At 45.1% G+C, this 60,948-nt stretch overlaps 2 long non-coding RNA genes across 3 annotated transcripts; one reads left to right on the plus strand and one right to left on the minus strand.

The window, feature by feature from the left end:
• Positions 1-9,333: 9,333 nt before the first annotated feature.
• On the minus strand, positions 9,334-26,694 carry Gm40918. Its single transcript, XR_873258.2, has 3 exons — positions 26,623-26,694; positions 9,505-9,595; positions 9,334-9,414 (listed from the first exon to the last, which is right to left on the minus strand). It is a non-coding gene; the product is annotated as a predicted gene, 40918 (long non-coding RNA).
• A 26,820-nt stretch (positions 26,695-53,514) lies between these two features.
• Positions 53,515-59,887, plus strand: Gm31600. Of its 2 annotated transcripts, none has more exons than XR_382211.4 (3): positions 53,515-54,024; positions 56,433-56,557; positions 59,788-59,887. It is a non-coding gene; the product is annotated as a predicted gene, 31600 (long non-coding RNA). The 2 variants fall into 2 exon arrangements; XR_873259.1 differs by lacking the exon at positions 53,515-54,024 and adding an exon at positions 54,736-54,846.
• The last annotated feature ends 1,061 nt before the right edge of the window (positions 59,888-60,948 follow it).

Below are 60,948 nucleotides of genomic sequence, written 5' to 3' on the forward strand. Positions count from 1 at the left end.
CTTTTTTGTTAAGTAGTACAAGAGGGAGGTTTGTGAATCTGATGGCTTCTACTGATACTTTGCTACACGCTCGGAAAGAACGGGAGCACACGGGCCCTGGAAGCTCAGGGCGGCAGTGGGGCTCTTTAGAGACTTCTGCCCACTCCTTCCTCATCAGTATGAAGTGCCTATTTTCACAGAAGAGCCATCTTGTCTTCATCCTCTTAATCTTTCTTAGAGTTTCTATGCAATTTTGAGGCTTGTCACAGCACACAAGCTTTTCTTCTCTCATTCTCTCACCCTGTAGACAGATGGCATCACCTATAGTCCTTCTCTCCCTCTATAAATAGACAGCATCCCCTATAGACCTTCTTTTGTATGTAGACAGCACCCATATAGACCTCTACCCCTATAGACAGCACCCATATAGACCTTCTCTCCCCTATAGACAGCACTTCTATAGACCTTCCATTTCTCCCCTATAGTCAGAACCTCTATAAACTTTATTTCCCTCTATAGACAGCATCGCCTATAGACCTTCCTCTCTCCCCTTATAGACAGTACCCCTACATACCCTCTCTACCCTATAGACAGCATCCCCTATAGACCTTATTTCTCTCTCCTATAGTCAGAGATCCCTATAGAACTTATTTCCCTCTATAGATAGCACACCTTATAGACCTTCTTCTTTTCCCCTATAGACAGAACCCTTTTAGATCTTCTTCTCTCCCCCTATAGAGAATTCCCCCCTAAAGACCTTCTTCTGACTCCCAATAGATAGACAGCATCCTCCTATAGATCTTCTTTTCTGCCGCTATAGGCAGCTGCTTGCTGATACGTTGATGTTGTTCACCAAAAGACAGTACTCTGAAAAGACAACAATGGGACACTCAATAAACACTCTTTAGTGACGGACACTCAGAAAGGAAAGTCTCCATACCAGGATCAACTTTCAGAACTGCAACTAGCCAGTTAGAAGGCAGTTCTTGCTTCTCAGAACTGTAGTCTGTCCCGCTGTAAAACAAAACACAGGAACATAATTGTCCCCAGGACCGCGTTTCTGCTTCAAATGCTTTCATCTTTCCCATTAACTGACTCTAGCACCTGCTTAACGGGAGGTGAATGGCTGCAAAAGCAAGGTAAGGCAAACCACCAAGGACAAATACGTGAGGAAGTATTTATAAATCTATATGAGAAACACAAATGGCTGCTAAATATATGAAGAGATGTTCGACTTTACTAGCAGATAAGGGAAATTAACACTGTTAACTCCGAGCAGAAGCAGACAGATCTCCTGTAAGTTTAAGGCCAGCCTGGTCTACATAGAGAGTTAGTTCCAGGACAGCCATAGCGAGATGCCATCTCTCCTCCATCAAACTGGTAAATGATAAGAGATGAGCCATAGCAGCTGTCTCTGAAGATGTGGGAATGGACGTTAATTCAACCGGCTTTGTAGGGACGATTTAATATTGTCTACCTAAGTAAGGGTGGTGCCCTTGGATCTAGAACTGTGAGCCCATGAAATTGTGTTGTCCCACTGTGTACGGGAAGAGGGAGGGGCTGAACTCAAACTCATCTTCTACAGGACAGTATGTTAAAGTATGTTTTACCCAGAGACTGGTCAAAAGCACTTAGATTCTCTTTGCAAACCTGCTCCTAGGACTTGGATATTGGGGAAGTGTAGCTCCTCTCCTGCTCAGAGACTGTAATTTGCATTTGGCAGCATCCCCTGAGCAAGTCCCCCCACCCCCGCCTCTAACAGCTGGATGGGTTTCAAGGTAGAAGGAAGCTCCTTTCTCTACCTTCCCTGACACCCTTCAAAACGGGAGCAAGAAATTGGAGGAAATCAGACACACAAAAAGAGAAGCCCCCAAAGAGATATGGACTCTCTGAGTTGACATCTTTTTTCCTATCCGTGAGGCAAACATGCCATCTGGGCTGAAAACGGGAAAACCCTGAGCAATGGGAGGAGCCCACAGGTCTCCCTTGCCGGGAACTTCCTTCTGAGCTTCAGTATTTCTTAGCTTCTAAACAGGGAAGGGGTTGGCGGGAATTTCGAGTCATCTAAGGTACAAGGAAAACAAGCCCATTAGTATGTAGGAAGCTATTTATCTTCAAGTCTAAACAAGACCTGAGCTCTGAAGATGGGGGACTGCCTGACAAAGAAGAAAACTGGGTGTCCAGGGGAATCTCAGTCCTTACCAGAAAACACATTTTAGAGTACAGATGAGAACACGATGAGTTAGACAGTGCTGACACAAAACATGCATTTTAAAGGCCAGCAAGCAGGTTCTCAGAACACATCCATGATTAACTGAAAAAGAAAAGGCTGGGCTGAGCCCATCCACTTTCTTCTATGTTGGAAGTTTTGTTAATTATTTTTATCATATAAATACAGACATGAACAGAGACTGTCTAACTAACAGCAACTGGGAAGCATTTTTATGGAAATAAACTACATACAGATACTATAGTGAATGGTTGACCCTTAAATATATACAGAAGTCCAAATACACAGAGCTAGCCATTCCAGGGACTAGAAGCCTTGAACACCCTAGCTGTTGAGCGTTTTTTATTGCAGGGGCCCAGTGTTTTCATAGACACAATCTCATGACTACACTTGACATTCCCAGGATGTTCCTCGAGGCAGCCACTGTCCCCATATTCCAACAATGAAGAGCAGAACATCAAAAACAAAGGAAACCAGCTTGTTGAAGGTCACCAAGTCCTTCAAATATGCAAGGTCTGCAGGCAAGCTACACGGAAGTCTGAGAAGGTCCAGGGATCCACAGCACTGATGAAACAATTCTATCTGGGCTTTTTTTGTTTTGTTTTGTTTTGTTTTGTTTGTTTTTGATTTTCAAGACAAGGTTTCTCTGTATAGCCCTAGCTGTCCTGGAACTCACTTTGTACACTAGGCTGGCCTGGAACTCAGAAATCTGCTGGTCTCTACCAACCGTTCTGGATATATTCTGTCTGGAATGTATCTCGTTTTGGATACATTGTTTCTCTAAGGTGCTTGGCAGTAGAGCTGCCGCTTTGCTCCTAAGACTGCTCTGTGATGCAGAGACTTCAGAACTGGTTTGCCCAGAGTCCTAATTCAACAGGTGGGAGGAAGTGAAAAAGCAGGGGCCCAGGGCCTGCCAGCAGAGGCACCTCACAGCAAAATCCAGTCCTTGGCTTCTCATGCTGTCCTAACTTAGGTGTCAGATTAATCCCCACTCCGAGAATAAGCCGGAACCTCATACTCCATGTAAACACCAACTCACCAATGAAATCCCTAGGACATTTTCTCAGTGACTCCTAAAATTCATTGCTCCTTCATCCCTAAAAGGTCATTCAAGATCTAGCGCCTCCCCTTGACCTGTTTATCCTGGATGAGACTCTGCAAGGAAGGCTTCATGCTCTCTCACTCCTGGGCTTTTGTCTACCCTGCCTCTGCTCTCTGTCTCTGTCTCTCTGTCTGTCTGTCTGTCTGTCTCTCTCATTCATTTGTTTTTGTTTTTTCAAGACAGGTTTTTTGTTTTGTTTTGTTTTGTTTTTTTCTGGAACTCGCTCTACAAACCAGGCTGGCCTTAACTTAGAGATCTGCCTGCTTCTGCCTCCTAAGTGCTGGGATTAAAGGCATGTGCCACCACTGTATCTCTCTTCAAAATAACTCTGCATGTTTCTCCACTCTATACCATTCTTAACCTACCCAATTCATTTTTCTGCATCCCCAATCAGACCATGAACTTCATGTGGGCCTGGACCTATCTTCGGTACTATATTTCTTCTAGCGCCTAGCAAACTACTCAGGTATAAATAACTGGTCAAATCAATATTTGAACTCAGTTAATACAGCTTTGGTAATGGTAGGCCAGCTACAAGACACTGCAGACAGATCGAGGAGTTAGGCCTCCTGCCTTGGTATTAATGACAGTCTATTCATCCATAGTAATTTTTATGCACACAGGTTTCTTACATAAGCACAGACATGGGGGTGATATTTGGGGGGGTATCTTGGATGCATACAACTGAAGCAGGGCATCTGTCTCTGTGCTCCCCACAAGGCTTCTGCAATGACAGATTCAAAGTGGTCTTGAAGCTGCTCCTTCAAGAGAATAAATAGACATGAAAGATTCTCCATTGCAAAGGAGTCGAGAAGCTGCCATCTTAAGACAACACTCAAGAAGATCCCAAAGCTCATTAGGCCCATGAGTCCTGTGGGCTGATCTCCTGAAGGAGAATGCCAAGAGCAGAGAGGGGACAGGACCTCAAACGAACTACAAATAATGCAGCTTCTATACCTTTGTCATTATCATCTCAAGCACACACACACACACACACACATACACACACAATCACCCTCCACACTAGCAGCCTCTGATACCATCACCCCCAACATCATAATCCCAACACCATCAGCCTCCAACACTATCACCCCACACATGACATTACTCCCCAAAACCATCATGGCACCATCACACCATCACCCCACTACACTCCCCACCCCCACCCATACCATTACTCTTCAACAGTATCATCCCCCACATACACACCATCACCACCACCCCCACCAACATCCACACATCATCACCCATACTCTTCATCACATACACACACACACACACACACACACACACACACCATTATCCTGGGCTCTCAGAGTTGATCCAGCAAGAAGACTTGCTAGAAATGCAAATACTGGCCCCACCCTAGACACACGGAACCAGAATCTCTGGGGATGGGGGCTGGCCACCTGTGTATTCTCAAGGCCTGAAGGTGACTTTGGCGAATGCTCAAAGTTAAGCCTGCCTCTTTATCTTTACAGCACTTGCTGCAAGCTGGGTTCTCTTGTTTATTTATTTAAACACTTTAGCTCTTTCCTTTCTCCTGGAAGGATTTCAATTGCATGTAAACAGATATCTATATGTTCCCTGCACCTTCGAGGCTCTCATAAAGATCTATCCAGTCATAAACCATTCTTCCTATATCTGCTTGTTTTCCCACTGCCCAGGAGCTGGCCCTGAACCATGAAGGAAGGAGTTAAACCTCCTTGTGAGTCATCTAGTCAAACTTTGGTTATCTTAGTAAAAGATAAGGCTCCAAGGACAGGAGGTGAGACACAACATCTTGGTACAATCTTTTATTCCCTTTGCCTAAATCGCACAGTCTGGAATGCTCACTTAAAACCATGGTGAGCCCACCTTTCCAGACCTCAGGTGCTTGATATGATTATAGAGTGGGGATATCTCAGGCTCACCATCAGGCCCATGAGTCCTGTGGGCTTATCTCTCTGTGGCCCTGACTTCATCCAAGCAATCAACCACCCAGCACATTGCAACCAGAGAGGTGGGAATCAGAGATGTCACTAGGATATGCCCAATTCGATTTGATGGTACCCAGCATCGGGGCTTAACAGTCCCTCCTTAGTAGACTGAAAGGTGGGTCTTAGGAAGAAGTAAAAGAAATGGCCATTCCTAAAAGAAAGGTTAGGGGCAGCTACTAGCTCCAAGCCACACTCCCTTTGTCCCATGTGCTCTCAGTACCTACTCAAGATCTCTAGACAGAGATGACATTTTCTTCATAGAAAGAAACTGAGGCTCAGAAAATGAATTTTCCAAGGCTAAAGAGTGACCCTTGACCTCTAACCCATCTCTGATCCGAAAGCCTTTCTTTTATCTTTTTTTTTTTAAATTATTATTGTTATTTTGTTGATGCAAGGCCCTGGCTGGTCTGGAACTTGACATGAAGACCAGGATGGCCTCCAACTCCCAGAGATCCATGTGCTTCTGCCTCCCAAATTAAAAGCAAACACTGAACTAGAAAGATGACTCTGTAGTCAAGAGCACTTGATGCGGGCTGGAGAGATGGCTTAACGGTTTAGAGCACTGACTTGCTCTTCCCGAGATCCGGAGTTCAATTCCCAGCACCCACATGGTGGCACACAACCATCTGTAATGGGATGCCCTCTTCTGGTGTGCCTGAAGACAGCTACAGTGTATTCATACACATAAAATAAATAAAAGGAGCACTTGATGCTTTTGTAGTAATAAATAATAATCTTAGTAGTAATAGTAGGAGGAGGAGGAGGAGTAATGGCATGTGCCACAATTCTTGGCAACCTAAATTCTTTCTCAACCTTGGCCCTCAGAGGAACTCTTCATATTCATAGCTTTCTCCTCTTCCTGCCCGAGTCTTCCTGACCTGAGTCCACTACTCTTCTCCTCCTGAATTTGCCCTGGGCCTTCTTGGGACTGTGGGACACCCTCACAGCCTTCACCCCACCTCCAAAGAGGGAAAGGACAGAGTCACTGCCAATATGGCAACTGCATCTGGACTGTCCTCTCATTTAGTTTCCAGCAGCCAACAGCTGGCCATATCCTCTGGGCTACCCATCAGGTCCCTCTGGTCTACAGGGAAGAGAAAGTAGTTCTCCAGTTACTCCACCAGTGGGATGGAAAGATGAAGAATTCCAAGCCTGCAAAGGCCAAGCTGCCCTTCCTCTGCCTCTGTTTCCCACTCCTACAACCCTCTCCCATCCGAAGTCCACTTAACCTCTGTCCTGAGGCTTCATATCCAAAGTAAAGATGGGGAAGGCCCACTTAGTACACTTTTCTTCTCACCCCACTGTGCCTCTTGCCAAAGTGAAATTAAAAAAAAAAAAAGTGAGATTACATTACCCACTGTTACAAATGTCACATATATGAAGAAGTAACAAGAGACAGAGTAGGGTCTACTAGTAGTAATGGCACTGTCCTAAATGGAGTTGCTCATCTGCTTCCTGAGATGCCTTTAAACCTAAAAGGATACAGAAAGGCTGAAATGAGTTTGGGTATGTAGGCTAGGGACAAATATCCTCCTAACTTGCAGCATGGAAAACTTCAGTCAGTTCAAAGAAAGCCACTGTGCATCCTTGGGCTAAAGAATCCAGAGGAGGAGGAAGGATGGTGGCAAGCACGACAGAGGGGTAGTGCAGAGAAAAAGGAGAACTCTGGGCAGAAGCAAAGGGTGGAAACGCCTGCCAGTGCCAAGCAAGTATCAGCCCTGACTTTGCAAAGCTGGAACTCCCAGCACTTGTTCAGCTGAAACACGTCTGGGTGCTCTGCATGGTGAATGCAGGGCAATCACCTTGTGATTCACACTGTCGGTCCACAGACAGCTTGGGCAGGAAGGAAAATCATCTAAAATCTCTGGAGGAAAAAACAAACAACCAAGAGTGCACACTCAGAGCACACAGCCAGATGAGCAAACAATAGGACGACCCAATCGTTGTCACAAACACTGTCAACCTCTGCCCCTGGAGCAGAGGGGAGCCCCCGTGGAGAGACCAAGCTCTCTGAATCACACTGCCTTCTCCAGGAGTCACGGTGTCTCACTGGATGCCCAGCCCCTGTTTATACACAAGAACTAACCCACAGGCCATGGCACCCTTTGCAGCCTGGGCCAGGTACAGTCAGAGCATGCCTGTAGTCTAGTAACCCCTGCTTGGGGGCCCAGATCCTGTGACTCCCACATACGCACACAGAATCCTGATTGCGACAGTAGGTTAAAGTTCAGAAACTGCCTGGTGCAAATGTCCCAGGGATCAGCTGCACCTTCGCTGGCAGATAACCCCAGTTAGCAGAGAAAGCACTGAGCAGTGCTTCTGAGCCATCCTTCCTTCCAGCAACCTGGCTCATGAAGGTCCCTAACCAGTCTTTCCAGTACTGATCCCCCATTACAGCTGGATTAATGGAATCTTAATTTTTTTCCCAAAATAAACAATGATTCCCATGCTCTACTGTCCAGCATCACCGTCTAACTAATTTGTAGTAAAAAATAAACCACTGGCCATCTGCTTAAAAGTAAGGGCACAGACGACTATCTCTCCTTCCAGATTGCTCTCCGAAACGGGGTTTGGGATCCACCAAGCAGACCCGAGACATATTGACTTACTGAGTCAGCCCTGAGCCCCAGTGTTGGCAAGGAGGAAATGGATTGTGAACTCTTTCTAGGGGACCTGAGCTTTGTCCTCTAATCAAAACGTTCACCGAACCAGAATCTTTAATGAAGCTCCTGTAGCAGGGGGCCCATCAAAACACACATAGGGAGGATTTGTGCCCAGGGCTAACTGATTTGGAGGAAGCAGAAATGAGACCCCCCCACCCCCACCCCAAATGAGAGCCATGCTTTCATTAGACCTAGCAACAGGTTTCAAAGGCAAAAAGCAAACCCTAGCAGCAAAGAACAAAAAATACCTTTGTTGGCCCCAAGACAACTCAGTGCGGTCCCACGTTAGGTGGAACATGACAAGAAACTCAGATTCCTGGGAGGAGTGAAGGATGACGCAATCGATGTGGGCTGTGGGTTTGGATGAGGATCATGGGACAAAGGACTTGAGTAGGATTTGAATCGGAACGGAAAGCAGCTGTGGTTTCTCAGGTCTTCACCTACCCTCTCCAGCCTGTCTCCTTACACACAGTCCCCTGGGCTATCCCACCCACAGCTTCAACTGCTACCTGCATAGCATGACTCATAAACCTTATCTCCAGACCTGCCTCTGGATCCTAGGCTCCCGGATCCAACACTGCAGTCATTTCCTTCATTGTCCCAACTAGCTACCCAAATTCACCACTCTTATCCTCTTCATCCTGGGCACCTACCAAAACGTGATGCTCAAACAACCAGACAGCCTGGGCTCTTCCCAACTTCCTCTTCCTCACACACACCCAAGACCAACTGGCTACATTGTCTAATTGTCTCCTCCCCTCTCCAGCAACCATTCCATCTTAGACCCAGGCCCTTACTATTTCTGTTACCTTTTACCCAGTCTCCCAGACTCTAGCCTTGGTGCCCTGTCATAGCAGGTGGGTCTTGTTAAGCCAGCCTTCTGCAGAAGGCACCTGTGCTCCTGAATTGCACATGAAACCCTCTGTCTCAAACAGATCTGCAAACAAAAAGGCCAAGGCTTTGCCCCCAAGGCCCTGAGCTTTTTGTTTGTGGAGCATTTTTAAATGAGGACTTTAAGAGTTCACCATGTTCTTAGCAAGACTAGTTAAGAGGTGAAGCTGCCAGATGGTGTGTGTTGTAAATGACACCCATAGATAGGCCACCCAGTAACACCTGATGTGGAATACCACCCTCGGGCACCCTGCTTCCTGCTCCTGCTTCCTGCTCCTGCTTCTACTCACCAGTAACTGACTTTGGCTCTCCTCAGGAGACTTTCAAGATGAAGCCTATGGTACTTCTAGCCTCCAGCTTAGAGTTCCACTCAGGTTTGGACCATTTGAGGGCAACTGAATGGATACCCCCTCCACCACCACCACCCTCCCATGACCCCACCCCTACCCCCACCCCCGACTTCGGTGTCTAGACTTCTGATCTCCTGGTGATACTAATGCTCCACCTGAAGTAATTTTGTTCCTCGGGGTATATTTGGCGATATGTGTTGACATTTTTCATGGGCAAAACCTGTTGGGGGAAGATTTGCTAATATTAGAACTCAGTGAGTAGAGGTCAAAAAGGCTGTGAACATGCAAAAATGCAAGGAACAGGACTCACCACACAGGGCTGCATAGCCCAAAACGTCCAGTGCTAAGCCTGAGCCTCCTGAGCTTAGGCTTCCCCCACGCCTGCAACAGTTCTCCTTCCTCTGTGAAAGAAAGGAGAGCAGCCACTACCTCTGGTCCTGGGCTCTTTGGGTGATTATTATGTCACTATGACTGCTGAGCCCCTTATTTAAGCTCCTTAAAGGTCATTGGTGTCCCCTTATGAGACTACACTATTCCAAGCCATAAGGTCTCAATGACTACCATGTAAGGAGAAAAGTCACTGAATTTGATCACAGCCAGGAAGTCCATCTGAGAATGTTGCCCATTCTCATGGTTTTTATTGACACAACCATTAGTGAAATGTAACCTAGAATCAGCTACAAAGAGGAAGCCTCGGTTGAAGGCTTGCCTCAATCAGATTAGCATGAAGCCATGTCTGTGAGAGATTGTCTTTATTGATGGTTGATGCAGATGGGCCCAGACCACTGTGGGCAGCAGCATCCCTAGATAGTTGGGTCTTGGCTGATGAAGAAAGCTGACTGCACACCAGCTAGAGAGGCAGCTAGCAAGCAACATTCTCACATGCCTTCTGCTTCAAGCCCTACTTTAGCTTCTGCTCTAGATCCTCAGTGATGGGTTGTGACCAAAAGCATGAACCAAATAAACCCTTCCCTCCCACTAGTTGCTTTTGAAAAGAGGATTTTATCAAGGCAAAAAAAAAAAAAAAAAAAAAAGGCAAACTAAAATTGAGATTGGTACCAGGATAGTGGGCTGCTGCTGAGAAGGACCTAGCCATGTTGTTTTGCTGGGGAATTAGAAAGGTTGGAAACGTGGAGCTAGAAAAGCTGTTCAGTACTCAGAACTTAGTGGGTGTTAGTGGTTTGAATAAAAATGGTCCCCATAGAGAATGGCACTGTTAGGAGGTGTGGCCTTGTTGGAGGAAGTGTGGCCTTCTTAGAGGAAGTGTGTCACTGTCAGCAGGCTTTGAGGACTCAGCTGCTCAAGCTTTGCCCAGTATGGTTTTCCTTCCTGCTATCTGCTGGATCCAGATGTAGAACTCTCAGCTACTTCTCCAGCACCATGTCTGTCTACATGCTGCCATGCTTCCTGCCAAGATGATAACGGATTAAGCCTCTGAAACTGTCGTAAGAGTTGCTGGGCTCATGATGTCTCTTCACAGCAACAGAAACCCTAACTAAGACGAGGTTCTTCTGTGCAAGCTTGAAAGCTAATGATACTGAGAGAAATGCAGGCAATAGAGGCCAAGCTTGTGAGGTTGCCAAAGGAAACACAGACTCTATCAGGACCATATTTGGGTGATATTTTGAACTTAGAGTCTGTGGTTGCAAGAATCAACAGTGATTAGAGAGCAGCCCCACTGACATGAAACTTTCTGTACTTCACTGGGACAATGGATGCTGGTCAGCTGAAGCTGCAGAACCAGGTGTGGTTAATAAAAGATAATAAAATAACTACTGCATCATTGAAGTGTACATCTCTGTGCCTCATTGGGACAGTGACTCAGAGATCTTCCTTCAAGATCAACACACAGAAACTGGGGTCCAAAGAGCCCAAGGCTGGACATCAAACTGGCTACAGGACTGATCAAATAATATGTAAGAGTCTCTCATGTGATGCTGGTTAAGAAGGCATGAAGGGGCCACGTAGAGCTGTGGGGCCTTGAGACCGTGTAGCAATGATGGAGCCCTGAAGGAGACTCCAAGAGGCCACGGGTGAATATTGAGCCTTGGTGACTGTATAGACCCTAGGATAGTGGAGATGCCAGATCTATGAGATGCCTCCTATGGACAGTAGCAGGGATGGAGTAGAGCTAGCCTCAGCCTACAAGTATGTGCTATAAATGGTAGAGCTAGAAGCCCAGAAGATCCTGAGTGATCCTCAGATGCCAGACCCAACCTGCTGGATTTTAGTTACACTACTGATTCTGAGGTTTTACTTTAGCTTGCTTGTTCCCATGCCCTGGTTCTTTAATTGTATAATAAGAAGTATGTAACTATTTTTATTTTTTTTATTATTATTATTATCTTATAGGAATCAGTCACCTGTAACTCCAGTTTCAGGGTCTCTAACACCCTCTCTGGCCTCCATGTACACCAGGCATGCATATGGTACACATATACATAACAGAAAAAAACACTGATATGCATAAAATAAACATAAACATAAAAATAAATAATTTTTAAAAGTTGTACTATATTTTATACGATGATATTAACATGAGATCTTGGAAACAAGACAAGAAAGGTAAGGTCATGGTTTAACATGAAGTGCTTGTATGTCACGTTTACACGAAGTGGCATTAACATGGTTTTTATTGTCAACATAACTTAAGAGTCGTCTAGGGCTAGGCCCAGCATTCATGAGGCAGAAGCAGGTGAATCATTGTGAGTTCAGGGCCAGCCTGATCTATAGAGTGAGTTCCAGGATAGCCAGGGCTACACAAAGAAACTCTGTCTCTAAACAAACAAACAACCCCCCCCCAAAAAAAAAAGAGTCACCTTGGAATAGGGACCCTCACTGCGGTTCAGAATAGCCTATTGCCCAGTCTGTAAGAGACTCTCTAGATTGATGACTCAGCTTTACTGGAAGCAGCAGCGTCCCTAGTGAGTGAGCCTGGGCTATATATGAAGGCTGGGTCAGCATGAGTAACGGAGCAAGCCAGTGAGCAGCGTTCCTCCATGTTTTCTGCTTCAGGTCCCTGCTTTGAAAAACTGCCCTGACTTCCCTCAGTGATGGCCTGGAAGATTCAGTCATGGTTTTGGTTATAGCATAAGAAAATGAACTAAAACAAATGTAATTTTAAATATAATACTAATAAAAACAACAACAACAATAACAACAACAACAACAATAGCCAATGTGGTAGCGTATGCCTTTAATCCTAGCACTCAGGAAACAAAACCAGGCAAATTCCTTTGAGTTCAGCCTGATCTATATGGAGAGTTCTAGGATAGCCAAGGCTACATACCCTGTCTCAAAATTATATTAGTAGAAAATTGTCTGGATTGCCAGGCCTGATGTTATGCATGTATAATCCCAGGTATTCAAAGGCTGAAGTATGGGGGATTTGAAGTTCTAAGTCCCACCTGTGCCGCGTAGACTGCATCTCAAAGCATTTAAACAACCTCTCTTCTGCAAAGTGAAGCTAATAGCACTTATTTCAATGGTTTCTTTTTTTAAAAACCTAGTTATGAGCTAGGCAGTGGTGGCACATGCGGGGATTACAGCACTTGGAAAGCAGAGGCAGGCAGATTTCTGAGTTTGAGGCCAGCCTAGTCCACAGAGTGAGTTCCAGGACAGCCAGGGCTATATAGAGAAATCCTGTCTCGAAAAACAAAACAAAACACCCAACCAACCAAACAAAACCCAGTTATATTATGTGAGTGTGGTTCTGTTTTAATCCCAGGAGTGGAATATGGGGCTGCTTCAGATTGTCCACAGTCACTATAATTGTCCCATGCTCCAGAAGTAACATGATTTTTTTTTTTAACCAACTGCAGATGGTTTAATTCTGGGGACTCTCTGGAGAGGGTATGAACAGAAGAACCTGGGAGAGGGCCTGTGGCAGCTGCTGCTGTCCCTGATGTTCCTGGTTGCTGTTGTTGCAGTTTGACAAGAAGTTGAAGAGATCCTGACTTGCCCCCAAGGATCCCAATGCCCCTAATCAGCCAAGAAGTAGTCTAAAGAGGTCTATGTCCCTTTCCCCCTCTAACCTTCTAATTCTCCTACCTAGTGCAGCAGGGTTGGAAGGGATTAGGGTGGAATAAGGTTTGGAAGGGCGATAGATATAATAGCCCAATAAAGTAGCTAAATAAAATAAAAGAAAAGAAAAGAAAATAAAGACATACCTTCAATCCTAATACCCTAGAGACAGAAGCAAGAGACGCTCAGATTGCACAGTAAGTTCCAGGCCAGCAGGACCACATAGTGAGACTTTGTCTCAAAACTGAAAAACAAAACAAAACTAATACAATACACACTGTCTGGCCCCGAGAGAGTCTGTAAATGATTCTCAGTCCATACAGGACTTCCCCAAAAGGCACAGGACTCAACTCTAGTGTTTCTGTTCATTTTGAGACACGAGTTCATGTGTACACAAGCAGTTGATGATATCAGATCCGTTTTTGAACTGGTTTATATGATTAACCACTCAGAGCCCTGGTTGTCTATTCAGATAAACTGATTTAAGCTCCTAAATACCCTAATTTCATCATTAAAATGAAAACTGGAGTCTGTAGAGGTTGTCATGATTACGCTTAGAACAATGTGCCTGCACCAGGTTCACAGCATTAGGACAAGTGTATTTGAAGCAGCTGGGAACTCGGAGACCCTGCAAAAGCAGCAGCCTGCCTTGTGTGGCTAATGAGGCCTGGCACATATATATCCACATAACCGGCGTTTCGCGCATCATCAGTACCTTTTCTGCTCCATTGCCTTCTCAATCCTAGGAAGAACATCTCCTTCCTAAGCTCTCATGAGCTTCCAGGTAGAATCCAAAAACTAGTTTCTCCTCATCCCTGGCAATGAGAGCGAAGTCACGTGACCTGACCTCCACCAATCAGATACCCACCTGTGTGTGTCGTCCAAGTAGTGTCCAGAAATTTTTCAAATTGGAATGTGTGCTGGGAGGGGGCGGGGGGGATTGTAGAGAGGTGGATTTGGGGCACGGCTTTTAAATGCCTCTGGATCCTCACCTACTGTACAAATGAAGCCACAAGATAGCAAGAGCAAGCTGCTGGGGACAATAAGCACAACTAGACATCTCGCCCAGTGCTATGGCTCAGATCTGTAATGTTCCCCCAAAGACTCACTGTTGAAGATATTGTCTCCAGCCCATGGCATTATGGGGAAATGGTAGACACAAAGAGTGGGGTCCTGTTGGTGGAAGTTAGGTCAATCGGGGTATGTCCTCAAAAGGAATCATGGGATGCTTTATCCCTTGCTCGCTCTCTTTTACTTCCTGACAAACATTAAGCAAGCAGCACCTCTTCCTTGTGCTCTGTGGTAGTTTGAATGACAACAACCCCCACAGGCTCATATATTTGAATGCTTAGTCCCTGTACTGGCTAGTTTTGTGTCAACTTGACACAGGCTGGAGTTATCACAGAGAAAGGAGCTTCAGTTGAGGAAATGCCTCCATGAGATCCAGCTGTAAGGCAGTTTCTCAATTAGTGATCAAGGGGGGAGGTCCCCTTGTGGGTGGGACCATCTCTGGGCTGGTAGTCTTGGGTTCTATAAGAGAGCATGCCAGTAAGGAACATTCCTCCATGGCCTCTGCATCAGCTCCTGCTTCCTGACCTGCTTGAGTTCCAGTCCTGACATCCTTTGGTGATTAACAGCAATGTGGAAAGTGTAAGCTGACTAAACCCTTTCCTCCCCAACTGCTTCTTGGTCATGATGTTTGTGCAGGAATAGAAACCCTGACTAACACAGTCCTCAATTGATAATTTTTAGGAAGGATTAGGAGATATGGCCTTGTTGGAGAAGGTGTGTCACTGGAGTTGAGCTTTTAAGGTGGTTTCAAAAGCCCATGCCAACCCCAGTGTTTCTCTTTGCCTGCAGATTAGGATGCGAAGCTCTCAGCTACCAGTATCACAATACAGTTTCAGTGCCATCATGTCTGCATGCTTCCTCACATGGTGATCATGGACTAACCCTATAAAACTGTAAGCAAGCCCCCAGTTAAGTGATTTCTTTTATAAAAATTGCCTTGGTCATGGAGTCAGCCATAAAACAGTAACTAAGACATGTCCAGACATGCCCCCCCCCCATGCTACACTTGTAATGGCTATTCCTGGTTGCCAACTTCACTATATCTAGAATGAACTACAATCCAGGACTAGAGGGCTCACCTGTAATCCAAATCTTGAGGCTGGAAGACACAAGTTTCTGACCTGGATCTTGGCATGGAGATCTTGAGGCATAGTGGCCATGAAAAGCTTAGGTCCAGGCAAAGATGCCTTTATCCCAGGAATCTGGAATCGCTGAGTTCAAGGCCAGCCTAGAAGTTCTAGGTAAAGAAAAACTTAATTCCAGGCTTGGTGGACCACACCTTTAATTCCAATGTTTAGGAGACAAGCATGCAGATCTCTGAGTTCAAAGTCAGTCTATGGAGCAAGTTCCAGGACAGCCAAGCTTAGGCAGTGAAGGAATTGGAAAACAGAAAGCTGGTGATATTGTAATAAAACAAGGGGGCCATATTCCAGACCCAGCAAGCAGCAGAACTCGGCAGCTTTGGCCACATGGCTCTGGTTTTAGAGTCTAGAATAGAAAGGACAACTGTGACAATTGATGCTGGTTAGCTGGAGTTATGAAATTAGTGGTGATTAAGAGACCAGCATCGCCAGGCATGGTGGCTCACACCTTTTAATCCCAGCACTTGGGAGGCAGAGGCAGGCGGATTTCTGAGTTCGAAGCCAGCCTGGTCTACAAAATGAGTTCCAGGACAGCCAGGGCTACAGAGAAACCCTGTCTCGAAAAACCAAAAAAACAAAACAAAACAAAAAACAAAAAAACAAAACAAAAAAAAAGAGACCAGCATCACTGAGGTGAAATCTTCTGAGAAGTGTTTTCTGAGAGCATAAAGAAGCTGTGTTTCAGAGATAGCCAAGATTGTACCTCGTGCTGCAGCTGGACTTGGCAATGTGTAAGAGTCATTCAGGTGGTACTAGTTTTGAAGGCACAAAGGGGTCATGAAATGCAGCTGAGGCTTGGCACTGTGAGAGGCCACAGAAGGCCATTGGTAAATGTGCAGCTTCAGTTGTAGTTGATGGTCCAGGACTGAAAGGGTCATGCAAAAGAGTTGAGGTTTGGCACCATGAAGAGAGCCTATGAGAGGCTATTCGTAAAGCCTACTTGCAGTGGAAGACCCCAAAGTATTAGAGATGCCAGTTCCGTGGGATGATCACCAAGAGCAGCAGCAGCAGTGGAGTGGATCAACCTGAGCTTACAGTTCTACAGAGGGCAGAGCTGAAGAAGTGACAGCAGCCCTTTGGAGGAGCCCAGAAGATCATGTGTGGATCCTAGACATTGAAACAAGAAGCTGTAACATTGAAGTTGCCTTGGCGACCCCAAGATGTTTGAGATGCCAGAGTTGTGGGCTATCTTCTGAGGAAAGCTGCTAACGGGGAGTAGAACCAGCCCAGGAAAAGAAGTTTGTTGCAATCAACAAAGATGAAAAAGGAGCTGGAGATCTGAAAACCGCCTTGACGTCAGACATGGAAATGCACAGTTTGGAGTCTGCCCAGCTGGTTTCCTGTCTTGCTTTGGGGATTACAGTTAAATAAGTACATGAATCTCAGAAGAGACTTTGAACTTTGGAATTTTAACATTGTTGAGACTGATATAGACTATGGGGACTTTGGAAGTCAGACTAGATGTATTCTGTATTATACAATGTTGAGGTATGGCCCCCATAGACTCATATGTTTGGATAAACCTATGGGGGTCAGGGAGTGTAATGTGATGGTTTGTATATGCTTGGCCCAGGGAGTGGCACTATTAGAAGGTGTGGCCTTGTTGGAGTAGGTGTATCACTGTGGGTGTGGGCTTTAAGACCCTCATCCTAGCTATCTGGAAGCCAGGATTCTGCTAGAAGCCTTCGAGTAAAGATGTAGAACTCTCAGCTCCTCATGCTCCATGCCTGCCTGAATGCTGCCATGTTCCTGTCTTGATGATAATGGGCTGAACCTCTGAACCTATAAGCCAGCCCCAATTAAATGTTGTCCTTATAAGAGTTGCCTCAGTCATGATATCTGTTCACAGCAGTAAAACCCTAACTATGTCAATACTGCTTCACCACAGGCTTGAAAACAACTGAATCAATTGACCATGTACTGAGAGCCTATGTATTTCTCTCTCTCTCTCTCTCTCTCCCTCTCCCTCTCTCTCTCCCTCTCCCTCTCCCTCTCCCTCTCCCTCTCCCTCTCCCTCTCCCTCTCCCTCTCCCTCTCCCTCTCTGTATCTGTCTGTCTATCTGACTCTGTCTCTCTCTCTCTGTCTGCCTCTCTCTGTGTATATATGCATATGTGTGCTTATGTGTATGTGTTATGCACATACATGAGCAGGTATACATACCCATGCATATACCCATGCATATACCCATGCATACATGAAGTGTCAAAAGAAATGTCTTACTTAGGTTTTACTGATGTGAACAGACACCATGGCCAAGGCAAGCCGTATAAAAAAAACAACATTTAATTGCGGGCTGGCTTACAGGTTCAGAGGTTCAGTCCATTATCATCAAGGCGGGAGCATGGCAGTATCCAGGCAGTCATGTTGTAGGCAGAGCTGTGAGTTCTACATCTTCATCCAAAGGCTGTTAGTGGAAGACTGACTTCCAGGTACCTAGGGTGAGAGTATTAAGTCCACACCCACAGTGACACACCTACTCCAACCAGGTCACACCTATTCCAACAAGGCCACACCTCCAAATGGTGCCACTCCCTGGTCCAAGAATATACAAAACATCACAAGAAGAATGTCAGGTGTCTTGCTCTATTAGTCTCCGTTGTGTTCCCTCTAAATAAGGTCTCTTGCTGAACCTGCAGCAAGGCTAGTGGCCAGGAAATCCCAGTGATCGTCTCAACTCTACCAGCACCCTTGCCATCACACAACACTACGGCTGACCAGACTCTGCTTTTTATGTGGGTTCTAGGGATCTAGGGACACAGGCTGTACTGGCTGGTTTTGTGTGTCAACTTGACACAAGCTGGAGTTATCACAGAGAAAGGAGCCTCCCTTGAGGAAATGCCTCCATGAGATCCAACTGTAAGGCATTTTTTCAATTAGTGATCAAAGTGGGAGGACCCATTGTGGGTGGTGCCATCCCTAGACTTGTAGTCCTGGGTTCTATGAGAAAGCAGGCTGAGCAAGCCAGGGGAAGCAATCCAGTAAGCAGCATCCCTCCATGGCCTCTGCATTGGCTCCTGCCTCCAAGTTCCTGCCCTGTGTGAGTTCCTGTCCAGACTTCCTTTGGTGATGAACAGCAATGTGGAAGTGTAAGCTAAATAAACCATTTCTTCCCCTCTTGTTTCTTGGTCATGATGTTTTGTGCAGGAATAGACCAAGACACAGGCCCTTGGGCTTATTGGACAAGTGCTCTTACCTGCTGAGCCATCTCCCCAGCCCACAACTGACCTTTCATATTTATAAGCTGATTATCTCAGGACTTTGTTACAATGGTAGAGAGCTGACAAACAGCCTAAAATATATTTAAAAACAAAAACAAAAGCCGAAGCTCGTGAGGATGTGTTTCCTGTAAGGACTGGCGAGTCTGGAAAAGCTCGTGCAAATACTAGATGATATACATCAGAGCCTCCTGATGATGGGACCCTCAGAGCAGTGGGAGCAAAGCAGAGGTGGAGTGAAGAGAAAGAGAAGGCAGAAGCAGAGAATCCGTAGAAGCTGAGCAACTTTGTTTCTAAACACAACATTAGTGCAGAAGAGAGAGTTAGAGTATCCCAACAGAAGAGTTAGAATATCCCTACTGATGTCCCCTCAGAGTTTACTCATTGATTTTTAAGATGTAATGAGCACAAAGATGTCAAAATCAAATCCATGTGATGCTGTAAGAAGAAAGCTATCTCTATAGCTAAGTAAAACCCTTCAAAGGGGGATGGAGAGATGACTTGGTTCCAAACGCACATGCTGCTCTTGCAAGAGAACTCAGGTTCAGCTCCCAGCATGCACATCAGAAAGTTCACAAACCCTTAGAACTCCAACGCCAGAAGAACCTGAGCATCCCTCGCCTGTGCAGGCACCACACCCACATGATGTACATTTACTGACCCAGGCACACACACATATATAAGTAAATCTTTTTAAAAATCTAATATTCAAAAGCCTTTAAAATTGTAACATATCTTTTTTTTAAAAAAAAAAAAAGGCTAAACTGGGCGTGGTGGCGCACGCCTTTAATCTCAGCACTTGGGAGGCAGAGGCAGGTGGATTTCTGAGTTCGAGGCCAACCTGGTCCACAAAGTGAGTTCCAGGACAGCCAGGACTATACAGAGAAACCCTGTCTCAAAAAACCAAAAAACAAAACCAACAACAAAGAAACAAAAACCTAGGAAAGCTACTCTTTCATTGATTCTGTATTCCTGGCCCCAGAAAGGCATGTTTTAAGGTTATAAGGTAAGGTAATACAAAAGACCATGTATGTCAGGACCAAGAAAAACTCAGAGCCTTGATGATAAAGCTTGGGAAATAGTTGGATGCATGAGATCACATCGTTTCAAAATGAAGAAAAACTCGAACAGTTAAATACAATACCTATCTCTAAAGCAGTAGGAAAAATGAAAGACATCTGAAAGACACTGGCGATCGGCAGAAAAGATCCATCCGTTGGATGACAGAAGCCCCTAAGTAGACCAAAGGAGCTGATAAATGCTCTTTGATGGACTATTTCATGAGCTCTCTAGAAAAACAGCACTGGGCTGTGAGACCACAGGAAGTACCTTAAAATACCACGCCAGATGACAAACACCCAAATCTATGCTAGTAAAGAATACTAGAGAGCTGGAGAGGTGGCTCCGCAGTTAGGAGCATCTTCGGCTCTTTCAGGGGACCTGAGTTTAGTTTCCAGCACCTATACGGGGAGGCTTACAACAGCCTGTAATTCCAAATCCAGAGGACTGACCTTCTAGGGCACCTGAATGGCCAGATACCAGCACTGAGGAGGCAGAGACAGGGGGATTCCTGGGTCTGGCTGGCCAGCCAGTCTGATTGAATCAGTGAGCACCTCACATATGTGTCTGCACACGCACGAACATGTATGCACAGATACACGGAAAGAAAGGATACGAAAAGAAAACAATCAGCAGGGATGGAGGTCAGTGACACACTGTATACATGAACAAAGCCCTGGGTTCAATCCCGGCACTAAGGTAGAAACATTCAATACAACAAGGTGACATATGGCTCCTGGTGAGAATTGTCACAGGGTTTCTGTGTGTCTCTCAAAGCACCATTCTGTAAAATGTGAGATATCAGCTTCTGTCACAGAAAGGATGCTCAATGCTTAAGGGGGTGAAGGCGTGAGCTTCGGATTGCAGGGAAGCTGTCAAAGTAAAATTAAAAACTAGGAAGAAGTCACCCAGGATCACAAAGAAGGGAGGCTCTATTGCTTCAAGTGGCTTGGCAGGCAGTGCTGGCAGAGGTGCCCGAAGCCCCATGCAGGCAGCAGGTTTCTGCCAGAACAATCCGGTGAGACAGCTGGCCACAAGTCACTCATTGTTTCTGAGCTCAAAGCTCACCTGGAAGTTCTCGGAGCCACCTCGCTGTCATTACTGGATTGTCGCTGAAAGGGATCTTTGTTTTGTTTGTTTTTAGCTTTTAGTTTTCTTTTCTAGAAAATATACATTGTAACTAAAGGACCCTGAGTGATGGGAAAGATGGACAGGTGTGTAGGGGAGGGGCGTTCTCACCTAACGCTACAGAGACATTCGATTCATTTTTTAAAACCTAGATTGGCTGACCAAAAATGAGCTGTTCGCTTTGATCGTTGTTTACCTCTAGTCTGGAACCCCTGAAGACGGCAAACAGAAGCTTGGCTTCCCAGAATTCCTTGTGTTTGACTGTTGCTGGCAGTGTGTGTACCATCGTCATCTTTGCTTCTTAAATAAATCTGACAAAAAGCGATGATGACAACTGTTTCTGAGGAAATTCTCAGCCAGTCATTGATTCTGAAAGGAATCAAGTCTCGAATCCTCCTTGGGGCTTGTGTTCACTCCGTTCAACCTTTTTATGGTCACAATTTCCTCCTGCAGGTTGAGTTTTAACATATTTGTTACCTTAGCTTTCGCCTAGAGAAGAATTCTGTTTTCTCTACCTGATTGTAACAGCCTTTGATCACATGACTTGACTTGGCCAATGAAAAATGAAAAGAAGCAACAATTGCTACTTCAAGTGTAAAAACCAGTCTGAGATTTACTGACCTCTGTGTTTCCCCCTGCTGCTAGCTGCTCAGGCTTCCTGAGTACCAAAGGAAGATGATGTCAGCACACGGGATGTGAATATGTGACAGATGACAAGCAGGGGAATTGGGAGTCTCTCTGTCCACACTATAAACTAGCCATCTAAACCCAACAGGGTTATCAACTGACTGTTATTGACTAAGCTATTACCCCTCCACCTTCTCCTCTTCTTTCTCTTTGTTTCCATTGTCGCCAACTAAAATGGAGCATTTCTGTGTAGTACAGGCTAACTTCCAACTGGGGATCCTCCTGTCCCTGCCTCTAAAGTTCTGGGATTGTATGTACCACTAGGCTTTGTCCCCGTTACCCCTATTTGTAAGCTGTGCACTTGCATCCTTAGAATCTCATTGTGACATCTGTATTCTTTTTCCCACCTCACAGATAAGGGAGCAAGAGACTCAGAGGCGCAAGAACTTGACACCTCCGGGCTTGGTGATGCCCACCTGTAATCCTAGCACTTGGAAGCTGGAGGTAGGAGGATCATGAGTTAGAGGTCAGCCTGGCACACATAAAAACAACATAAAAAAGAGCTACGAGGACAAATGAACTCAATGGCAGATTAGAAGCCTGGAGAGCTGGGACCAAGTCAGTTTAATGTCTCAGATTCCTGTGTGTAAAACTAAGGGCAGACTGAGAGCCTCCCCACAGACATAGCCCACATCCTGAGCGACATCCATAACATGCACAAGTTCTTCCCTGAAGTCACAAACAAACTCTGCATATTTTAAAGAGACTGGCTGCCGCTGAATGTCTGAAGAGATGAACATTTATGAAATACTAATGGACAAGTCGTATTCCTTAAGTTATTTCTGCTCTCTCATGAAACTCAAAACCATATATATACCATACATCCAAAACTATTTGGAAAAACAAAAAACAAAAAAAGATGGACCAAAGTGGGCTGGAGAGATGGCTCAGTGACTTAGAGCAGTGACTGCTCTTCCAGAGGTCCTGAGTTCAATTCCCAGCAACCACATGGTGGCTCATGACCATCTGTAATGAGATCTGATGCCCTCTTCTGGAGTGTCTGAAGACAGCTACAGTGTACTTACATATAATAACAAATAAATAAATCTAGAAAGAAAGAAAAAGAAAGAAAGGAAGGAAGGAAGGAAGGAAGGAAGGAAGAAAGAAAGAAAGAAAGAAAGAAAGAAAGAAAGAAAGAAAGAAAGAAAGAAAGACTAAAGTTTTGAAAGTAGACTGCCTTGGAGATTCAACACTGGAATGGGAGTCTGAGGGATTATGTTCTGTGTGATGTCAAGAACCATCTGGACTCTTCTGATCTTGGTTCCTCAAACAAGATACTACTAAAGCCATATCTGAAATGGCACCTTACTGGTCAGAGCCATGATCAAACACTGTTCTATATATGCATAGAAATCAAAGCTGAGAGAGACTACTGGTCTACCCACGGTCTCATGCTTGGAAGCACAGTGTTGGACATTGGCAGTCCTCGCCCTCCTACCAGAAGGATTTGCCAAATACAACAAAGACACAATGCACAGCAGGTTTCCTCTTGCTCACACTTTATTTAGGTTATCCTGCATCTGAACCTTATCTTCCCAGCCCACATAAGCCTATTGTGTTCCTGCTTGACTATCAGAAGCCCCTGGTCTGGTATCTGAAGGCAGAGACTAGCCACTGGGGTCTTCAGACTTATCTTGCAAGATGGTTCAGTGGGTAAACAGGCCTGTTATGCAAGCCCAATGGCTGAGTTGGATCCCAGAACCCAAGCAAAGGTAGAACGAGAGGACTGACTCCACAAAGTTGTTCTCTGACTTCCACACACATGTGTATGGGCACATGTGAGCTTGTGTGCTCATGCGCACATGCACGTGTGCATGCACACATACATACACACACACACACACTTTATGTACCCTAAAAAAAACTGATGTATCAGTAATTTAATCACTGATGTATTAGTGTTAAGAGATGGACATACGCAGATGTGTTCAGGTCATGAGTGTTCCACATTATGAATATGTTACATCACTATAAAAGGGGCTAACACTGTTGCTTTTCTCTCTTCTGCTCCTTGCATTTAGACACACAGAACACCTCCCTAGTGCATAGCAACCAAGATACCTATCACCCCTTACAGGCTGCTAGCACCTAAAGCAGACTTTCCAGATTCTCAAAAGGTTTGGGGATTTTTTTCTAGTCTTATAAAGTACCTACTATCAGATATTTTGTTATAGCAATAGAAAACAGACCAAAACAATGTAGGAATCACTTTACATTCCAGGATGTCTAGCTGGGCGTGGTGTCACATGCCTTTGATCTCAGCAATCGGAAAGTAGAGGCAGATGGATCCTTGTGAGTTCAAGGCCAGCCTAATCTATATAGTGAGTTTCAGGCTAGCCAAGAAAAATAATATTTTGAGGCCCAGCCATAAATATCTTTTTCTTTATAATGTGTTAAAATCCCAAAGCACAGGACCTGTGGTACAGGCAAGTGAATGAATTCTGAACTCTGGAAAAGATTCCTCACCCAGGGCTTCAACTACCACTTCCACCCACTCACCTACGCACACCCAGCCTTTATAACGTCCCTCCACTGCAGGGCTCAGGGCAGCAGCAGGAAGGCTACATACTGAAATATCCCTTTTGTAGAACATAGAATAAGTATATTTGAAAAGTAAACTTCCTGGTCTAACAAACTGATATTCTAATGTGTTGTGAAATTATAAGAGACTAAGGAAACTGCTAAACTAGAGGCATTGCCCATACAACCTAAAATCCAGAAGCCCTTGTCGATGGACAGAGGGAAAGACCATGTCTCCCTATCATCGTGGAGAGCTGTGAGTCTCATCTGTAAACACAAACACCCTCAGCACACATGTGCATTTGTAGTCAGGGCAAAGAGCACAGTGTGTGTGCTGAGCGTCCCAGACTCTTTTGCCCTACAAGCTCCGGGTGGACTTTGCGCTCAGGTTATGAATTCTCACTGAGAGAAATCAGAAAGGAGCTCGCAGTTACTGAGTGCTCTCTGAAAGCCGGAATCTTTACATAAGTTATCTTCAGCACGCGCACCCACTCTCCGGGCTCTAGAGAGAGGAATGTGTAACTCACCCAAGGTCACACAGCCAGCAAGTGACACACTGGAACTCCTAGTTTGTTTTTTTTTTTTCTGACCCCAGAGTTCAGGGTCTGTTCGCTAGACCAGGAGTTGGCAAACTTAAATCTGTGAGCTAAATCTTGTCTGACACTTTTTTTTCCTACTGTCTGTGAAAATACAAAGAAACAAACAACATTCTATATTTTAAAAGTAGAAATCTTTAAGAAGAAAAGAGATTATTTATGATTTGCCTGTCTTTTTTTTAATTATTATTTTCAAAGTATCTGTCAATAAAGCTTTATTGAAATGTGACCCTCTTGTTTGTTTACATATTGTCTGTGGTTACTTTTGTACTTCCATGGCTGCAACAGAAACTGTTAAGTATGACAAATTCTATTGCATTTTACTGTCTGGACCTTTGCAGAAAGGGCTTGCCATGGTCAGCCCTAGACACCAAGGCCTTCTGTGATATTCTTTGGCAGATTAAAAAATAGAAGTCCGCTGGGCAGTGGTGGCGCACGCCTTTAATCCCAGCACTTCAGAAGCAGAGGCAGGCAGATTTCTGAGTTCAAGGGCAGCTTGGGCTACAGAGTGAGTTCCAGGACAGCCAGGGCTACACAGGGAAACTCTGCCTCAGAAAAAAAAAAAAAAAATAGTCCAAAAGATTTAACAATTATGCCCCAAACTGAACACACTGGTCTGCTCCTATCCAATTTGTTTTATACAGTTTCAGTAACCTGGTGAAGGCAAAAGACACAGACATTTACAGAGTACACCTCAAAGAGACCCACAGCAAGAAGTGGGACCCTCAGCTTTGCTCCAAGGAACCAGCAAAGCAAATCAAACTCTGGCAACCCCTCAGATATGGTAGGAGTGGGGAATACAAGGCTAGAGAACACGAGTCTCACGGTCCATTATGAACTCTAGGACAGAGTTTGAAGAGTGAGTGAATGACCTTAGGTTAGGAGCCGAAACAGCAAATGCCAATAAAGCACCTAGGAAAATATGTCAAATAAAATGCTTTACAGTTTGGATTTTTTTTCCCCTTAGTGTAAAGACAATTAAAATTAAAAGTCTTAAAACTAAAGGGAGAAAGGTTTTTTTCCTTTGAATTTCATCCTATAACCAAACTCTATTTAGTATTAAAGGGGTATCTGAGTCAAATGTGGGAGCTCACAGTTTTAATCCCAATACAGCAGAGGCAGGAGGAATCTCTACGAGTCAAGATCAGCCTGGTCTATACAGTTAGTTCCAGGACAGAAGAGCTACTACACAAAGACCCTGTGTCCAAAATCAATCGATTAACTCGTTAATTGATTGAGTAACTTAATAAAAACTTTAAAATGTATTTGAGACCACTAAATATTTTGCTGAGAGAGAAATAGCTGAAGAGAACAACTGAGTAGCAAGCACTGAGGTGCTCCGTTGGGAAGAGAATTTACTGCTTTGCTCTCTGATGGACACAGAATCACAGACTGGGTGGCTTCTCCCTGAGAAATTTACTGTCTTCTGGTTTTTGAAGCTGAGGTGTTGGCGGGCTTGCTTCACAGAAAACTCTATAGACAGATAAATTGAGTGACGTTTACTTGAGGGAAGAACCTTTCACAGCCCAAGCATCGCTCATGGTAGAGGACGCTAAGAGAACGCCACTCAGCAATCCAGTAGCTTTTAAGGCCCACAGGAGCAAGCTAGAGAAATCACCCGATTGGCTGGCTACAGCCAGGCATTTGCTTTATTGAGGCGTGGTATGATCAGCTGGATGCTTGTGGTTGCCTCAAGTATAGCTATTGGTGTTTCCCCGAAGCTCGACTGTTTATTGATGAAATTTACAGTAAGTTGTGTTGTAGCATCTCCCCTGGCCTGTGGAGATAAAGACTCAGAGCACTGACCAGGCTGCTGGGTGCTGCCCAAGCCTTTAATCCCAGCGGACGCAGACAGGAGGCAGAGGCAGGCAGATCTCTGAGTTTGAGGCCAGCCCGGTTTATAGAATGAGGTCCGGAACAACCAGGTGCGACACAAAGAAACACTGACTCCAGAAAACAAAACAAAACAAAAGACCAACAACTCACCTAGGGCCTTCTTAGAAAGCAGCTTAGTCTCAGAAGACAATGGAGGGGTTGGGTGGTAGCCTCCCTTCTGATAACAAGCGTTGGGAAATCTAAGCTCGTCATGGCAACTACGTTCCTAGAGAGCCAACTGAGGCCCAGGCCAAGTCACCCACTGACCGTGCGGGAACCAGGACAGGAACCCAGACAGATTCTTCTCTGCCTGGCCCTTTCTCAACAGTACCTGTATCGCCCTAAAAACGCCAAACTCAGCCTTTCAACACTAACTACAGGCTTTGAATCTAACCTTCCCTCAAAACCCCTGACCCACCTAAAGATCCGCAAGTCACCCCATAATCTTGTCAGGAGGCCTGGTGGCTGGGTAGCCTGTAATTTCCTCGACTCGCATCGCCCATTCCCACAAAGCACAGATGGGCTCTGGGCGGGACAATTGCTGGTATTTAGGAGGCTCTGGATTTGCCCGTTCGTCTGGGCTTACGGTTTTCCACAGCACAGTTCACAGAGGGCTGTCTGGAGAGCCCTTGTTGAAAGAAGCCAATTTGAGCGGGTTTTTAAAGGTTGGAGGCAGACCTGGCAGGCAGAGTTTTACTCCCCGCCCTCTTCCCTGAGCCCAGCCAGGATGTCCACGGGGGTCCTACGCATCTGAAAATGGAAAACTCACTAAAAACCTTAACCAATTACATTTCCTTCAACTTTCTGCCACGTACCACTCACAAATAACATAAGAAGCCCTTTTCCTTGCTGCTTGTGGGGACGGCCTGAAAACGCTTAGCACAGATGACTGGTCAGTCTGAGCCACAGGGAGGGAACTGAAGGATGTTAATGTTGCTTTTTTTATACGGAGCATTACAGGAGTGTTAATAAACGCTTACTTTTTGGGGTCAAACACCACAATATGTACCTATCCCTAAAAGTGTTTGCAAAATAGGCAATAACTGCTTTAAATAGCCAGTCCCTGAATGGCTAATAAATAAAAATAAGAAATAAGAAAATTGACAACAGGAAAGAAGAGTTTTATGTCTGTAGGCTGGCGGGGGCAGGAGGAGGCCATAAAGGTGTTCATGACTCAGTCCTGTCCTCCCTGGTACCCTTGGGGGGTGTGGGGGGGGGTACAGGAGCGAAGGGTTGGCAGGACCACTCAGAGTACAAGAGCCAGCTCTGCAGGACAGACCCTGCCTGGAAAGGGAAAACTGGGGAAATTCCAAATGTTAGATAGGCAAAGAACATCTGTGTCCCTTGAACTCCAGTTTGCTGGTCTTCAATCTGCAACAACTTGCCCAAGGTCAGATAAGGTAAAGGAAGAGAGGACCAGCGGACCCTGAAGGCTAAGGATGTCACAGTTTGGGGAACTGGCATAAAGAACACTGGCCTTACAACTGGGAGGCTAGTGTTTCCTCTACCTCAGCATTACCGCTGTGTGACCTGAGGTAATTTTTGGCCCCCCCTAGGATGTTGCTGTGCTCCCCTGCAAGCAGAATTGGCAGCATCTACTTCTGTGAGATCACAGTAGGTGCAAACACACCGTAGCACCTGGGATAGAAATGTGTCAAGGACGACAGTGAGGGCTGGGGAGAGCTCAACTACTTGTGGGGATTTGGGCCTGTAATTTTAGCACTTGGAAGCTAGAAGAAAGATCAAGACTTCAAGGCTATTCTCAGATACAGAGCAAGTTTGAATGAGGCCAACCTGGGCTTCTCCATGAGACCCAGTCTCAAAAATCAACAACAACACAGTATGTTTCCATGAGACCTTGTTGACAGTGGTTCTGAGGCTACAAAACCCGAGAAAGCCTATGGCTTTCCAAGTTGGTCAACATCTACATCTGCACATCACAAATTAATTGCCCCTAGAGTAATAATGACAACATATCTTCATCTAGACCTTCCCTGGTTATCAAATGTCTAATTGGTCATTTGAATTGGTTCTCAAACTGCTGGCAAGATGGCTCACTGGGGCCGGGCGTGGTGGCGCACGCCTTTAATCCCAGCACTTGGGAGGCAGAGGCAGGCAGATTTCTGAGTTCGAGGCCAGCCTGGTCTACAAAGTGAGTTCCAGGACAGCCAGGGCTATACAGAGAAACCAAAAAAAAAAAAAAAAAAAAAAAAAAAAAATGGCTCACTGGGTAAAAGCACTGACTACTCTTCCAAAGGTCCTGAATTCAAATCCCGAAACCACATGGTGGCTCACAACCACCCAAAATGAGATCTGATGCACCCTTCTGGTGCGTCTAAAGACAGCTACAATGTATTTATGTATAAATAAATCTTTAGGCTGGAGCAAGGGAGCAGAGTTCCTAAAAATTCAATTCCTAACAACCCCATGAAGGCGCACAACCATCTGTATAGCTACAGTGTGCTTATAAACATAAAATAAAAGAAATAAATCATTGAATTGGTTCTCAGTAAGGAAAATAATAGTAAGCCAAAACTGAAAGGTGGCAGATGATGTGCCCAGTATCCCAAAAGCTGAAGGGACAGCAAGATGAAGTTCTAGTGCTCAGTGACACAGTCCATCAACAAAATTACTTGCCTCCAAAAAGAAGTTGCTTGGGCAGACAAGTTGGCTCAGCCATGATAAGCAATGTCTGATCTTTTGGAGGATCTGATTCGATTCCCAGCACCCAAATGCCACTTCACAACTGTCCATGACTTCAGATACCCACTACTGGCCTCTGAAGGCACTAGGCACAAAAGTGGTACACAGACAAGCACATGCAGGCAAAACACCCATGCATGCGTGCGGGCGCGCGCGTGCACACACACACACACACACACAAACACACATGTGCACACACACAGTCAAAATAAAATGTAAAAATTAATAAAATAAAAAGAAGCTGCTCAATGTGAGCAGGCTGATACCAAAAAGCATCAATCCGTTGTTGAAAAGAATTGCCGAAGGCCAGGGCCTTTGCTGGGTTTGCTTGCTTCTTACGAGAGGTCCCAAGGATGGGCCCAACACTCAGACACCGCCTGGACTTCCCAGCATCACTGAGGTGGAGGATAGAGAGCACCCTCTGGATTCATGCTCTGTGAAGTAGAAGTGATGCTGGACCCAGCCACCATCCCATTCTGTAAATCCATGTGATGTGTTGATCCTGAGCCTGTTCCACTTCTAGATGCCAAAACCCAGTATAGCCTGGACATAGAAACATAGAATTATTATTCTAGCTCTGTGTGACAAGAAACACTCAAGGCATCTCGTCCCCAGGAGAACAAACCTAAGCAGTCAGATGTTTTATTGTCCTTGTGTGAACTGTGTACTCATGAGTGCGAAGTGTGTACACATGTAATATAGTCCCTCTACAATTTTTAAAATTGTTTTTATGTGTGTGAGAGTGTTTTGCCTTCATGTATGTCTGTGCACCATGGAGATCAGAACTGGGTGATGGGTCTCCCGAAACCTGAGTTACAAACAGTTATGAGCTGCCCTGGAGGGGCTGGGAATCGAGCCAGAGTCCTCTGGAACAGCAAACGATAACCAATGCTCTTAACCACTGAGCCATTTCTCCAATCCTGATATGGATATATATTTTTTTTAAGATTTAATGTGTGTGTGTGTGTGTGTGTGTGTGTGTGTGTGTGTGTGTGTCTGTCTGTCTGTCTGTCTTCAGATGCCTAAAAATTGGATACCCTGGATCTGGAGTTAAAGGCCATTATAAGCCCCCATGTGAGTGCAGGGAGTTAAACTTGGTCCTTTGGGAGAGCAGTGTGATCATAACAACTGAGCCATTTCTCCAACCCCTATATTGGTTTTCAACAGAATATTTTCCACTGTGAAAGAGACACAAAGGAAAACTCTCTATGCTTCAACTTCCTTGTGGTAAAACTACAGTTCTTTCCAGAGTTCCCTTGACAGTCTTTGTTAAGTGGTTTTAAAAATAAAAAAAGTCTACTCCCACTTTAAGAATCATTATTAGAGATTCAGAGAAAGAGACATGTTTGAAGACATTATACTTATAGTTGTGAAGTATTGTTTATAAATGTCAAAGCTTATCACCAGAAAGATGTTATCAATGACTATGAGTGACAGAATTATGATAGAACTTTGCCATTTCTTTACATCTTTCTGCAATTTCTAAAATTACCTATAATAATAAACTAACCCAAATATGTACTAAGTTGAAGGAATAAACAAAATAGGGTATACACAATGGACTATTCTGCAGCCTTTAAGAGGAATCTGGTACATGCTGTAACATGGCTAGTCCCTGAAGATGCTGTACTCGGTTAATGAATTAACCTCTTAGGGTTTTGCTGCTGTGAAGAGACACCATGAGCAAAGCCACTCTTATTAAGGAAAACATTTACTTGGGGCTGGGTTACAGGCTCAGAGGGTCAGTCCATTATCATCAAAGCTGAAACATGGCAGCACCTAGGCAAGCATGGAGCAGGAGGAGCTGAGAGTTCATCTTGTTTTGAAGACAAAAAGAAGACTGGCTTCCAGGTAGCTAGGATGAGTGCCTTAAAGCCCACACCCACAGTGACACATTTCCTCCACCAAGGCAACATCTCCTAATGATGCTGCTATCTGGGCCAACCACATTCAAACCACCACACATTCACAATGATATTAGTGATTCTACTTATTTAAGGTGTCTGGACTGGGTCACTTTACAGATGTGATGGACTGATGAGACAGCTCAGTGGGCAAAGTGCTTGCTGCTAAGCCTAATGAAGTGAGTTCTCGTCAGGACCCGCTTGGAGGAAGGAAAGAATCCATTCCCACAGGCTGTTCTCTGACCTCCACACAAGCACTGTAGCACGTTTGTGGACAGACACACACACACACACATACACACCAGGACTGGAAGAGATGGGCATGAGAGTGCTTGGGTTCCAGATCAGGAAATGGAAGAGCTCTGGGGACAGTTGACGGTTTTGTAACAACATTGTTCTTAATATCAATAAGTTACACTGGGCGGTGGTGGTGCACGCCTTTAATCCCAGCACTCGGGAGGCAGAGGCAGAGGCAGGCGGATTTCTGAGTTCGAGGCCAGCCTGGTCTACAAAGTAAGTTCCAGGGCAGCCAGGGCTATACAGAGAAACCCTGTCTCAAAAAACATATATATATATATATATGTGTGTGTGTGTGTGTGTGTGTGTGTGTGTGTGTGTGTGTGTGTGTTACATACTTTCAAATAATCAGATCTGAAGTGAGGGGAAGCTAAAGATATGAAAGGGTGTGGTGGGGTGTGCCTTTAATTCCAGCACTTGCAAGGCCAGCCTGGTCTAGTAACAATAGAAACTCTAACAACCAAAGACAACATTCCTCATTTCTCTTTCTCTCTAAGGCTGACAACACTGGTCTGTTTCTTCACATTGGTCTCTTCTAGGTAGCGATTAGTAGATTCATGTAGGGATGTGTGTGTGTGTGTGTGTGTGTGTGTGTGTGTGTCATGTTGTGTTTTAGTTTGCTTTCTACTGCAGTGATAATACCATGACTAAAAGCATCTTGGAGAGGAAAGGACTTATTCAGCTCACCCATGCCAGTCACAGTCCAGCATGAAGTGAAGACAGGGCAGAGACTCATGCCGGAACCTGGAGGGCGATGCTGAGACAGTGGACTTGGAGAAACGCTGCCTACTGGCTAGTTTTCTGAGGCTTATTCTGCTATTTGATAAAACTCAGGATCACTTGCCAGGGGTAGCACCACCCACAGTGGGCTGGGCCCTCCTGAGTCAATAATTCATCAAGAAAATGCCCCACGGGCAAACCTAATGGAAGCAATTCCCTCTTGCTTCCCCTGGCATTGGCATTCCCTCTTTTTAGGTGATTCTGGCTTGTGTCAAGATGTGACAAAAAACAAGCTAACTAACCAGCACACGTATGTATGTATATATGTTTGTGTGTATATATGTGTGTGAGGTGCATGTATACATGTGTGTATATTTGTGTGTTTGCATGTTATGTATATATGAACATGGGAGTGGCTTACTGTTTTTAACATAGACTTTAGTTTTCAGGCATGTTGTACTTTGTCTGACTTCCTTTTAGATCCAGGAACACTCCCGGGCTATACTTCTCATACCTCTTTCTCCATCTATCCTTTAATACTCTGGGGTTGCTTCCGCCTTTCAGCTATCGTGTGCAGTGTGCCTGAGTGTGTGAATGTTCAATGGAAATTATAAGAATCAGTGATCCCTGAGAGTCTAGAAAAATGAAGGAGGTGACCTCTCTCTCTCACTAGTTCTGAGAAATCATTTCTTTTACGGAGTCAGAAATGTAAGAGCAGGAAGTGATTATAAAACCATCATCTCTATTTATTTATAGACCAGGAAGCAGACACCGAGCAACTACACAGGGTAGTTTATAAACTGTGCGGTCTCTTGCACAGAGAGGGGGTGCTGGAAAGGACCCTTCTCCCACGAAAAATTATCTGCATGGCTTATCACACCACATACCTCAAATTCCCTGCAGTAGAAAAAATATATTAATTTAGATGAAGACACTGGCAATACTACCAGGAATCTCCCAGGAAAATATAAATAGCTCTGCAGGAAAGTCACTGCTGACCCACAATCCATTGTCTTGAAAGACTGGTTTTCCACAGAACAAGAAGCTAGAGTAGATGCTGAGGGAACAGAGCTGTACCGGTTTTGGGGGGGGGGGGGCAGGAGATGTGTCGTGTGTAATTCTGAGTGCAGATGCTCCATAGGATATGGCTGCCTCATTCAGGATCCAGGCATCTGGCAGTCACCTGTATCAAATTCGGAGGCTAAAGATGTGAAAGGGTGTGGTGGGGTGTGCCCTTAATTCCAGCACTAGCAAGGCAGAGGCAGATGGATATCTCTGAATTCAAGGCCAGCTTGGTCCATTCTAGGCTAGCTAGAGCTGTATAAGGAGATCTTATCTCAAGAAGGGACAAGAAAGAAAAGAGGCTCAAGAGGTGTGGTGGCACATACCTGTCATCCTAGCATTTGCTCTGCATAGCAAGACTCCATCCTTTGAAGGGGGAGTGGGGCTGGGCGTGCATGCCTTTGAGCCCAGGAGATAGGCAGATCTCTGTGAGTTCAAGGCCAGCCTGGTCTACATAGTAATTTCTAGGGTTACATGTAGACACTCCGTCTCAATAAAGAAGGAGGGGTTGAGAGGAGGGAAAACTTAAGACTCACAAAGTCAACCTAACAGTATATTGTGCTTCATACATGCCTCCCATAAGTGACTTCCTGCTGTGACTCAAGTCTAATTTTGAAGGTTTTTCTCCACCATCTAAGTAAGGCATACTCATGATTTTTTTTTTTTTTAAGCAAAAACTTTCCTTAACAAAGTAAGGAAATCATTTTGTTTCCACAAGTTCAAACTTGCATGCACCTGTGTCCATGGTGGCACTGAAACTGTTCCATCAGTAAAATGCAACTTTCTGGAGCCAAAAAGAAGTCCCTTTTGGCGTAGCACAAACAGTGACAGATTTCTCCGATCAGAAACGAGTCTCCTGCTAAAGCTAATGCTGCCACCATGTTAGCTCGCTCAGTGGCAAGGCTGATCCAGGTGTTTCCACCTCCAGGTCCCCTCGTGGCAGGTTTTCACCTATTTGGGGAACAACAGGAAGTTCTGGAAACAGAGTAAGACCCGACTAAGGGAAGCAATGTGTCTACAAACTGACAACATCCACAATGAACGATAGTATACAATCCCAAAGTCCAAGTAAGACCAGAAACACTCCTGGCTGAGGGATAGCTCACTGGTAGCGTGTACCTCACCAGCAAACTTAGAGCTGACTTCTGCTCCATTCCTGGGGTGAAAGGGGTTGAGGGAAGGGAAGGAAAAGGAAGCAGCACGAAAAAGTAGTTGGGCAATACAACAGGAAATCTACTTTTATGTTTACAGAGAAGTCAAGAAGATATGGGAACTAAGTAATTAAAGCCAGAGATCTGAGTAATTAAGGAGGTTTATAGATATGAGTTATATGTTTATGGAACTAAGAATCACACACTGATGAGAATCCAGAAGAAAATCGGCTTTGCTTCTTATTTGTTGTTTCATATTTTGTTCTGTTTTTTTTTTTTTTTTCAGTTTTTTGAGACAGAGACTCCTGTGTCTCAGCCTAGCCTATTATATAGCCTAGCTCCTAGACCCTAGGACCACTTTGAAATCTTATCCTCCTGCATCTAGTTACCAACTGCTAGGATTGTAGGCATGCACTACTGTGCGGAGCCCTGAAAACAATTCCGTAGGCCCTGCTTATCTAAAGCTTCCACACCCAAAGATCCGATCAACCAAAGATGGAAAGTATCTGGGGGGAGGTGAGAGGCACACACACCTGGAGCAAACACATGTGGACTCTTTTCATTCTTCCTTAAATAGTACCATGCAACAAAGATTTATATAGCCCTTGCATTTACTAGGTAGTTTAAGTCATCTATAAAGTATCTAAAGGAAATGGAAAGATATACATAGATTATATGCAGAGACTATGCCACATTAGTATATAAGCTCTATGGACTTGACTGAATATTCATAGATTTTAGTACTGTGGGGAGGGGGTTGGGAGGTTGGGTCTTGTAATAAATCCTCCTGGAATACAAAGAGTGATGCACTATCTGATAAGCATAATCCAAAGTGACAAAATAAATTGGTAACAATTTATCCTAAACAATAAATCAATAGCTGTAACTCCTAACATTCATCCAGTTCCCTTTGGGGTTGTGCTTAGATTATGTTGCAAGTTAACCAAGTCAACACACCCCAGGAGGCTAGCCTCAAATTGCCTTTAACATCCTCCCCCAGAGGCCTTTAAAACACCGTCTCCCATGACCTAAGAAAACACACCAGACGACGGGCGGTGGTGGCGCACGCCTTTAATCCCAGCACTTGGGAGGCAGAGGCAGGCAGATTTCTGAGTTCTAGGACAGCCTGGTCTACAAAGTGAGTTTCAGGACAGCCAGGGCTATACAGAGAAATCCTGTCTCGAAAAAACAAAACAAGAAAGCACACCAGACATTTGAAGCTAATTAGCCCTCACTGAGAGCCTATCATACAACCTTTTTTTTTTTTTTTAATTAACTAATTTATTTATTTTATGGATACAAGTACACTGTAGCTGTCTTCAGACACACCAGAAGAGGGCATCAGATCCCATTACAGATGTTTGTAAGCCACCGCGTGGTTGCTGGGAATTGAACTCAGGACCTTCAGAAGAGCAGCCAGTGCTCTTAACCGCTGAGCTATCTCTTTTTATAGATCCTACACTGAGCCAATATGCAAAAAAAAAAAAAAAAAAAAAAAAAAAACTTGGCTGGGATTGTTAGATACTATGGAAGTGCCTTTCTCTAGCCTTACAAACTCCATTTTGTCTTTCTGTTACACACACCACACACATGCACACACGCACACACGCACACACGCACACACGCACACACGCACACACACGTTTGAAGAGATGGCTCAGTGAACAAAGTGGTTCTGTAAAAGCATGGGACCTGAGTTTGGATCCCCAGCACGCGTACAGAGCGTCGTCTGTAACAGCATAGGCCTACGTCCAGGCACTGAGAAAGCACACACAGGCATGTCTTTGGAGCTTCCCGGCCTGCAAGTCTAGCCCAATCAGGAAGTCCCAGATGCCTTAAGAAAGCCTGTCTCAGGCTGGAGAGATGGCTCAGTGGGTAAGAACACTGACTGCTCTTCTAAAGGTCCTGAATACAAATCCCAGCAACCACATGGTGGCTCACAACCATCTGTAATGGGATCTGACGCCCTCTTCTGGTGTGTTAGGACACAACTACAGTGTACTTATGTACAATAATAAATCTTTGGGCCGGAGTGAGTGAGCAGAGGTCCTAAAAATTCAGTTCCCAACAACCACATGGAGGCTCACAACCATCTGTACAACTACAGTGCACTCACATATCTAAAATAAATACATAATTTTTAGAGAGAAAGAGAGGACGGAAGGAAGGAAGGAAGGAAGGAAGGAAGGAAGGAAGGAAGGAAGGAAGGAAGGAAGGAAAAAAGCAAGCCATCTCACTGGCAGTGGTGGCATATGCCTTTAATCCCAGCACTTGGAGAGGCAGAGGCAGAGGCAGAGGCAGAGGCAGAGGCAGAGGCAGAGGCAGGCAGATCTCTGAGTTCGACATCAGCCAACTCTACAGAGTGAGTTCCAGGACAGCCAGGGCTACACAGAGAAACCCTTTCTCAAAAAAAAAAAAAAAAAAAATATATATATATATATATATAGAGAGAGAGAGAGAGAGAGAGAGAGGAAGGAAGGAAGGAAGGAAGGAAGGAAGGAAGGAAGGAAGGGAAGAAGGAAAGAAGGAAGGAAGGAAGGAAGAAAGGAAGGTAAGCCTGTCTCAACAAACATGCTACACTTGACCTCTGGTCCCTACATGTACATGGACCAGATAGCCTGCCTGTCTGTCTTAAGAAACCCCCTTTCTCAACCTGCATTGGGAGGGGGGGGGTCATCTTTCTTTTCTTTTTGTCTTTTGGTGGGTTGGTTTGGTTTGGTTTTTGAGACAGGGTTTCTCTGTGTAGCCCTGGCTATCCTGGAACTTGTTCTGTAGACCAGGCTGGCCTCAAACTCACAGAGATACCCTGCCTGGGCCTAGTTTAGTTTTTCTTGGTTTGTTCCCCATATGTTCCCCTTATGAGAAGCCACCCTCTGTGTGTCACCCCTGTAGACCTTGACAGGAAATTCAAAAGGGAATTCCAGCTTTGTGTTAACAGCCAAGCTCTATCTTCCAGAGCCAAGTTAGGGTTTCAGCTACAGTTGAGGTACTAACAGCATAGCTTCCCATGAACAGAGGGCAGGAGGTGTCTAGCAATGACCAAAACATAGGAAGGAGAATCTGTCCCCAGAGTCAGGAGAGCTAGGAAAAGGTGAGATAAGAAAAGGCTCTTGCCAGATATGGACACACACTGACCTTTAATTCCAGGACTGGAGAGGCAGAAGTGGTGGAGCTCTGTGAGTTCAAGGCCATCCTCCTCTACATAGCCAGTTCCAGGTCAGCCCCAGCCAGAGGCTACACAGTGAAATCTTGTCCAAAAAAATGCTGCATACATGAGACAAAAGGCGAAGTCCTAGACGGTCACTATGATTCTTTTGGAAGTACAGGTCCAAGAAATGAGAATAAAAGCATCAAAGGTTGGAGGTGTGAGAAGCTGCACTAAAGGTTTTTCAGTACCAGGACCCATTGGCAGGAAAGAAATCGTGAGGTGGACAGATTCGATCAATGGAGTCTTTGTGCTCTTCTGTTGTTTTGTTCTGTTTCGTTTTTATGAGACAGAGCCTGGCTGTGTAGCTCAAGCTGGCCTGGCATTCTTTACCCTCCTGCCTTGGCCTCTAAGTGTTAGGATTTGAAGGTTGTGCCCCAACAACTATCTTAATATGGGTCATAAGTGGTGCCATGCAGACATTTATCTGAAAGAGTACTTCACAGGTGTCCCTATGGGCACCCAGCCCCAAGGTCAACTATATGACCCATCTGACCAAGCTAAGCGGTGGACAAAGACCACCATCCATTTTAGTAAAATCTCGGGCAGTGGCAGTCCAGACTAGGAGTAGAATAAAGGCACTTAGGATAAAGTACTCAAGGGGTGTAAAGAGATAGAAACAATGCCTTTGATTGTGGAAATGTTGTTGAAGAATGGCAGACCAAAGAAAGACCCTGTGTGGAGTCATGTGCATATGGCCTACCAGACCACTCTCTCCAAGTTCTGTGACATCCCGTCCTGCCCATCATTCTACAAAGAGCACACTAGGATGGGCCTATCATTTGGATGATTTGGGGCACTGGGCAGTGGTAGCCTGTACACAGTACTAGGGAGTCATCCATTGGGGTTTACAGAGAGTTGATTCAACATCCCCCCCTGACCTGGAGATGAAAGCTAGGGATTCACAAGTCTCTTATATAACAATGCCAAATATGTCATAGAACTTACACAAAAACTACACATCCTCCTACATACTTTAGATCACCTCTAGATGATGTACACTACCTCGAACAATAGAGATGCCATTTAAGTCATTGGTATAGTATGTTGTAAAGGGAATAAGGACAAGAAAAAAAAAATCTGTTACATGTGTAGTAGAGAAAGTCATCACAGAGCTAACAGCACAGTACACAGCTACACAGGCACACATCCCAGACTCTGAGGATAGCTGTACTGCATCGCAGCATATTTACGCACATTAATATGTGTATTATAGATAAGGGATGTAGCTCAGATGTTGCATACATGGATTTGATCCTCGGCATCATTAAAAACAGGTGAATATAGTACCAGAAAAACAGCTCAGGCAGGAAGCAAGCACTGGGGGTTGAGGTCTATCCCTAGAACCTATGTTCAGAGCAAACAAGAAACGGGGCATGCGAATATGTGCCTTTAATCACAGAACTAGGGAACCAGAAAGCAGAAGACGTCTGTGATTCACTGGTCAGCCAGCCTAGCCACGGTGAGTCCCAGGCCAGCTAAGACCCCGATCTCAAAAAGAGAAAAACAAAAACAACAAAAATCAGGTGGACGGGGCCTGAGGAATGACTTCCAAGGTTGTCCTCTGGTTTCAACACACACTCACACACACAGGAAGGTGTACATTTTTGTGCATGTAGATACATGGACACATGCACACACATGAACACATGCATGCACACACACACACATACAGAGGCATGTAAGATATGTACTAAAATGTAACACGTTAATCTTATTCTCTATCACAAAGCTCCCTTCGCAGCAAACTTTTCCCCTTGCTTCTCTAACACTGAATTCCAGCCTCAGAGGCTACACCTGGGGATCTGGTTTGAACCAGGATGTGCGGCTTAGAATCCAGCCTGAGGAGTTGGGGGAGCGGGGATTGGAAGCTCACAAATGAGGAAGGTAGGACCTGGAGTCAGAAGAACAACAGAAGAGAGCTGGCTTCATTAAGTCAGCTTGGCTTCTGGCTCTTTTCCCACATGCACGTGCTCAGATGGAGTGTATTTCTCCTCAGCCCTAAGAACCAGATCTTTGCAGACCCACCTTTAGTTAGCCAATTGCCACCTTAGTCCCCGCCCCCAGCTTTAAAGAGGGAGTGGGATTTGTGCCTATTGGTTGGGCAGGAAAGCTGGAAAGCTTAGCTGTATTCACTGTACAACGTGCTTGCCACACATCCGGGAACTTGATTCTTTTTCAAGTCTTCATAGCTACTTCAACACAGTCAGGTTGCGTGGAAACTGCTTTTGACCAGAAGGGTTTTGCGGATAGCCATCCTTAGACAATTGTGATGTTCTATTTAGCACTATACCGTTTTCACTGAAAAGTCCATTGATAACGAATGGGCCAGATCAGTTTTTAAGGACCACTCTCCCTCCCAGAGGGCAGACCTCTATAGCAGCCTGTACCTGCTGGCCGGTCATCATGGGGACACAGGGATGACATGGCTCTCCTGCAAAGTTTGCAGGCATGTAGACCAAAGAGACTCAGAAATGTGGCGAGCAGGGATATAGGCTATTGCTTTCTCATTGGAAGATGTGTTTCCCACGTGTGCCATGAAGCAGACCAAGGAAGCTTGCAAGCCTTCCTAGAGTTCCAGGGAAAGGAGACTTTCTTCTCTCACTAACGCTTCCAATTCCTCCTTCCTTGGTCACTCAATAGCAAGCAGACTTTGGCTGTGGATTTACATTGGGCAAGTAACTCTGTCACACTCTTGGAGGTATATAGACTGCTTGTCCCGAGCTCATGGGATAGAGGGCAGTCATTTACAAAGATGGTTATAAGCCAATATAGAAGGGGTGGGACCCAGGAGAGCCCCAAATTCTGATTGAGCACATGAGAGCAGACCCTAAATGTGGCTAGAGGCAGAGCATTTAGTGTCAGGGAAGCCACTGGATGAAGTGGCTGCAACACCTATAGCCAGAACCTGATGACCTGAACAGTTCTCATGCCCCCGGTAGTGCTCTCAGATAGAACAGTAGACCAGCCACACAAATCCTCCTCATAGGCTCCTCCTACTTCAGAGAGAAGAGACCCACTAACGTGCACAGGGTAACAGCGAGTGACCAGGTGACCAGGGAGAACGGGGGAGGTGACAGGCTAATGAGAACACGGAAGGAAGAGCTTTGAAGAGGACGACTCTGTGTGCCACACTCTGACAGTCAAGCCCCATAGCTTCATCCTAAAGGTTGTATAGAGGGGTAGGGTGGAAGCCATGTGCTGACTGACTACTATGCCCACCCATTGGCTTTAGGGCTGTGGGTAGCATTGAGGCAATGGGGTCCCTACATGGCAAGGATCCGGTGTCTCCCCTTGAATATTCGAAATAAAGCCTGAGTTTCAAAGCTCCTAAAATGTATTATCAGTCTCTTCTGGGGACCATATGTTGCCACACTGTGCAGGTTCGAGGTGAGTCCGGGCACTTGCATCTCTGGTCTCGGTAGTCCTGTCTATAAAAAAAAAGGGAGGGTGGAAGGGGAAAGCAATGTCTTAAGGCTTACCTAAGTTACTTCTAGAAACATGTGTGCATCAGAACCATCAGTCTAGGGTTGTGAGCTACTGTACTACCTCAGTTCATACTACCCATCACCCACCCCTCCCACAGCCCTGCCTCCTTCCCTTCGGCTTTTTTGGCTTTTATGCTAGATTAACCCTCCTTCTTTGACAGTTCCATTTTGGGTTACTCTACAATTTCCTCTTCTTCCTCTCACTTCCTTGGAGTCCGTCAGAGCCCTCAGAAATCCCATCCATATGCCTGTGACACCAGCTATCACCTCAGTATACACTTGTCCTAAGCCTGGCTCTGACGCCCAACCTCCTCCCCTGCCCCCGCCCCCTCCCCCGCCCCTGCCCCCTGGACCTCACTCACTATCCCAGACTTGCAGGTCCCTTTCCATATCACATCAGCATCTCAGACCCTACTTGCCCTCTTCCCCAGACCTGTTCCTTCTTCACAGGGGCTCAGACAGCATCTTTCCCACTCTCCACCCACACTGAAGACTCTCCTCTCTCAAGCACTCTACCCCTGGGGGATGGGTTAAGCCCAGCCTGAAAGCTCAGCAGCAGCTCAAAGAATTGCTTCTTATTCTTTGTTTACCACGCCCACATCTTATTCTGCTCACTGCAGCTATGGCAACCCCCTCACAAGGATCTCCTTGCCTCCGGGATTTGTCTGTTATCTCTACTTCCCTTTGCTCAAGTCCCACCCACCACTGTAAATGGACCTCACACTGTTCAGAGTTGAGAAAAGCCACTCGGCTTCAACCCTCTCCATCTGCCACCCCACCAAGCATCCTTCCATATCTGCTGGCATCCTTGGTTCTCCTTTTGGCAGGCCTAATCCCTTCTTTCGACCCCCATGTTCCTCCTGCCTGTTATCTGTACTCCAGATCTTCCTCTCACCCACATTCGCCCCTCCCCTCTATGTTTCAATTCCCCCTCATCGTTATCAGGGGTCGATGCCAAAGGTGAAGGGATTTCCACCAGGCCCGGAATGTGCTAGTTGCCAGTGGCAAACTCCAAACTCTCATCTGGTACATAAGGTACACCCAGGGATCACAACGCATCTGAGAAAACCAGCAGTGGGAGGAAATTAGACCCTGGGGAAATAAGCTCAACAGGAAAGAGAAGAGTGTTAAATTAAGTATAATTAGTGTCTTGGGAGAGGTGTTCGAGGATGCTAAATCCATGAATGACTGGTTGCTCCGGAGAAGAAACCATCAGAGTGCCAGGAAACCTAACTCATAATTGTTCAATGAGACCTCGCCTGATGGAGACAGTCACAGAAGGCTGTCCTGGGTGAGGAGTCTAATGAACGGAAGGACAGGCTCATTGGCCCAAAATACAGTTCAAAGGTTAGAGGTCTGATGTGAGGTTGGCAAAGTAAGGGAGGCCTGATGAGATGGCCCAGCAAGTAAAGGCACTTGCCACCAAGCTGGACAACCTGAGTTTGAGTCCCAGGATATCACGTCACAAAAGGAAGGAACTGGCTCCTGAAAGTTGTCCTATGGCCTCTAGATGTACCGTGGCATTGTGACAGTCATGCAAATCAATTTTAAAGTGAAACAAAACAAAACATTTTCTTATGTTTGCTTGACTTTTGATACCGGGTTTCTCTTTGCAGCCCTGGATATCCTGGCGCTCACTTTGTAGACCAGGCTAGTCTTGAACTCATAGGGCTCTGCCTGCCTTCTGAGTGCACTACCACCACCTGGCTCAATTTTGTTTTTCTTTTAAAGAGAGAAAGAGACATGAAGGCATGAGGCTTGGGTCACTGCTGCTGGCTTACAACAACCCAGGACCAGGTAAGACCCAGAAGAAAAATACATTTTACAGTGAAGATTAAAGCCGTTTCATCTTTTGACCTAAAGTGGTTTTGAAATTAGTAAGTCATGTCCCAAAATACTGAAAAACCCATGGTAAGTAGCTACCATTTCCATTATTAGAAAAATTAAATAATTTGTTACCATTTCTTTCCTACCCCCCCCCCCCACCTAGAGACAAGATCTCACTGTGTAGCCCTGGTTGGCCTTGAACTTGCTACTCTCCTGCCCTTCCCTCCAAGTGACTGACAGACTGTACTCGCACATCTGGAGAGCATCCTTCAAATAACACTGTTTTCTTCATGCAAAACAAATGGACTCCCTTCTCAGTCTTTCAGATCTTCCCCTCTCTCTCTCTCTTGAGGAAACACACATAGCCTTTCAACCCCCATCACACATCCTTTCATCACGTGTGGCCCTCTCCACGGGCTCAACAGCCTGGCTGCTTGCAGGCTGTGCGTGATTCCTTTAGGAAGGTGGTCCAGCACACGCCCAGGGCAGGGCTCAGCAAACAAAAGTCGAGTGCATGAAAATTCTCTCTCTGCCACACCTCCACTGCCCTCGGGAGTGTGTGTGTGTGTGTCTGTCTGTTTGTCTGTCGGTCTGTCAGTCTATCCTGATCTGTTTTGTGTGTGTTTGTTCATGTTCTGATTTGGGGTGTGTGTGTGTCTGTGTGTGTGTGTGTGTGTGTGTGTCCTGATCTAGCACATCCCTGGGCTGAAAGGCTGTTCCAGGAAGAAGTCTGATTGGGCTCTGCTACAGGCAACCCCCCCCCCAACAGTTGCCAGGAGGGAGGAGGAAGAAAGTCTAAATGGGCAGCAACAACAGGAAGTAGAATCAGTCTCACAGAAGTACTAAGTAAGGAACCAGGCAAGAGCAGCCCCAAGGGCAGCCCCTGTTCACATTGAGAAAACAGCAGGATCCTGAAAAGCAGAGAGCCTTGCATTCTGCCCAGCTGGGAACCGGCCACAATCCAACCCACCCACAGCTGTCTGTGTATTTCTCTGTCTAAAATACCCAAATCCCTAAAAGGGAAGCCTTGGGGGAGAGGTTTGAGCATCAAATCCAATCAGGACCTTTGTGCTCCCAAGATAAACTGCAGGAGAAGGAGCCCAAAATGGCTGGAGTGCAGATCAAGGTCAATGCCACCTGGCTGAGTGTCCTCTCTCTAGGGTTAAGCTGCAAGATTGGAAGTTCACAATGAGAAAGGGCAGAGCAAGAGGTGAGGTCAGCTGACTACTCAGAGGTCCTGGAGAATGCTGGAGTTAAGAAATAAAAGTTGGCACCTACACTCTGAGAGGTAGCTCTAGCCACTACATGCCTTCTGCCATTCTGAGCATCCGTACCTCCCACAGGCCTTCCCTGATCCTTCACTAAGTGTCATTCTCCTGCCCCTTACTACCAAGCTGGGCCATATGAAACTGCCAACAGACATTGTGTTTGTCCTTAACACCCGGCCATTTCACTGGCCCAGTAAAATGCTTCAACAGAGTTCCGAAGGCAGAGTTTGTGCATTCTTTGTCCATTTCTTTGAAGGCCACGCCATGCAGGAGATAAAAGAAATACAAACCACAGAGACTGGTGGATCTGTGAATGTATTTTCTCCTTGCCAAGCAATTCACCCGGAGTTTCTTAGAAAGTTCCTCTACAGCCCTTAAGTAAAAATCAGTTTGCCAAATCTTTCATTATTAAAATAGGATCCTCCTGTAGTCCAGGTACAATAACTACACAGAGAGAAATGAAACAAACAAACAACAACAACAAAGAAAACAATGCTAATACCTTCTGGTATCACTCGTTAACAGACACACCAGGACAATCTCAAAAGGAGCTTACTGCTGGTCTCATTTCCAGAAAATGAAGGAATTCTTCTTATAGACTTTGGGGGGGAGGGATTGTTTGTTTGTTTGTTTGTGTGTATTGTAGTTGGGGTTTTTTTTTGTTTGTTTGTTTGGTTGGTTTGGTTTTGATTTTTTGAAAGAAGATTTCTCTGTGAAGCCCTGGCTGTCCTAGAACTAATTCTCTATCCCAGGCTGGCCTCAAATTCAGAGATCCACCTGCTTCTGCCTCCCAAGTGCTGGGATTAAAGCCACCACATCAGCTGTTACAGAGTAATTCTAAAAGCAACTCTTTAAAAAAAAGTTATAGCCATGCTATAGGCACTCAGGTGTTTAAAGCAGGAAGACCAAGAATTCAAAGGCCAGTCTGGTCTTTATAAGCAAGATCCTGATTCAAAACAAAATGAAACAAAACCAACCAGAGTCCGGTCTGATGATGTGTCCCTTCAATCAGCATTCAAGAGGCAGACACAGGAGGGTATGGGGGGACTTTTGGGATAGCATTGGAAATGTAAATGAGGAAAATACCTAATAAAAAAATATTAAAAAAAAAAAAAAAAAAGAAGCAGACAAAGGTGGCTCTCTACACTGACTGTTGGTCTGGTTTATAGAGTGAGCTCCAGTACAGCAAGGCTACGGTGCGACCACCTAACTCAAATACCAGCCACCATGAGAGACCTTTTCCCTTCTTCAACTGTGAGCCAAAATAAAACCTGGGCTCCTGTTCTGCAACCTCCTACAAAGTGATCTGACAGGTAGTCAGAACTGTGCCAGAACCATATCTCCTAAAATCTCTTTCTAGGAGATATGGTGTGTGGTCCAACCTCTGCAACAACCTCCAAGACACCCCCTCCCCATACCCTCTACCTACCAACCCTGCAGCTGGCTGGCACCAGGCTTCCAGTTTTTTTTTCTTTTCCCAGAATTAGGTTCCTAGGGAAAGTTCAATACCTTGGGGTTCATTGTTTCAAAGGTCTGAAAGTCCAAGGAGAAGAACAAAGGTTCTTCTACGGCATCTTCATTCTTGCTAGAATGGCTACAGCTTGGCCTAGAACTTTTTGCAGTACTTGCCACTAGTTTGTTCTAAGAGCTTGATGGTCCCACCTACAGGCACTGTGCAGAACTTCCTAGGAATTCCACACCACACGTGGGACATCCCTGAGTCTTAAAGAGTTGCTGGGCAGGAAATGGGGCAGTATTTGCAAAGCAAGCTTTAAAAGAGAGTGGTCTCTGTCTGAGTTATCAAACTAACAAAAGAATGAAGGCCAGGTCTGACCTTTTACCTACACCTGTGGGACAGGACTGGATGTGAAAGACGAATCATGGTGGGGTGTCTCCAGCTCCCCAGAAATGGCCACAGAGCTACTGTTTAATATACAATCTCATATGCAGAAAAGATGGGCCCTACATAGACAGGCAGCATTTACACAGTGACCCATCTGTCCAAAGCTCTAAACTTAACATAATTGCCCTCAACTTTGTCTCCCAAGAGTTATAGTTTAAAGAGATATGAGAAAATCATTCACGAAAATGGCAGAACCAACCTATAAGCCCAGAAAACATAAAGAGCTGTTATTAGGAGTGATGACAGAAACAAACCGTGAAGATGGCTGATGGTGATCAGGACCTGGGATAATCTGGGATACCAATGACAAGGTCACTAGACCAATCACTCATATTTGAGCACCAAGGCCAACTCTACTTTCATGTGTTCTCTTCCCCAAGGGAATTTCCAGCCTTCCTTCAAAGAAACTCCTGCAGCAGTGGGTGTTGAAGACTCAGTGGGTGAATGAATGAATGACAGGATCTTGGATTGGTGTGTATCTTAGTTACTTTCTATTGCTTTGATGAGACACCAGGACCAAGGCAACTTATAGAAGAGTTTACTGGGGCTTAGAGTTCCAAAGGAAGAGTCTATGACCATTGTGGCAGGAAGTATGGCAGCAGGCAGGCAGACATAGTGCTGGAGCAATAGCAGATAGCTTACCTCTTGTGACAACACTAGACATAGAGTGTGACCTGGGAATAATGCAAGTCTTTTGAAACTTAAAAGTCCACCCTGAGTGACACACCTCCTTCAACAAAGCCACACCTCTTAATCCTTCCCAAACAGTTCCATCAGCTGGAAACCAAGCATTCAAATACATAAATCTATGGGAGCCATTCTTGTCCAAAAGACTACAGTATGTTTGTTTGTTTGTTTGTTTATCTGGTTAGCTTTGTTTTGTTTTGGTTTTTGGTTTTTGTTTTTGTTTTTTGTTTTTTGATTTTTGTTTTTGTTTTGTTTTGTTTTCTGAGACAGGGTTTCTCTGTATAGCCCTGGCTGTCCTGGAACTCACACTGTAGACCAGGCTGGCCTTGAACTCAGAGATCTGCCTACTTCTGCCTCCCAAGTTTAGGGCTTAAAGGCATGTGTGGCAATGCCCCACTGGACAGTCCATTTATTTAACTTATGCTCATTTTATTCCAGTTCTACAGTCACTTCCAAATATAGGTACAAATTCTTTGATATTTTGTTCTTCAAAAGGTGGAGTCTAATTCTTCTCCCATTAACTCCCATTAAGAATAAGTGGTAGCCAGGCGTGGTGGCGCACACCTTTAATCCCAGCACTCAGGAGGCAGAGGCAGGTGGATTTCTGAATTCGAGGCCAGCCTGGTCTACAAAGTGAGTTCCAGGACAGCCAGAGCCATACAGAGAAACCCTGTCTTGAAAAAAAAAGGGGGGGGGATATTTAGTCATTTTTAATGAATTCCTTCCTGTCAATGTAATCAAAATAATTACTCAAGTGAGAACTAGGGCAGTTTAGACTAGGAATGTAACTCAGTAACAGAGTAGTTGCCTAGCTTGCATGCAGCTCTAAATTCAATTCCTAGTACCACAAACCTCAAAAGGATACAACAGTTTCTCTTTTGCTCTTTCTTAGCTTCTTAGGATAAATAAGACACCTGGTTGCACTGGCGAGTTTAATGGCAACTTGACACAAGCTAGAGTTGTCGAAAGGAAGGGAAGTCAATTGAGATCTGGCTGTGGGGCCTTTTCTTAATTAGTGATTGGTACGGGAGGGCACTGTGCATTGTGGATAGTGACATCCCTGAGCTGATAGTACTGGGTTCAAAGAAGGTTGAACAAACTTAGGGACCAAACTAGTAAGCAGCAGCAGCCCCCTACCCCCACCCTCCTTGGCTTCTACATTAGCTTTTGCCTCCAGGTTCCTGTCCTGTTTGAGGTCCTGTTCTAATTTCCTTCAAAGCATAAGCCAAATAAGCCCTTTCCTCCCCAACTTTTAGTCATGATGTTTCATCACAGCCATGGAAATGCAAACTAAGAGATGTCTCATACAGATTCTCAAACAAGGGCTGGAGAGATGGCTCAGCGGTTAAGAGCACTAAGTGATCTTCCAGAGGACCTGAGTTCAGTTCCCAGCAACCACATGATGGCTCACAACCATCTGTAATAGGATTTGATGCCTTCTTTCTGGTATGCATGAAGAGAGCAACAGTGTATTCACATATATAAAATAAATAAATTTTTTAAAATTTAAAAAACAAAAAACAGATTCTCAAGCAAACATCTGGGGAGGCCTATAAAGTTTCTCCATAACAGAGGCCTCCTATCAACAAACATGTGAGTGACCATCTTAGAGAAAGGCCCTTTAGCCTTTGGATTACAGCAGCCCCAACTGGTATTCTGACCTTCTAAGACAAACACCTAGCAGCACTGTTCCTGAAATACCAACCCAGAAAAACTGACATAATTTAAATTTGTTGTCTTAAGCCACTACATTTTAGGGTAAATGCTTATGCAACCATAGGTAAATATTTAACTAGCAAATATCTAACATAGGCCTCTGCCCTCTTATTTGCAAAGCTCTAGGTAGGATACAATGGTATAAAAAACAGTTCTACCCCTATATCCCCAAAGCACAGTCTACAGGCAGTACCAATTAACACTGTGATAGTATTGGGATTTGAATCAGAAATGTCTCCTACAGCCTTATGTTTTAAACTCTCCATCACTAGGATATGGTTAAATGCTGTGGAGCCCATAGAAGGCAGGGCCTGGCTGGCACAGGTAGGTCAGTACAGGCAGGTCTATTGGTCTGATCTAGACTTTGTTTCCTGTCTACTGGCATGTGAGGGGTCTTTGTCAGTGGGGAGCATCTCTGCCATGTGAATTCTGCCATGTTTTCTTTTCCACCGTGCACCACCTGAAACCATGATCCAAAGTGAACTCCTCCATGGGATAGTCACCTCTGTTGGGTGTTTTTGTCACGTCATCAATGAGAAAAGTAGGTAGAAGAAGGTAGTATTAATTGTTTGAGAAGAATGTGGAAAGTAACCAGAAATAATATTCTAAGTGTTATTTAAAAGATAAGCAGAAATGGCTGGGTAGTGGTGATGCACGACTTTAATTCTAGCACTCAGGAGGCAGAGGAAGATGGATTTCTTGAGTTTGAGAACAGCCTGGTCTACAGAGTGAGTTTTCGGACAGCTAGGGCTACGAGAGAAATATGTCTCAAAAGAGAGAGAGATTGGGTTGGGGAGCAAAATTGACAAGGTGAATTGACCAGGTGAAAGAAGACTGATACAGAGTAAAGACAATAGAGGTACAATGTAGCATTTGAAATTGGAGACTTGTCAGTACCACAGCAAATGCTAGGGCCAGGCCATTCAGGGTCTTACAAGCCAAGCTTCAGTGTTGACCCTAACTTAAGAACAAAAGCAACCACCGAAGTCGCAGCCTGAGACTTGCTTGGGTTATCAGGACTTTACACAGGGAAGCGATAAACTAAGGAATGGAAGTGGAGTGTAAAAAGATCTAAGTCATGAGCCAGGCCTGGTAACTCAAACCTGACTGCCTACCACTCCAGAAGATGTAGCAGGAGGGCTGACAAGAATTCTAGCCTGGGCTACATATTAAGTTCCGGTCCAGGATCACATACACAACAACAAATACATACAATTCATTTTGAAAGAGGACTTACACAAATAGTGTCATGGAGAGCGAGAACAGAAACAATCAAAGAGGATGGCAATGGCCCCTGGCTTGGGCAGACAGATGGTTCATGGGAAGTACCCTTCACAGGTAGAGAAAACAAAAGGATGTGAGGTGGATAGAGTGTGTTACATGACGTGTGTTATTTATTTATGGCTTTTTGAAACAAGTAGCATAGGTTACTTTCAAACTTGTGGTCCTCTTCCCTCAGTCTCCTGAGTGGGGGGATGACAGGCATGCACTGGCCCTCTCCAAGTGGGTATTAGTTCTTTGGATCATTTGAGTTGAAGTTTCTGTATGCTACATGGAGTAGAAGGTTTAATCTTCCAAAACTGAAAGGGAAGGTGTAGTCTACAGAGAGAGACATGGAAGCCATTGCAAGCACAGGGAGCTCCCATTTGAAGCCTTGGCAATAAATGTGATCTTTGAAAATGAGAGTTTCCTGGGACTAGAGAATATGTGTATGCAACCATCCTTTCTGGTTACTTTATTAGATTCTTATATCTACCTCCCAACCCTTCCAACCCCTCCTCCCCCCAACAGAAGAGAAAGATGATTAGAGGGAAAGGGGGCCATAGACCTCTTTAGACTACTTCCTGCTGATTAGGAGCATTGAGTTCCTTGTGGCAAGTCCAGTCTTCATTGTCAGGATATCCAATTTCTTCTTCTCGTCTCTTTACTCAGGATTTCCTGACAAACCACGACAACAGGAGCTACCAGCAGCTCAGGGAGCAGCAGCCTCAGCAGCCTCTCAGGGTGCTGTCATTTTAAAACCCTGTCAAGAGTCCCCCAGAATTCCAAACACAAACTATCTTCAGCCGGCAGAATCACACCCCTGCCAGAGCACAAGGCAAATCATAGTCAGCTGCTGTGGACAATCTGAAGTAGTGCCATATCCCACACCTAGGACTGAAACAAAAGCACACTCATGTAACATAATGGGGCTTTTAAAGAAACCAAAACTCTCATTACATGTGTGTCTTTGGAGAACGCTGCTCCAGGAGAAACAAGCAAAACATGACTCAAACAATACTAAGAAAACAATATATTAAGAAAACGAGAAAGCCAGGGATGGAGAGATGGCTCAGCAGTTAAGAGTATGTACTGCTCTTGGAGATGACCCCAGTTCAGGTCTCAGTACCCATGTCAGATAGCCCACAACCAATGACCCTGTAACTCCAGCTCCAGGGGACTGACACTGGACATGCTGGTCTCCACACACACCTGTACCCATACCCCTCCACATGTACATAATGAAAATTAACATCAACACCGAGAAACTAAGAGAATGGGTTCATTCAAAAGATGATAACCAGCAGCAAAGGATGCTGAGAACTCAGTAACTATGACTTGCCCTTTAAATATAGCAACAGAGACATTGCCCAAGACCTTGGCAAACATATTGATCTCTGGGATGCCCACTTGGAGCTGACAGAGCCATCTTAATAGTTTTAGATATATTTGAAAGAATTTTCCCTTTTATGAGTAGAAACTTAGTCACTGGTATCAAAGCACATGTGCACACACACATGTCTCAATCTCTTTGTAAATAGGTGTCCCTCGTGGAATCAGCAGAATAGTCCAAAGCTTCCCTTAAGTGCATGAAAGAACCCACAGATCCAGCCCAGAGCCAAGGTCACCTGGAAAACATTGGGTGATTACCCCTGAAGGCTGAGGAAGCAAAACAGGCATCCATAACATCTTCTAAGCACAACTAGCTCCACCCCGTGTCCTTCTAGAACTGGAGAAACAAATCCATTTTCAGGGAAACATGAGAGGATTTATTTCTAGGACTTTCCCTAGCACAGTCCAACGCCATCCAAAAGGGCGGCTCCCTTTGCTGCAGAGCCTTGGTGGCCAAGTCTGAAGAAGCAGCTGTGCTTCCTCAGGGCTCCATCCCTTCGTCTGTCAAAAGAAGTGAAAATGTAAGTCCTGCAAGAGTGGACTAAAGTCCACACTGATTGCCCTGGTGCCTGGCACATAGGAAGATAGGGGAATACTTTTGTTCTTATTAGACAATCTTATACTTTGAACATTGTGATATAGTTATCGTTGGACATCTTTCTCTTTTTCCTACAAAGTGTGAGCCTGTGGCGGCCTCCCCATCACCACCTGCACACACCCTGCTCTGGGAGCGCAGCGGCTGAGACACTATTCTTACCGCACACACCAGATCTAGTGCTTTCTGGTGCACCAAACACGCTTTGGGATGAGTCAGTAAGATCCAAGGGTATCTACCAAAATGTACTTTACCAAAGTTAAAAAAAAAAAAAAAAAAAAAAAGTGTTGCTTCCAGGAGTGGAAAATATCATGTGTGGGGAGTCAGAAAAAGCTGGTCAGGAAGTAAAGAGCACCTGAAGTTTGCCCAGTACTCTGTCGGAAAGACCTGGTGTTCCACTCTGAACCAGCCTGAGAGTAAGTCCAGTAACAGAGCAGCCTGGCCACACAGCAGGGGGAAAAGATAACAGCCCTGTGGGTTTGTTGGCTCTTTTATCCTTCCAGGGGAACTCCCTTTGCAGGCAACCGAAGAGAGAAGGCAGTTTTTAAAGAATGCATATCTCTTGTAAATGTCACAGACAACCTTTCTATCGAGATTCATCCATCTTGGACTAGAGGTGGTGAAGGTTCTGGGGACCAGTGACAATTTGGGTACACCAGCAACAAAAACCCAGACATAATCCAGCAAAGCCCAGCAAATTGCATGTCATTTCAAAAACAGAGGGAGACAAAGCAGAGGCCAGTCCCAAACCCAAGAGGAAGAGAAGTGTTCATCCTAGCCAAACAATAAAGTCAACACTTTGAAAGGGAGAAGAAGAAGAGGAAAAAAAAAAAAAAAAGCCAGCACAAAGGGGCAACCTAAATACGTTAAACAGCACAAAGAGCTGTGACCAAGAAGTTTGTGGCTGTCATCTATATCACCTAACAGACCCTGGGACACAGCTTTGTAAGCTGCCGGCTTTGGGGATGAGCGAAGAGAAATTATAAACTCCAATCTCCCAAAAGCAAAACTTCACATAAGAAACTTGACATAAGAAACGCACCAAGGAAAAGAAGAAGAAAGAGGAGGGAAGTCAGGGAATGAAGAGTCAGCCAGATGACCACACACACACACACACACACACACACACTCCCCGGACCTCAAATAGTATTTCTTCAGACCTATGCTAGGGAGAAAACCATAAAGATGCAATCTTTTATGTAAGAAAGTTATGTTGGTTATATAAAAAAAAAATCATAAATGTGATTTAGGTGTTCCCTGTATCTCTAGGGGAATTCCATTTTCATCCTTCATGATTTGCTAAGAAACTGAGGTACAAAGAAACGAAGGAAATCACTGGAAGTATGGCAGTGTGAGTCAACAACTCCATCAGGAAGCTGGGGCTGCGTCGCCTCACTTCCTGGTTTCCTCTATAAATATTAGCATACACTGCCTTCCTCTCAGAAGAGTCTCAGAGGTGGCAGCTGTGTAGCTTAAGAAAGGTGACTTTCCAGCGGGGAAGGTAGAGATTTGAACTATACGGGGTGGGACAAGATATCCTGACATCAGGCCTGCGGATCAGCAGAAACCGGGATATCACCCCAGATGGGTCTTTCCCCTTCTTACGTCTGGAAAACCCATCTAAGCTGACTCTCTAACATCCTTTCTTAGAGGAGTGTCCTCCACGCTCCCCGCCCAGCTCCCAGTTCTCAGGCAGTGGCTGCACAAATTAGCAGCCTTTCTTTGTCCCCAAAGCCCCAGAACTCAATTGTGCTCCAGTGCGTGCCAAAAGCTCTCAGAGTGTGCCGTGCATTGTAATAAAGCTGGCACGTGCTCTCGCAAAGGATTTTGTTCTGCTTAAACGGCCCCCCAGAACATTTGTTTGGTCACCCGTCCCTCTAAAGCAAAATAAGGGAAAGAAAGGAAAGAAAAGGCTGAAAACTGCTCGTTTGACGCCTCCAAAAGCTCGAGTGGAAGTTTAACTAACTTCAAGGGAAAGCCTGAGAACACTGCATCCCCAGTCGTTTGAGGACTTTATACCTCGCAAGGCACCAGAGCTGGATTCTAGAGCAAAGGGCAGCAGCGCTCATTCTAGAGGTTATATCATAGATGGTGTAACATTACCTTCTGCCCACTGGGATCTTATCAACCCTCTGTTCCTGGTCTATTTTGAGACCCATCTGAGCCTGCTACCTGGGACATGGGTAGTGTTAACAAATCAACGTCCTGCTGACAAGAGGTGAACGGAGTCTCATCTGGAAAGAACAGGGCAAGAGATCAGTAGGCAGTTGGATTTATGCTTCAGAGCATTGCTTCTTTGCATGAAACTTAGAGGTGCCTTGTTAAACACTTAGAGGTAAGTTGTAATGTGTAACTGGGACCCAAATCAGCCACGTTAGTAGGGAAAAATACAGATGAATTTTGTTACTTAGATTTCTTTGTTTTGTAAGCAAGAAATGGACTATTAAAAGGAATTCCAGCGGGGCAGTGGTGGCATATGTCTTTAATCCCAAACACTTGGGTAGGGAGAGGCAGTCAAATCTCTGAGTTCAAATCCAGTCCATATAGAGTTCCAGGGAAGTCGGGCTACACAGAGAAATTCTGTCTCAGAAAAAAAAACAAACAAACAAAAAAATTTCTTAGCTAGGTGTGGTGCATGCCTTTAATTCCAGAACTTGAGAGGCAGAAGCAGGGGGACCTCTGTGAATTCCAAGCCATACTGGTTTGTATAGTGAGGTCCAGGACATCCAGGACAACAGAGACAGACGCTGTCTCAAAAACAAAACAACAACAAGAATCTCTTAGCCTAGTGTGACACATGCCTTAATTCTAGCACCTGGAAGGTGGGTAATCTGTGAGCTCACGGCCAGCTTGGTTTACATAGTTCTGTGCTAGCCAGAATTACAGAGTGTGACCATGTTTAAAAAACAAAACAAAAAACAAAAACAAAAAGAAGCAGAGGGTGGTAGCATGCACCTTTAATCGAAGCACTCCAGAGGCAGAGGCAGAGGCAGGGGGATCTCTGAGTTTGAGGCCAGCCTGGTCTACAGAGTGAGTTCCAGTACAGCCAGGACTACAAAGAGAAACCCTGTCTCAAACAAACAAAGAAAAACAAATGCAAAAAAACACAAAGGAACTCTCCCCTGGAAGCAAGAGTCCGGAGCCAGCTCCTACACTGGTAAGTCAAGTCTACAATGTGTTTACGTCTTCATCTATGGCTGTGGTCCCGTGGACTTGAAACAAGGACACCTTTTTTCCTACAAGCAGGTAGTCAGTTCCTCGGTCTCCCTAACCTCCTCCTGTATATTTTTAGCTGTTTACAAAGATGCTCATCTTTCCAGTCCAATAGTAGCAGCTTTAAGAGGCAGTGCTTTGGTCCTCTCTCCACCTGTCCCTCATCCCCCAGCCACAGTGTTGGCTTGCCAGATACTACCTGCTGCTCCCTTGCAGCATCCTCACACCCAAGACCGCAATCCCTCGTTTCTGACCTTGATGAGACACTCCTGACTGGTCCCTCCAACCTCCCAATACAAATATCTTCCTCACTTTCTCCAATGTGTATGCTGGGCAGAACTCTTGAAAGATCAGAGGATCTTATTGCAGGCATATGTGGCTTTTTGTTTTTGTATTTGTGGAAGGGGGTGGTTCTAGTGAACCATCTTTGGGGATTTGAGGAGTTGATTGGGATTTGTCGCCACCCATCTTAAAATCATTGGTATAGGGTAGAGCTATAGCCTGAAGCCTGGGGGTGGGGTAGGGTAGCGTTGAGGGTGGAGACACTGAAGAAACAGCCATTAAAGCCATCCGCAGATGGTAAAATAGTTCTGGGTCCCGAAAAGATGATAGGAAGTGAGAGATAAATTACCATCAATGTGTGTAAGAGAGGCTGAGCCGTCAAGCCAGAAGGATGCCCTACTTTTTCAGCCACCATATGTATGAAACAGTGAGTTCTTCAACTTCCACATGGCATTTGTTGACTTGATAGCTATTAGGTGCAATGGGCTCTAAATTGTCTTCTAAGACGGTGATGATGGTGATGGTGATGGTGGTGGTGGTGGTGGTGATGTCTCTCCTATGGAAAAGCCACAGACTCATTTGCTTTCAAGATAATTGCCTCTCTTTTTTTTTTCTAAGATACTAAGGGTTAAATAAATCTTTTAAAGTCTCTCCTTCTTGATGACTGTTTCCAACCGTGAAAGGGACAAAATAATTAGGTTAAGTCACATCTAGCTGGGTACCATCTGTGCATTCAATTCAAGGATGAGCCGGTAGCGGTTAAGCCACTTACATGGCTGCAAGTCCCTGGGAAGTGTAAGCAAGAAGTGATAAATGCCAGGGAGCTGAGGAGACAGCTGTCAGGATCTGGCTTCAGTTTACAGCAAACCTCACCTTTGCAAAGATAAGAGCGAGCGGGTGCTCATGGTGTTAGACCTGAGCTGACCAGGAGACCCCTCTGTGCTGGTTACAGTTCTGGAGTCACAGAGCCGTGTGTGTGCTCAGATTCTAATTCTGCCACCCAGCAGCTACCTGACATTAGATGATGAATTACCCAGCCTCTTCACTGGTCAGAGCTCTTCATCTGAACGTGGGGAAAACCAGCAATATTTGCTTCACGAAGTCGTGAAGATAACCTGTGAAAAGGCCCCATGCCAAATGAGAACTTGGCAGGGATCAGATAGTGATTAGACAATGAGTGAAACGAAGAGCGTTTGCTGGTACACAGGTCTCTCTTCCTCCTAATCCCACCTCCAACTCCAATTCCAGAGCTCATCCAAGGCACCGACCGGGTCCTCATTCAACAGTGACGCCATCTGCTTGCAGGCTTGCCGTGATAATCCAAGAGTAAAGTCCCTTCGAAAAGCACCCCGAGGAAGAAAGAATTGTCAACAGTAAGCAGAAAGTTGAGGGCAGAATGAATCCTGTAAAGAGAGCCTTCTGAGGCCCTCTGACCAGTGTCTGGGGTTCTCACGAGAAGAGCACATTTTAAGCTTCTATTACTGTAAAAGGTTGCAGCAGACCTCTGTGTCTCGGGTATTTCCAGTCTGGCGGTGCATACAGATTGTGAAAGTTTTCCCTGGTGTTGGATATTAAAGCGAATTCAGGCCTCCCGAGGGGATTGGTTCACAAACTCCCTGCAGATAATCAAAGCCTCAGTCGCTCATATTCTATAAAATTGCAATGTATCTGCATAGAATATATTATAAACATGTGTATACAGATCATCTTTAGATTACTTATAACAAAAATTATTACATGTTCAAAATATAAATTTTAAAATATTCTTTCTCCCCGTCCCCATTGACTCTCTCTCAGCATGTTTACATGTTTTTATCATGTATATGAGTATTTTCTGCATATGTGTATGTCCACCATGTCCATGCCTGGTACCTGGAGAGGTCAGAAGAGGACACCAGATATCCAGGAACTGGACTTAGAGCTGGTTGTGAGCTACCATGTGGGTGCTGGGAACTGAATCTGGGTCCTATGCAAGAGCTGCAAGTGTTCTTAACTGCGGAGCTATCTCTCCAGCCCCTAATGTACATTCTATTAGTGGAATCCATGGATGTGGAGAGTGAATGGAATGTAAGTATAAAGACACAGCAAAGAAGGGAGGCCCAACAGTCCTGACACATACGAATGGTACCCGACATCATTTCACCCTTTATGTCATTGTTGTAGGGCAGATGTTGACCGTCTCCCAAAGCTCCATGTGTTGAAAGGGTTCTAGCTCATGGGGCTTTTGGAAGGCAGTGGGACCTTCTTTCTCTTCTTTAGATGGGGTCTCACAGGAAGGAGTTAGGTCATTGCGGGCATGCCTTTGAGTGGGTATTGAGAGCCAGTATTAGATACCTTTCTCAGTGCTGTGAACATAACAAACAAAATATCTTACCAAAGCCACGGAAGGAAGGAAATGTTGATTTCAGGGTCACGGTGTGAGGATGAAGTCCACCCCTATAGAGAGGGCATGGCAATGAAAGCCACTAGTCCTGTGACCACAGGACTGAGAGATGGTGGTCACACTGAGTACCAGGCAGGGAGCACAGAGCAAGGAACGCTGCTGCTTAGCTCATTTGCCCTTTATCTTCAGTCTGGGACCTCATTCCATGGGATGGTGCCACCACATTCAAGGCAGATCTTCCCTCCTTAGCTGATCTCATCTGGAGGTATATCTCCTAGGTGATTCCAAATCTACTCAACTTGACAATGAAGACTAGTTACCACCGACTCTACCTTCTTTCTCTATCACCCCTCTCTTTGCTTTTCCACGATAAATAGACCTCATCTACTGTCTCCTGCTGTGATATGCTGTCTCACCACAGGCCCAAACCAATATGGACACACACATGTACTGAAGCCTTAAGCCCAAAGCAAAACCTTTTCTCAATTTAAATTAATTCTCTTGGGCATTTTGTCACAGTGATGGAAAGCACAGCAATACACTATGTTATAAACAAACAAAAGCATGGTGTTACATGAAATGAAGCTACACAGAAAGGGAGGGGGGAGGAGAAGAGTGGAGAGGAGAGGAAGGGAATGGTAGGCAGAGGAGCTGCCTTTACCAAACTTTCGAGCTTCCTGTCCGGAAATGGTTCAATTGTATCCACTCCCTCCGTAGACAAGATAACAACTGAACTTTCAGTTTTTATTTATTCTCTTTGTGTGGTTTTATTTTTCTTTGTTTGTTTGTTTGTTTTTCCAGGCAGTGTTTTTCTATCTAACAGCCCTGTATATAGACTGAGGTGGCCTCCAGCTCACAGAGATCTGCTTGGCTCTGCATCCCAAGAGTGCTGGGATTAAAAGAAAGGCATATGCCACCACACCGGGTTTAGTATTTGTTAATTCAAAAGATACGTAAGCATACTGTGGGGATGTGTCTGTATAATCCCAGCACTTGAGCAGTGGAGACAGGAGGATCGAAGTCCATGCTCATCTTCAGCTCCATGGAGAGTTCTAGGTTAGCCTGAGCTACATGAGACCCTATGTGATGGCTAATATTGAGTGTCAAATTTGACAGAATCTGGACTCCCCTAGGAGGCAAGCATGTAGGCATCCCTGTAAGAAATTATCTAGATTAGGTTAATGAAGGTGGAAAGACCATTTTGTCTATGGGTTGTCATTAAGACAATTTTAAATCCATCTTTTCTTTCCCAGCCCAGCCCCCAATTTTGGAATGATGAGTCCGAGACTAATTATTTATTATTAAGTGCCTAGGCGATGAGCTTTGGCTCATTCCATAACTAGCTCGTAACTATATAAACTATACTATATCTACCATTTAATTAGTGACCTCTTCTTCAGTCCTGGCCTGCTGCTCCCTTCTCGTCTCTCTCAGCATCTCTCTCAGCATCTCTCTACCTGCTGGCTTATGTCCATCTCCTTCATCTGTCTCTGTGTTGTTTCCTCCATCTGTGTGTTATCCAGTCTTTGTGTGATCGATCAATTGGGCTACCATTTCGAAGTCAATTTGCATGCATATTTTGGAGAAATCCATAACAGAGACAGTCTGTGAGAGTGAATCAATCACGCAGGGTATTTTCTTTGTGAAGACATTCACGTCTCAGTTGATAGTGGTCACGAATGCCAGTAGGATTTGATGAAGGAGGCAGAGGCAGGAGGATCATGAGTTCAAGGCTAGCCTGGGCTACATGTTTGTGAGCCGGGTGATGATGGCACACACCTTTAATCCCAGCACTTGGGAGGCAGAGGCAGGCAGATTTCTGAGTTCGAGGCCAGCCTGGTCTACAAAGTGAGTTCCAGGACAACCTGGGCTATACAGAGAAACCCTGTCTCGAAAAACAAAACAAAACAAGTCTTCCTTGGTCAGATCTAATCTTTATAAGCTTAGTTGGTAGCTGTATTCTTTCATTCCCTGTAGATGCATAAGCATAGCCACGTTCCCATCTTAATATTATTGCAGGTTTTCATTCTAATGTCAACACTTCCTTATAGTGTATTGGTTCGTCCAGTTCCTCAGTTTTTTTTTTGGTAACCCAGTGTCTCTCAGCTGCTGTTGTTCCTTCTTCACCAACATTAAGAAAATTGAGAGTTAACAAAGCATTATTTAGTCTGCCCTTGAGTTATTTTTTTTAACTCTTCCTTTTTTTTTTTTTTAAATAAGCATCTCTTTTAAGGTACGGTTGGTTCAGTCAGAATGGCTAAGATCAAAAGTTCAGGTGACAGCAGATGCTGGAGAGAATGTGGAGAAAGAGCAACACTCCTCCATTGTTGGCGGGATTGCAAGCTGGTACAACCACTCTGGAAATCAGTCTGGTGGTTCCTCAGAAAATTGGACATAATACTACCGGAGGATCCCGCAATACCTCTTCTGGGCATATATCCAGAAGATGCCCCAACTGGTAAGAAGCACACATGCTCCACTATGTTCATAGCAGCCTTGTTTATAATAGCCAGAAGCTGGAAAGAACCCAGATGTCCCTCAACAGAGGAATGGATACAGAAAATGTGGTACATTTACACAATGGAGTACTACTCAGCTATTAAAAAGAATGAATTTATGAAATTCCTAGGCAAATGGATGGGCCTGGAGGGCATCATCCTGAGTGAGGTAACCCAATCACAAAAGAACTCACATGATATGTACTCACTGATAAGTGGATTCCAGAAACTTAGAATACCCAAGATACAAGATACAATTTGCAAAACACATGAAACTCAAGAAGAAAGAAGATCAAAGTGTGGACACTTTGTCCCTTCTTAGAATTGGGAACAAAACACCCATGGAAGGAGTTAAAGAGACAAAGTTTGGAGCTGAGACGAAAGGATGGACCATCTAGAGACTGCCATACCCGGGGATCCATCCCATAATCAGCTTCCAAACGCTGACACCATTGCATATACTAGCAAGATTTTGCTGAAAGGACCCTGATATAGTTGTCTCTTGTGAGGCTATGCCGGTGCCTGGCAAACACAGAAGTGGATGCTCACAGTCAGCTATTAGATGGAACACAGGGCCCCCAATGGAGGAGCTAGAGAAAGTACCCAAGGAACTAAAGGGGTCTGCAACCCTATAGGTGGAACAACAATATGAACTAACCAGTACCCCCCAGAGCTTGTGTCTCTAGCTGCATATGTATCAGAAGATGGCCTAGTTGGCCATCAGTGGAAAAAGAGGCCCATCGGTCTTGCAAACTTTATATGCCCCAGTACAGGGGAACGCCAGGGCCAAGAAGTGGGAGTGGGTGGGTAGGGGAGTCGGGGAGGGGGAGGGTATGGGGGGACTTTTGGGATAGCATTTGAAATGTAAATGAAGAAAATACCT

This window comes from Mus musculus, chromosome 13 (assembly GCF_000001635.26).
Source record: "Mus musculus strain C57BL/6J chromosome 13, GRCm38.p6 C57BL/6J".
NCBI classification, from domain to species: Eukaryota; Metazoa; Chordata; class Mammalia; order Rodentia; family Muridae; genus Mus; species Mus musculus.